Here is a 72,089-nt window from a genome sequence, read left to right on the forward strand (position 1 = left end):
TATATAAAAATCCTTTTGTTTGGCACCTTTAAGTAAAGTCTGCGCTTTATTAAAAAAGCCTTTTGCAAGAATGACACCTTCAATCGCGCACTGAAAAGAAGGAACGAAACACTTTAACGCCTTTAAGTAAAGTCCACGCTATATAAAAATCCTTTTGTTTGGCACCTTTAAGTAAAGTCCGCGCTTCATTAAAAAAGCCTTTTGCAAGAATGACACCTTCAATCGCGCACTGAAAAGAAGGAACGAAACACTTTAACGCCTTTAAGTAAAGTCGGCGCTATATAAAAATCCTTTTGTTTGGCACCTTTAAGTAAAGTCCGCGCTTTATTAAAAAAGCCTTTTGCAAGAATGACACCTTCAATCGCGCACTGAAAAGAAGGAACGAAACACTTTAACGCCTTTAAGTAAAGTCCGCGCTATATAAAAATCCTTTTGTTTGGCACCTTTAAGTAAAGTCTGCGCTTTATTAAAAAAGCCTTTTGCAAGAATGACACCTTCAATCGCGCACTGAAAAGAAGGAACGAAACACTTTAACGCCTTTAAGTAAAGTCCACGCTATATAAAAATCCTTTTGTTTGGCACCTTTAAGTAAAGTCCGCGCTTCATTAAAAAAGCCTTTTGCAAGAATGACACCTTCAATCGCGCACTGAAAAGAAGGAACGAAACACTTTAACGCCTTTAAGTAAAGTCGGCGCTATATAAAAATCCTTTTGTTTGGCACCTTTAAGTAAAGTCCGCGCTTTATTAAAAAAGCCTTTTGCAAGAATGACACCTTCAATCGCGCACTGAAAAGAAGGAACGAAACACTTTAACGCCTTTAAGTAAAGTCCGCGCTATATAAAAATCCTTTTGTTTGGCACCTTTAAGTAAAGTCTGCGCTTTATTAAAAAAGCCTTTTGCAAGAATGACACCTTCAATCGCGCACTGAAAAGAAGGAACGAAACACTTTAACGCCTTTAAGTAAAGTCCACGCTATATAAAAATCCTTTTGTTTGGCACCTTTAAGTAAAGTCCGCGCTTCATTAAAAAAGCCTTTTGCAAGAATGACACCTGAAAAGAAGGAACTGAAAAGAAGGAACGAAACACTTTAACGCCTTTAAGTAAAGTCAGTGTTATATAAAAATGCCTATTGACGCATTTGTGCAAAGTCTGTGCTATATAAAAATGCCCATATAATAAAATGAGTACTTCATTAAAGCCTAAAAAGCGAAAGCAATGAAGGAAAGCGATCGCGCTCTAAGAAACAAAACCGAAAGCACGCTCACACAGCCAAAGAAACATGCTGAAGGAAAAGCGCGTGCACGCAGTCAAATCCAGCAAAAGAGAAGTGCGTGGCACTTTCTTGTCCTTCATTCCCCCGAGTCAGACAGCTATAAGTCTCCACCTGGACGCATTCTTCGGATGCTAATTCCAGGCGAGACCTAAAAAGGAGAGAGAGACCCCTTGTTGTAGCCAAGGGAGTAGGGTACTCTTGAGAAGTAAAACAAATATTCCCTTGGGTTATGGAAGGAACAGGATACAATTTTGAACTCACAACTAGGTCGTACCTCACAATGCGCACAATAATAAAATTCATCAAGGAAAATTCCCACCTAATATTTTAAACAATTGCTAAATAGCACTGAAGTTTTACAAAAATCTTTTATTATTAAAAAACTGGTTACGATGTTAAAATTTCAATACACTTCCTATCTAGCACAGTTTCATGCAAAACAATTGATAAAAACAATTCATAAAAGCAATAAATGTAAAATCCCCAATTACAATCAGTTTACACAATAAACTATGACATAAAAGAGAACAATGGTTAGACAATATACTTTGTCTTTCAAAAGAACATATCCTATGGGACAGTTTAGAAACCTGGCCTGGATACACTCATTTTCGTATCGGCAAGTCCAAATTTTCACTTGGATTATGTACAATGATGCGTTGACGTGTTTCGTTGGGCATGATTATTATTCCATCTTTATCAAGATGATAGTTAATTTGTTTCTCTCTGTATTCCTTATTGTATAGATCGGATTACATGCCCTGTATAAAGCAAGTATAGATCGAGAAATTTTGTTTAAAATACACAAAATGCTATTTACAATGGCAAACACAGTCTACAAAAAATCTTATATTTTATTATGTTTTGCTTTGTTATGCACATCTTTAAAAAACAATTAAGCACCATTCAAAAAACACAATGATTCTACATGATTATTGTATACATTCACTAAAACAAACCTAATTTCACCATTTGTAAATACACTGTGCCTCTATCTATAAAAAATGTAATTCATTAGAAATCATGACTCACATTTCTATAGTCATTATCAAATGGGTCTCATATTATTACCTTGAAAAAAACGAAATCCTTGCTAAATCATTACATAGGTCAGACCAAAAATGACATATACAGCCACCTATCTCCTTGCAAAAGGGTCAAGTTGTCCACCACACTTGCAACATTTAGTTCATTTCCTCTTGAGTCAAACTTTATAAGTGCGTTCAGTTCTTCTATGGATTAAAACTGGCTTCAATTCGATTTCTCTTCAGTTTAATACAGATACTCTGAAAGAATTCAATAATGCACAAACTAAGCAGAGTAATTCTAGAGTTTCGATTCTGTACGTTGCTCAAGGGCTAATTATTACTATCTCACCTCCTTAGTGAACTCGGTGTACTGTAACTTCCTTTTAGCCAACCCCGGGGGGTCGCTTCAAGTTCCTGTCGAGTGGCTACTGTATTTAAATGCCTAGAATGAGAAGGGGACTATTACTTTTGACTACACTCGATAAGGTCCCTGCATTCCTGCTCATAGCTGTGCAATACCCTCAGCCCATGTTGTACCTTAAATATGTATTTACTTTCTTTTACACTCGCCCTTGTCCGTTCGTTCACGAGGGTAGAGGGGATTTTTGATTCTACACCTCCTCTAACTTGTTGCACTATAGGGCAAAATAAGAAGGCCCATTATATTTAGTACTGTGAATAAAATTTCTACAGCCTTTTATATTAGTAGAAAGTCCATATTAACCTCCCGCTCTCTACCTTCCTCAAAATGGACCTTTCCAATTCTCACTCTTAAACTGCAGAGAATCAAAATTTGCCTAGCTTATGTAACGGTAAGTTTCAATTCTATTAAGGACACGGAGGCGAGGATTATGCTTTTCTTTCTCCGCAATTTATTACAATAGAAAAAACACAGCAGCCTCAGAAAAGCTTATAACGAAAAAAAGCTTATATCTCAATAGTAAAGCATTATCCATAAACACAATCCAAGAAAAAAATGTCGCTGGGACTACAACTCCCATCCTTCCAACATAGACAGTCTGCACGGAGTCCTTCCTTTATGTCCACAATCCATAGATAGGGAGTCCCTTCTCCATGTTCCTCCTCTTTCTTCGCGCAAATTACACACTCAGTTCATTGGTCTGATTTGGAACCGTCATTTCCTAACAGAAAAAACAGAACAGCGTAAGCGTTGTAACGGAAGACACATGTGCTTACAGCTGAATTAAACAACCACTTGACCAAACTTAACCATGAGGAATAAACCATGAAAACCTGGTTACTTACTGCCATACGGGCGGGATGTCGCTCGAAGACGTCCTGGGTGGGATAATCCTCGCCTCCGTGTCCTTAATAGAATTGAAACTTACCGTTACATAAGCTAGGCAAATTTCGATTCTATGGCAGGACCGGAGGCTCAGATTATGCTAGTTCAAAGCTTACTTACCACCAAATTCGCAATATCCACCACAGGCTTAAAGTAAAACTTCTTAAAGGTGGAATCGGAGGAACAGTCCGCTGCCCGCATTAAATCTTCTAAACGAGCTCCTACAGAGAAAGCCTTAGAGGCCATGGCCCCCCTGGCAGAGTGAGCTCCGAAACGTTTGGTATCAATACCTGCCTCCTGCATGACCCAGCGCACCCACCTGGCTATGGTGGGGGAAGAGACTGCATGGTGTGGTTTTCGCAAGGCAATTAACAATTGTCTCTTGCCCGGAGGGCGAATGTCCCAAGTCACATCCTCATAAGCTTTCAGACACTGAACAACACATAGCTTCAGAACGTCCACGAAAACCGGATAAGAAATGGTTCTAGAAGCCGACTTTGTGCGGCGACCAATCGTGAAAGTGACTCCATCCGGTGAAAATACGCGTGCCGAGACATCCAAAGCACGCACATCCGACACTCTCCGGCAGGACACTAAGCATAAAAGCATCACCAGCTTCGCCGCGAGTTCCTTGAAAGACAGGTACCTATTAGGCTGCCAGGATAGAAAAAGGTTCAACACCACATTGACGTCCCAAAGGACAGAGTATCGTGGCTCCGGAGGCAATGACAACGGATGCCCCGCAAAAGCCGGCACACAAAAGGATGTATTCCAACACGAGAACCATCAACCGGATGGTGCGCCGCTGAGATAGCCGAATGCACTGCATTAATTGTGCGGTACGCAAAACCATCCATGGCCAGTTCCGCCAAATAATTCAACACAGGACCGACTCCCGCGACCAAGGGATCCAAGCCCCGTCGAAGACACCAACTAACCCACTTAGACCAAGCGGATTTGTAGAGCTTCGACGTACTGACAGCCCAGGCCTTGGACAACAGACCTTCAGCCGATCTCGAAAGGCCCGGGAGCGACCAACGTCTCCTGAAAGCCTCCATGCCATGAGGCGGAGAGAGCCCTGAACGATGAGATGATGCGGCTCCCGATCTGGATTGAGAAGCAGGTGAGGAAACCGGGGGAGTAGGATTGGAGAATCTTAGGAAAGTTCCAGAAGAACTGGAAACCAGACTTGGTACCTCCATAGCAGCGTCACTAGAAGCAGCTCCACCACCTGCCGGCGAACCTGAGCCGCCGTTCGCATCACCATCGAAAAGGGGGGAAACGCAAAGGGCTTCTCCTGGCTCCAGTCCTGGAGGAAAGCGTCCGTGGCCTCTGCCAGCGGATCTGGCCTCCAACTGAAGAATCTCGGAAGTTGATGGTCCAAGCGGGACGCGAACAGGTCCACTGAGAAAGGACCCCACAGCTCGCTTAGCCAGCGAAAAACCTGAACATCCAACATCCACAGACTGGAGTCCCGAAGGTATCTGGAGTGCCAGTCCGCAACCTGGTTGGCCTGGCCCGGCAGGTACTCCGCCGTCACAGATACGTGATGGTCTAGACAGTAATCCCAGAACTGTTTTGCCAAATTCGCCAGTGCACATGACCTCGAGCCCCCTAGGTGGTTCACGTATCGAACTGCCGACCGATTGTCCATCTTCAACAGCACACACGACTTCACTGAGTCTCCGGTCCAGCAGCGTACTGCGAACGAACCCGCCAGAAGTTCCAGACAGTTGATATGCAACTTCTGTTCTTCCAATGACCAGGTGCCGCCTGTGGAAAAATCTCCACAGCACAGCACAGCACAGCTTCGTCTAGCAACTGGGCATCGGACACCGAGAAGGTTATAGGCCGCGGGGGACCCACCTGAAAGGGTTGGTCGTAGAATTCGATATGAAACCCGCGGATGGTTTGCAGCACCCATGCATCCGCTGTAAGGTCCTCCTATGCACCCCGAAAGGCCGCTAACCGACCTCCAATCTGAACCCGCTCTGCGGGGATAACACTCACCCTATGCGTTTTTGGCGCCGGAGTTCTTTCTGAAACCTCGACCTCTGAAGCGCTGCCCCCTTGTATGGTAGAAGGAGTTGAAATTGGCTGAGGTGTTGTACTGCCCTCACCCGGAACCTTGCCCTCTATTGCTGGCATTCTGCCGGCCACGGCAGGTCGCGCGGCCCCTACCGCGACCGGCCCCTTGGGAGAAACGCTGCTGGAAGACACGTTTAATACTGGACTGGGCCTTATCCAGTGACGTGATGGTTGACACGAACTTCCCTAACTCTTTAATAAACAGCTCCCCAAAGAGACCGCCCTGGGCAACCGCCCCCGCCTCCGAAGAGGCTAAGTCTCCTAACTTCGGAAAGACCTCCGACGTGCGGTCGAAAGGGCGCAGTTGGTGTTGCCTAAAAATATAATCACCCTCTGCGCCCAACTTGACAGGATGTCGGGAGAAATGGCGGTCCCAGTGACTTTAGCTTCCTCGGCCATATCAAGGATTTTTGTAATGGGCCCCACTGCGTCGAGCAGCTTGTCCTGGCACGATCGCCAGGATCGGTCAATGCCCTTACGCGGGTCCTTCATAAATTTTGCCAGAAAGGTCGCCATCTTAGTATCTAAATCCGGCGTCATGGCCACTTTGCCTTCCAAGGTGGGCCTAGGGCATTCCCCACGGAGACACCCCCTGGCCTCTTTCTCTAGTGGCTTGCGCAACCGACTAGCCACGAACTTGGCCCAGGCTGCGGACCGCGGATGCATAATTCATCCGGATCCAGCATACCTGAGCTGTCCCGTGGCAACTCGGCGGACGAGCTCGAAGGCCTCCAGGAGCGTACCGACTCCCCTTCCCCGTCCGAATTCGGGGAATCCCCCGGAGACGAAGGGGCCGTTTCAGGAGCCACTACAGAGGCGGGGGCCGAATGCTGGTCAGGCGGGGACGCGGTTGCCTTTGCTAAAAAAGCGTCACGCAGACGTTCAAAGGCTCCCTTGTCCACCCCCTGGGCGCCCTCCATTAACCCCTCCCTGCAGGGCTTCTTAGGAGCGGGGGGACCCTCGCCCGATGGACCTGGGAGGGAATATGGAAGCCCTCCCTGCGCCTGGGCCAGCTTGGCGCATTCCTCCACAATGCGCGCAGAGAGACGCTCCTCCATAGGAGCCACTACCTCTGTTACGCAACGGTAAATGGAGCTATCTACTGCCTGATAGAACTCCTCATCCTGCAGATAGGACTGCGAGTCATCCTCATAATACTCGCCCTCCATGATGCCCAAAACCAATACTAGGGTCCTACACACTACCCAACTAGCGTGGGTGTTACTGTAAATTGGGGCAGACCAGAGGACTGCAATAAAGTTTTTACGCCAGGGACTGGCAGGGATAGGGTGCACTCACTCCCACAGCGCGCAGACCCACCACAGAGGGACCAGGTCAGCCACCTCACAGCGCGCTACCACACCGTGAATTTAAACGAGTGCAAGTCCTGCCACAAAGGCGTCAAACGTGGTACAAACCGCAGTACAGACCCCCACTGTGGCGTTCAAAAGGGGACAAATGGGGCTACAGACCCGAAAAACGGGCGTTTATGAGGCAGCTCGAGGGCACAGCTCTGCGGCAGTTAGTCTCCTCAGCGCGGCTCCTCTGTGAGGAGAAATTGCGCTGGAGACCAACGAGACGCGGCAGCGCCCTCTAGCGGGTGTCAGCGCACCTCTACATGCACAGGAATAAAAGTCGCGAAGGAAGCGAAACGGCGCTTCCGCGACTCGTCTGGGGCTCTGCGAAGGTAAAATCACATCAGAGACCCCACAGCCCCCAAAACATTACAAATAAAAAGCAGTCCTCCCCCCAAACAGTATCACAACACTGAGAGGAAAAGGAATCACTTATCTGGCTGCGTGAGCAGCGAAGAAAGAGGGGGAACATGGAGAAGGGACTCCCTATCTTTGGATTGTGGACATAAAGGAAGGACTCCATGCAGACTGTCTCTGTTGGAAGGATGGGAGTTGTAGTCCCAGAGACATTTTTTTCTTGGATTGTGTTTATGGTTAATGCTTTACTGTTGAGATATTAGCATTTTTTCGTTATAAGCTTTTCTGAGGCTGCTGTGTTTTTTCTATTGTAATAAATTGCGGAGAAAGAAAAGCATAATCTGAGCCTCCGGTCCTGCCATAGAATCACAGAGCGAATGCTCCTCTTCATGGGCGGGTAAAGGAAACCCAGAAGAACAACTCAGGTTTAAATATTCCTACGTGTCATCTGATTGGTTATCCTGGCCTATTCCTACTTTGCAACATTAACATGTGCTGTCGCTGTCTCTGTCTCTAATGAACCAGGAAGTTATTCTTTTTGTCGGTAGATTTTATTATTGTAACCCGGAAATACTGATACCAGGACCAATCTAAATGTCACTATGTAATTTATCTAATGCATTATTTTGTTTTAGTATTTATAAAAATGTGTGTGCATATATTTCTGTTACTTGCTGAATATCTCTTAGATTGTGTACAGATATAGTAATGTTATCAAAATAAACATTACAAATGTGCATAATGCGTCCATTACAAATGCAACTATAGATCTATCTATCATCTTTTCAGGGGCCTCTTTCTCTAAATTATCATAACTTCTACCCAATGTGGTTGAAGTGTAGCTACTATTTTCATCCAATCCTCATGTGAGTTTAGTCCATTATCTATTATACTTAGATGGCACATATACCACTGATCCCATTTTTTCCTTATTGTATCCAGATCACCTCCTCTTCTGCTGATACTTATTTTGTCAAGAATGAACCACCTGATTGATTACAATCGTGGTTCAATCTTGAAAAATGGTCTGTATGCGGAAGGTTAACGTCTCTCGCTGCCACTTCCTTGTACATATACCCCTAGATATTTGGTACTATGCCAAGGAAAATACGACCAAATACTGCTGATTTATAGTCATATCTTGTTACAAACATCACCAAATTGAGGTCAGGCAAACTCAGAGGAGAGCCTGTGATACTCCTACATGGAAGGATAGAAACGACTCTGCACAGTACCACCAAGCACCACATTAAAACAAAGTCTTGTATCCAACGAAGCTGCTGCTCTTATTTCGCCACCTCCACATATGTTTGACAACAGGCCTAAACTGCTCAAAATGACTTCAACATTTTCTTTTATGAAAGATGGTGGGGCAGCTTTGTATCCGACTACATAGGAAGCTTGTGAAGTCTTGCCAGCTCTACTGGCCCCTCTAACTCCTCTCTTAGTGCCACAAGTCATGGGATGCGCTGCAAATATTGAATGAAGATCAGTTAATTATCACGTCGGTCAAGCAAATTACTACAAACTTAACTACTATAAACTTAAATTCTCATTCAAATTTGCAAACAGATTTAACCATAAAGTCCACACTTGCAAAAGAATAGAGCAATCAGCAAAATTCTGCTCCATCAACCCGGACGCTAACATTATCAAATTTGGATTCACCTGATGCCGCAACTATAAGTACAAAAACGTTGCACCAGATCAAGACTCCTCTGTGTATCAACATGCGCCGTCAGGTGCACAACAATCCTTGCCAAACATTTCCTCTTCCACCCCAATATGTGAGATTGGAAGTAGCAACCGAATGGTGGTGGTGGGGGGGTGGGGCGATAATTCATCTATTCCCCCAACCTATCAGATAAGTGCAAAGGACCCGGGTACACAGGAACAAATGCTCACCAGCGGTGTAGGAATGATGGTGCTGTGGGTGCGGGACACCCCTGGTGTCATCACGTAGGGGGGTGACAAAATGGCAAAAATATGTTTTTAAAATAAGAAAGTTTTTTTTGGGCTCACAACACTTTTAAAAAATATATATTATTTATAATGAGTGGTGCGCAGCAGAGAAAATAACAGAAAGGCAAAGCTTTAAGTATCTTATTTTTCCTTCTTTTAACAATTTCAATGTGGGGGGGTGACAAGAACTTTACCGCACCGGATACCACCTGACCTTGCTACTGATGCTCACTTTTGACTTTCTAACAGTTTCTCCTGTTGTTTGCAATCGAGTTGCAGACCCTTTATTGGACATTAGGACCTGGCAACAACTAATTCATACTTAAAATACCACAGCTAAAACTCTGGAATTCCAGTCCAATAAATTTGATATATAAATGTCCTTATTGGAGACTTTAGCCTAATATATGTTGATTCTCGTTTCGAACGTTTACATTCCACCATCAGAGGACTATTGGCAAATACCCATAAACTATCCGCATCCCCAGCCACTAACACGCAAGACTACGTCTGTGCCATACTCATTGGCAAGTTAATTTCCCTGCTGTCTATAGTCTATAGTGGTAGAGGTGAACAAGGTCAATGGAACTCAAAATAATTCATATCTTCGCCTGCAAAACAGATCCACGACCTTCCGCACTTTTTTGGACTCACAAATAGCAACGAAACAATAGTAAAAGCGTGCAGTCCCACAGCATCCATTACTGCAGTAAACCTATCTAAAAACCCTGCAAAGGAACCAGTTGTAACTAATTGCCACCCTCTCAATCAACTGTTGAAACGCAAAAGGAAGCGACTAAGAAGGCAAAAAAAACCAGGAAAAGATCTTAAGAGCCTAAGAAACAAATGATGGACGGAACGCTGAACAATGCAAACATTCACCCCCAGTACAGAGATCTTGCTTAAATCCATTGTTCTTTTGTTCACCATGCCACCTCAGTTTAGACCCAGCCATATGCAAATCAGTTGTGACCCTGCTCCTCATGGAAACAGCCCAGGCCGAACTGTGGCTGGAAACAAGCATCCTGGGACCGGTTTCGGGGTTTCTCCCCTCATCAGCTAGGCTAGCTTGAATCCAGTGGTAAAGTGAGAAAGGGACCCACGTCTGCACCCAGATCTCTGTACTGGGGTGAATGTTGATGTTGTTCAACATTTTGTCCATCAATATTTCTTTTTGCATCTAAGTGAACTGGTGTCACTTTTGCACAGTTCCTGTACATTCTTCATGTTGTTTTAAATACTATGTGTAAACATTTGATCTTAAAGACTTGAACAGTTCAGTAACTCAGTGGTACTTGATTTGATTAGTGCTGGTGTTGCTATGGAAGGATGTATGAGACCTATACAGTGAATGTTTGACTTTACAGTGAATGAGAGTATGCCTGTAGAAATATAATTGTGGTTGATTTAAATCCCAAAGGAGACTTTATCGATGTTTAAGTCTGACACGGAGACCTGTCCCTTTGGTATAGGGGCTCCTCTCTTTTTACCTTTTGATAAAGGTCTGGATAAACTTTGCATGGATAAAGATGCTATGTCTTTTCTACTTTCCCATTACATTATATGCATCTAAGAATCCTGGTAATACTTTGAAACTCATTTTGAAGGATATTATGAGTTGTTTTCTCCAGCCACCAGCTCCCACTCTAAAGGCCATGTAAAGGGGGACTCTTCATCTGTCTTTCCACCAATAGAGGTTTTGCCACTACAGAGTATTCCACCGACATAAGGATTTTCTTTGAATTGAAATAAAACATTTGAAACACAACTCGTCTATTTCTACTAAATGTGTACATACAACCAGCAACTTGAGGAAGGGCCAAAAGGCGAAAGACTTATCACAACTCATTTCAGATATTAAGCTCAAACCCCCTAATGTACATTTTCTCCTGACTGGAGATTTTTATTTAAACCTATTACAAATGTCTTTCTGTAGCATTGCAGCAAAAATAACAGACTCGCAGTGGCTGATCCTGTCACAAGTCACCAGGCCCCAAAGACCAGAATCTATTGGCACCACCTTCTTGGCTGATCTGGAAGGCATGTCTATGCAAGCCTTGAATGGTCGCTTTTTGGATGAACAACCATTGCGTACTACACATACTTCAGAGAAAAAATTGGCTGTTTTAGACTATACTTTTATCTCGATTCCGCTCTTCAATGCAATAATTTCCTTTTTAATTGTAGCACGTTGTGAAAAAGAGCACATACACCAGTGGCTGATTATAAAGAATTCCATTAAAGCACATCCACTCTTGGAGTCCATTGGATCGAATGATGCCCCAAAATGCTGGTAACTGGGTAAATAGAGCACAGAAGTAGCCACAAAGGTATGCCCACTGGTGTTCAGTGATAATCGATCAGTGTAGCTCTGTTTTATACTGTGACTGGGAAATCAATAGCATTTGCATACTTAGGGTAGCAGCTTGCAGTCTGCTTCCTTATCCAGAACATCCAAGGCTACTATCAAGCATCCCTAGTGTAGGTGGCTGGCTTAGTATATGGTGTACACTTTAAAGAGTGATGTACCTTGCACTAATACAAGCAACCTTTATGGTGATTTTAGTGGTCTTTGATAACCATAGAAAACTCTCAAAGTGGTAGCTGTGGAGAACAGCTTTCAGGCTTATCTTGAAGGAGTGTAAATCAGCTTGTTTTACTACATCTGATCATCAGTGTAGATTAGATTAAAATGAGCCACACAGTGTTTATACAAATATGTCTATTTATTATGTAACACAATCACTAACACATTGGTATACCCTCCTACCCGGAGATATCAACAATACACACAAGAATACTTCCAAACAACCAGGTAAGTAGCACAAATATACCCTGGTCTCCATGGGGAGACCAAGCCATATATTAAGAAAGTGGAGTGTGACCTGCAAAAGAGAACAGGACTTTGACCAGAAGACTCAGAGGAGCTGGGGGACCAAGGAGTCACCCCAGTAAGTACTCAGGAACCCCACAAGGCTGTGTGCAGAATGGAAACACAGCCACATGCCCAATAGAAGTCAAGGGAGAAGTCCCAGTTGCAGTTATAAAGAAGAAGTACTCTTCCCAGAGGACCCTGAAGAAACACTTTGGATGATGAAAAGTTGGAGAGCAACCCCACCTGTGGATACCCCAGGAACCAGCTTTCCTGCACCAGGGAAGCTGGGTGTATAGGGGTGAAGTGACGTCGTAACCTGCTGTAGACGACAATGGAAGACTTTGGAGAAAAAGCCTCTGGAGAAGCCTCTGAAGAAGTCTGGTGGAATCCAAGGGTGGATTCTTGAAGAGGAGAACCTGCAAGCAGAGGGGGCAAAGTCTATCCTACTCGGAGGTGACCAGGAGGCACAGAAGCACAATTCCTACCAATGTCGGGAGGTTTGTGAGTGAAGAAGATGACCTTGTCGCTGCATCTGTGATGACCAGGCGATGTGGAGGAAGACCAAGAGCTGTGCACGAGCTATCTCACGTTGGAAGCTGCAACTGGCGTGGAAAGCAAAAAGATGCAAACGTTGGGACCAGCAAGGTGCAAAGGACTCACCAAATGCAGGTGAGTCAGAGCAGGCCCTAGTAAGCATGTGAACCCACTGAACCAAAGGAAAACCCTCAGGAGGATCCACAGGCCGAAGGCACAGAAGTCGCAAGAGGACCTCCGGCTTCTCACCAAAGATGGAGGCCCACTGTGCAAGGGATGCTATGAGGATGCTGATCTTCAAAGGATGAGGTGCTGGAGGCTGGAGCTTCTTGTAGCCCAAAGATCTCTGGAGTGCAGAGCCAACCAGCCTTGGCAGAAGCAAGTCAACGCGGTGCACAGGGATTTGGTCCCAGCGGCTCCTACAAGGGATACTGTCCTTAATATTGCAGAGAAGACAGGTCAGGCCTCTAAGGAGCTACAGAACTACCACCTGCGTTTTTGGGCTTCGGGAATGACGTAGGATGAACAGGAGCATCAGACCGATCAGATTTGTAGCAGATGCAGATGCAGATGCAGGAGAATGACTCCTTCACTCCAAGGGAGATCTCTTTGGATGTCCTTGATGCCCACAGGTCTTCTGGAGAACCTGGGTGAAGCATAGACACAGACGAAGCAGAACACTTGGAGAACAGCGAGACCATAAGCAGCAGGAGTCTTCCTTGATGCAGTCTCTGTTCCAGTTAAAGTCAAACAAAGTCCAAGTGTACAGATGGTTGAAGAGTGTCTTAGTTTTAGAGATGAGTCTTGTACACAATGAATCTGAGGACCCACCCAAAGGGGAGCCCTTAAGTACCCTAGGATAAGGTTTAGAATGACACAGAATTCCCTCCCAGAGGAGGGGCTGGACAGAGAGGAGGATACTACCCTGTCCTTTGTCCAGTTTAGCGCCACAGCGGAAACCAAGGGTTCCTGAACTGGCTCAAACTGGAATATACAAGCAGGGCACCAAATGTGCCCTTCAATGCAGTCTGGTGGCGCTGGAAAGCACTCCCACCCCAGCCCAATACACTAAGTCCTGTCTGGGAGATGGTCACACGTCCCTGTGACAGGAAACCTATTGTTCTACCTTCCCCTGCTCTAGTTCAGCTCAGCAGCAGGAGGTTATAAATATTTAGTTATGTAGCATAATATCCTTGGTGCAACAACATCAACTGTTGCACGACTAAACACTTATAAAGTACCAAAGGCGAAACCTATTGGCAATGCCAATGCGTGTTTTTTTGTTATACAAAAGTCTGCACACTACGTTTCCTGTTTACAAACAAAGGCCCGCAATGTTATTAACGTTACATCGTACTGTGGCCTCATTTACTGTCTTTAGATAAATGGATACTTGCTTAATCAATATTTGTACTGTATTTAGGCACTTTAAAAAAACCTCGATATTTTTAAGTATTGGCTGGTGTACGAGCCACAAACAAATGAACAAGCTTTCTTGGTTTTTCTTAATGCCTGTTGCCTACCTAAGTTCGAGAATGAATAATGAAAAAATACATAATGAAATGCATATGAGGTATAATTAAAAAATCGAACGGTCTGCTCACAAATTTCAAACGATGTTTCTTTAGTCAAATAAATTTTTAGACCTGCTGGTACACGGGGACAGTTTAACACACCTTTGAATCGATTAATCATACTACAAAGCGCCTGTGCATACTTTACATCTTTATATGTTTTAGAACTGTGATTAGTTAAATGTGTGCTCAGTTATCACTGTAGTAAGACATATTGACGCTAATTGTTACTGAATTAATACCATGTCTAATATCGTACCTGTGGCCACATTTACTGTCTTTAGATAAATGGGTACTCGCTTAATGAATATTTGCACTGTATTTAGGCACTTTAAAAAAACCTCAATATTTTTAGGTATTGACTGGTGCACGAGCCACTAACAAATTAAAAGCTTTCTATGTTATTCTAAATGCCTGTTGCCTACTTAAGTTCGAGAATGAATAATGAAAAAATACATAATGAAATGCATATGAGGTATAATTAAAAAATCAGATGGTCTGCTCACAAATTTCAAACGATGTTTTGTTAGTCAAATGAATTTTTAGACCTGCTGGTACACTGGGACAGTTTAACACACCTTTGAATCGATTAATAATACTGCAAAGCACCAGTGCATACTTTACATCTTTATATGTTTTAGAACTGTGATTAGTAAAATGTGTGCTCAGTTATCACTGTAGTAAGACATATTGATGTTATTTGTTACAGAATTAATACCATGTCTAATTCTGTGGAAAAAAAGTAAGAAAGACAAAATTAAATAAAACATGATGGAAGGAAGAAAAGCAAAAGAAACATAAAAAGAAAGGAAGAGCCCACCAAGATGCCCCCAGATGCAGCAGAGAGGAGGTTGGTGCAGAGGCCTGCTGCCCCTGAGTCAGCGCAGAGCCGTGAGTGTTGAGTCGCTGAGGCCCTGCTGTTCTTTGCCCGCGCTCCGCTGCAGCTTCGGAAGGCTGATCTCCCGGCGTCACTGGCAATAAAGGCCAGAGCGGATCGCGGCCAGCATTGCTTTCAGGAACATCGCGGTAAAGAGGCGCTGGGTCGATAGCCCCCGCAACTGCATCCACGCGTCCCCCCTTGATCCAAACAGAGGAGAGGGGGGACGGCTTAAAGCCTGTGTCGAGTGAAATACCGAACTCTGCCAAAACCGCGCGCAGACCACTAATTGGCCGGTGAGGCTCCGGGGAGCACCACCATCATTAATTAATTAGCGATGGGGAGTGAGGCGTCCCAGTATAAGGCACAACAAATAGCAGAGGGCTACAAAGGAAAGTGGATAGCAGAGGGCTACAAAGGAAAGTGTCGGCAAAAGTGAAAGCCTTTCCCTTGCGGGAGCGTGAATAGCAGAGGGCTACAAAGGAAAGTGTCGGCAAAAGTGAAAGCGTTTCCCTTGTGGGAGCGAGCAGCGCCAGGAGTGATAATTGCTAACACATGCCACCAAAGCTCACTCCCGCAAGGGAATCGCCAAACGTGCATGCGTTGCCATTGAAAGCAATGCAACACGTGCAGATTTTTAGGGCGAAAACTGAATCGATTCCAAAAGGTCTTTTTCCTATGCAGCGCATGCACGCTGCGTAGGCGAGACCTAACAAATCATGAGGTGAAGCAAACACCAGACTGATCGACCCTGCAGATTAAAGGGAGTTTATGTATTGCATTTCTAGTTAAAGTGCCTGCCCTGAAATATAAAAATACATTTTAAAAAATGTACTTACCAATGCTTCTTTGTCCTTGGCTCCGTGTTTCTTCTGGATTAAACCAACTCTCCTCAATAAATAGGACGCTGAGCTCATGCTGCTGATAATATTCGCAAAAAGAACAATTGATGGACAGAATGCAGAACAATGTCATACATTCATCCCAGTACAGAGATCTGGGCCTAAATCCATCGTTATTTTGCTCCCCATGCTATTTCAGTTTGAACCCAGCCATATGCAAATCAGTCTTGACCCTGCGCCCAATGGGAACAGTCCAGCCCAAACTCACGGCCAGTACCTACCTCGACTGGAAACAAGCATCCTGGGACCGGTTTCGAGGTTTCACCTCTCATCAGCCAGGATAGCCTGAATGAAATTTCTTCATTATCATTTTGTTTTCCATGCCTGCTGCACAGTCAGTCAGCTGGGGGACGCTCCACCGCTCCAGTGGAGTAACCCCCGCTGTCCTTCAGTAAAAGTCTGTTTATTCATATCAGTAGTACAGGCAGCAGAGGCCCTTGAGTTGCTCTTACTGACTGCCCTGTCTAAGTCCAACATACGGATGGTAATTCTACTGGCTTGTTTAGCGGACAAGGATCACTTTTATTGATTAATGTGACTTTGCTTTAGCAAATATTGATGCTTGAGAGAAACTCTTTTTGGGCCCAGCAGTTAGTAGACATATAGCTCAGAATCATAGGACTTCACTGCCTGATTCCAAGTTCTTATTAACCCACTCTTCTCCAAAGCGCTTTGGAGGGTTCAGGCGTCCTCTGCAAAGCTAAACATCAGTGCTTTCTGCTCTGTCCCTCTGGACCTTAAGTCTAAATAACTTCACTCCCTGGGCCAAAAAGACTTTGCTTCAGGCAGCTTATCACTGCACAATGCCAACACCATGTGCTTCTTTGGACGGCATGTTCTTTGTGTGACTTGGCAAAGACTGCTTTGACAACAATTCTGGATCACATGAAGAAAATAACCCTCTGGCTAGATAGAGAAGGTCTGGATTCCTTCACGTAACCCTTACATTTGTCGTAGACTCAGCAGACACAGTGAGCCGGTCTATGGCTACAGCAGTCAGTATCCACAGGCATGCCTGGATGTGTTCCAAAGGCTGTACAGGGAACTTCTAGACTACTTTAATGGACCTTCCCTTCGATGGAGAGAGGGGAAAAGCTGACTTCTCCATAGAAAGGTTAAAGAATTGCCACTCCATTGCATGACCATGGGCCTGGAATCTGTCGATAAGCAGTTCCACCAATAATATTATCACTCTGGTGCTTCTCCAGTAGTACAAAGGGGCTAATGAAGCAGTGCCCTTGAAAGAGAGATTTTTGGGAATTGTTTCCCTTTATTTCTTGGTTGCTAAGAAGGATGGGTATTTCATGCCCATTCTAGACCTGAGACTTCTGAATCTCTTTTTCTCAAGACAGGTTTAACATGCGGTGCCTGTGTCCAGTCCTCCTGGACTTCAATGTACAGGATTTGATGGTGTTCATAGATCGCCAGGACATAAGCTTTCTTCCAATTCTGCCTGCTAACAGGTGTTATCTCAGCTTAGTAGTAGAGTCTCAGCACTATCAATTCATGGTTCTGCTTTTGGCCTTACAGCTACTCCACAAGTCTTCACCAAAGTATTTTTGGGGTTCTGACTTCCCTAAGGTGGTCAGGAGCCCATGTATTTACATACTGGGACAATCGACTGGTGAATATGGGGCTCCCTCCGCTAGTCATGGACAATCTGCTGCACACCATGACACTTCTTCACTTACTTAGCTATTCTACGCCATTCCACTCTAAGCCATTCAACTCTGCAATGCTTTATTCCACTTGATACCACTCCACACAACGTTACTTCACTTCATGCCACTCCAATCTATGACAGTCTATGAAACTCTACTCCACTCTGCAACACTCCACTCTTTGACACTCCACTCTACGATGCTCCACTCTACTTCTCTCTATGTCACTTCACTTTCTGCCACTCCATGACACTCTACTCCACTCTATGACACGCCACTCAACGCTACTACACTCTATGCCACTCTGTGACACTCTACGCCTCTCTACGACAATGTATTTCACTCTACGCCACTTTACACCACTCAACTCTATAACACTCTACGCCACTTCACTCTAAGCCAGTCCTGAGGCTTGAGCCGGGAGACAGTTAGATTGTGGCACATTTTTGTTTTAGCTCACATCCGCATTGTTTGGCGGGGCGGCCATCTTGGGGCTACTTCTTGGTGAGCAGACTAGTTTTCTCCTCATCATGCTATAATTAGTGAGGCTGGCGCGAGCGTGCGGCATTACCTCTCCTGAGGCTTGAGCCGGGAGGCAGTTAGATTGTGGCACGTTTTTTGCACTGAAACGGCGTTTTTTGCACAAACCTAAAATTTAAACAGATTTTAACGGGAAAACTATATTTTAGATAGATTTGTTTTTAATCTAGATGCTGGTTGAGTTACTCACTGTCGATCCCGATTTTTTCAGCTCACATCAGCATTGTTTGGCGGGCCGCCATCTTGGGGCTACTTCTTGGTGAGCAGTCTAGTTTTTCTCCTTATGATACTATAATTAGCAAGGCATGCCAAAGGCAAGCCCGTCCGCGCTTGGCCCGCGCTCAGTGCCAGGACCTCTGCCTGTCCTTCGTCAGGTAAAACCACTGTCATCAAATATTCCAGAACAGCTTTGATAGGTCTTAACATGGGGGTTAAAGATTCAGAATGTATGTGCCTTATGTTTAACTCCAAGCCTGCATCTCCTATAATGACCTGTCCTCATTGAAAAGTGACCCTGTCAAAGTTTCAATACCAAGCTATTAAGCATAAGAAGGACGCCAGTGCAGTGTCAGCGGGGCATGAAACACTGGTGTATAACTGCCACCTGCTGAAGGCAAGATTGTTGGTCAGGCACAGCATTGAATGTGCAAGCCTAATCGAGGATAGGGACATAAAAATGGCCTTCATTACGGAAGCCTGGACTGACGAAGCATCAGGGGCAGACTTGGTGAAAGCAACTCCTACTGGGTTCCTATGTCATACTCTGAATAGGCCTCATAGGAAAGGGGGTGGACTGGCAGTCGTTTACCCCAGTTCAATGAAGGCTGTTTTTGTTCCGCCTCAAACTTAGCCTGTGAAGCTTTGTCCTTTAATCTTACCCTATCCCACCATCACACCTTTAAAGGTATCCTATTATATAGACCACCAGGAGCTAGGAACACCTTTAATACATCCATTGGTCATCTGCTGGAAGATAGCATTTGCAAAGACGCCCTTACCATCATGGGGGATTTCAATTATAGCCTGAAGATTCCATCGGAACCGGACACAGCGATCCTCATGGATATGATGAAGAGCGCAGACCTCCAGCAGCATGTAACTGGTCCTACTCATGTCTCGGGACATACCCTGGATGGTATCTTTACGAACCACCCAGGTCTCCGGTTCACTGGGGTACTGCCTCTTGTTTGGACAGACTACGCCGCTGTTCTGTTCGAGATAGTTCTTAGGGACCAGCGCGCGAGTGGGACATGCTTCAACAGGCAGGTAGAGGTCAGAGCTTGGAATAAAGTGGATGGTAATGCATATACGGAATGGTTGGAGAGAGCTTGTGGTAATCTAGCTCCAGGTAAAACCATCCCTCCCAAAAGAGCACTCTGCTCCGCTCCATGGTTTACGGAAGAACTGAGACATGAAAAACTGAAGTGTAAGTGACTTGAGTGGAGATGGAGGAAAGAATATAGGGAAACTGAGAAGAAGACCTATTAAAATAGCCTTGTGAGTTACAAACAACTCCTGCTTATGGCCAAACAAAGGTTCTATGCCAACCGAATTGACTCTGCAAAAAACTCGACAAATGAACTCTTTAGAACAGTTTCTAGCTTGGCATCATCACACCCAGCTAAAGTCCAGTTGAGTCAGGAACTCAGCGATGATTTAGCTAAATTGTTCCTAAACAAAGTGGAGACCATTTTTTCTGTGTTTAACCATCCAAGTGCATTTGGGAGGGCCACAGCTAAAGAGGAACATAACTTTCTTCATGTGTCCTCCCATATTCTTGACAAGTTTGAGCCACTATCTATGGACAAAAGTCGCAGCATGCTCATGGCAACAAGTTCAGGGTCATCTTATGACCCATGCTCGGTTGAAGTAGTCCAATTAGCTGTGGAACTAGTAACCCATGCACTTTTGCCTAATTTTGATGCAATGATTGAAACAGAAAACCTTCCTAAATCATGGAAGGTGGCTTCGATTCTGATCTTTCTGAAAAAGCCCAGCCTGGACCCCAAGGACCCAAACAGCTTTTGTCCAATTTCGAGGCTCCCTTTACATGCTAAAATGATAGATAAAGCTATAAACATACAACTTAGTACCTTTCTTCGTGAGTCCCAAGCCTTGGATCCCACCCAGTATGGCTTTAGAGAGGGACATAGTACGGATCATCAAAGCCACGGATGAGATTAGGAAGGCACTGGATCAAGGTGGCAAGGCTGCCTTGATCCTACTGGATCTCTTTGCGGCCTTTGATATGATCCATCACGACCTCTTGATGGACCCTTTAACCCCTTCACTGCTAGGCCTTCCCCCCCATGCTAAGCCTTTTTTTGGCTATTTGGGGTAGTTCGTGCTTAGGCCCCTGTAACTTTTTGACCACATGAGGTATCCATGCCAAATTTGCGTCCTGTTTTTCCAACATCATGAGAATTCCAAAGGTACCCAGGGTTTGTGAATTCCCCTGGAGTGGACCCTGAAATTAGCCAAAATACAGCTAAATTTGTATTTTTGGGGGAAACATGCAAAAAAAGGGCTACAGATGAAAGAGTATGGTTTTTTCCCTGCAAATGGCACCAAAAAAGGGGTTGTGGTGCCTGCAAATGGCACCAAAAAAGGGGTTGTGGTGCTGAAATCACCATCCTCCCAGCTTTCAGGGACAAGCAGACTTTTGTCAGAAAACCAACATTTTTGCACAGTTTTGGCATTTTTCTGGGACATTGCCTATTTTTGCGATTTTTTGTGTTTTCACCCTCCCTCCAGTTAATGGTAGAAATGGGTATAAAAGCAATAATGGATCCAGGAAAGCTATACATTTTGTAAAAGTAGACAAAACTCTGAATTCAGCAAGAGGTCATTTGTGTAGATCCTTCAAGGTTTCTTTATAGAAACTAACAGTTAATATAGGAAAAATTGAACATTAGTTGAAAAAAACAGCCTTTTGTGTCAACGTTTTCACATGTAACTTCTTCTAATTATGACAACTCTTTGAAAGCAATATACCGTTACATCTGCTGGACCTTGCTGGTTGTGGGAATATATAGGACTTGTAGCTTCACCAAGGACCCGACGAACCCAGAGCCAAAAACTGAGCTACAACTTGCAATGGTTTTTTATCATGTACCGGGTGTATATAAAATTATTCTGGGAAAATGTATACATGGAAAAACCGGTATGAGAGACACCTATGTATTTATGAAATGGGAACAAAATATAGAGTTTAGAAACAATAGATATTTGCATATTTCCATAAATGGGAATACTCATACTAGCATGAGAATTATCGAACATTTTTCAAAATTACTTGTTTTTTACACATTGTCTTTCATTTGGAAGGCAGAAATGCATCGAAAGTCAATAGGTAATAACAGTTGCTTTACAAATCTGAATTACCCTAAGTCTCCCAATAAAAATGGTACCTCACTTGTGTGGGTAGGCTCAGTGCCCACGACAGGAAACGGCTCACAACGCAACGTGAACACACCACATTTTCACAATGAAAAATTACCCTTTTTTTGCAAAGTGCCTAGTTGTAGTTTTTGAACCCTAGCTCTGCCGGAACCTAGGGAAACCTAGCAAATCTATACATTTTTAAAAACCTAGACACCCAGGGGAATCCAGGACGGGGTGACTTGACTGCCTCTCACCAGGTTCTGTTACCCAGAATTCCTTGCAAACCTAGAAAATTGTCAAAAAAACAAATTTCCCTCACATTTCTGTGGTGTAAAGTTCTGGAATCTGTGTGGAACCACAAATTTCCATGCACCCTGCGTTCCCCAAAGTCTTCCGAGAAAAATGGTACCTCACTTGTGTGGGTAGGCCTAGTGCCCGCGACAGGAAACGGCGCAAAACACAACATGGACACACAACAATTTCACAGTGAAAAATTACCCTTTTTTTGGCAAAGTGCCAAGCTGTAGTTTTTGAACTAACTCTGCCAGCACCAAGGGAAACCTGGCAAACCTATATATTTTTGAAAACTAGACACCCAGGGGAATCTATGATGGGGTGATTTGACTGCCTCTCACAAGGTTCTGTTACCCAGAATCCCTTGCAAACGTAAACCTAAAACATTGTAAAAGAAAAAAACAAATTTTCCTCATATTTCTGTGTTGGAAAGTTCTGGAATCTGCGTGGATCCACAAATTTCAACCCATCCCGCATTCCCCAAAGTCTTCCGAGAAAAATGGTACCTCACTTAACATAGATGTAGTTTTTTAACACTAGCTCTGCCGGCACCTAGGGAAACCTAGCAAACCTATACATTTTTAAAAGTAGACACCGAGGGGGAATACAGGATGGGGTGACTTGACTGCCTTTCATCAGGTTCTATTACCCAGAATCCCATGCAAACCTAAAAGACTGACCAAAAAAACAAATTTTCCTCCCATTTCTGAGGTGGAAAGTTCTGGAATCTGTGTGGATCCACAAATTTTCACTCACCCGCGTTCCCACAAAATCTTCCAATAAAAACGGTACCTCACTTGTGTGGGTAGGCCTAGTGCCCGCGACAGGAAACGGCGCAAAACGCGACGTGGACTCACCACAATTTGACAGTGAAAAATTACCCTTTTTGGCAAAGTGCCTTGCTGTCGTTTTTTAACCCTAGCTTTGCCGGCAACAAGGGAAACCGAGCAAAGCTATACATTTTTGAAAACTAGACACCCAGAGAAATACAGTATGGGGTGAGCTGACTGCCTCTCACCAGGTTCTATTACCCAGAATCCCTTGCAAACCTAAAAAGTTCTTTTAAAAAACACATTTTCCTCACTTTTCTGTGGTGAAAAGTTCTGGAATTTGCGTGGATTCACATACTTCCACTCACCCCGCGTTCCCCTAAGTCTTCTGACAAAAATGGTACCTCACTTGCATGGGTGGTTCAAGGACCCGTGACAGGAAAGGGCCCAAAACCTTTTGAGGTGACATCAAAATGACCTATCACAACCTAGTTTTGCAATGGGGGTCCCATGAGTTTTTGGCCCTGGGCTTGGCGACCATCTAGGGAAACCTACCAAACCCATACACTTCTGGAAACTAGATACCCGGGGAGTCCAGCGAGGTATGGCTTGCGTGGGTCCCCTAACGTTTTCCTACCCACAATCCCCTGCAAACCTCAAATTTAGCTACAAAATGTACTTTTTTCTGAAATTTCTATGTGGGAAAGTTTTGGAATCTACGTGGATCCACAAATTTCCTCCCACCCAGCGTTCCCCAAGGTCTCCCGATAAAAATGATACCTCACTCGCGTGGTTGGGTCGAGTACCCACGACAGGCAAGGGCCCAAAATCTATTGAGGCAACATCAAAATTACCTATCACAAAACAACTTGGTTTTGCAAAGGGTGTCCCATGAGTTTTTGGCCCCCTGTTCGGCGGCCATCTAGAGAAACCTACCAAACCCACACATTTCTAAAAACTAGATAGCTGGGGGAGTCAGGCGAAGTATGGCTTGCGTGGGTCCCCTAATGTTTTCCTACCCAGAATCCCCTGCAAACCTCAAATTTAGCTGAAAAAAATCAATTTTTTCTCAAATTTCTGTGTGGGAAAGTCCTGGAATCTACGTGGATCCACAAATTTCCTAACACCTAGTGTTCGCCCAGGTCTCCCAATAAAAATGGTACTGCACTCGTGTGGGTGGGTCAAGTACCTGCGACAGGCAAGTGCCCAAAACGTATTGAGGAGACATCAAAATTACCAATCACAAAACAACCTGGATTTGCTAGTTGGGTCACCTGGATTTTTGGCCCCAGGCTCGGCGGCCATCTTGGGAAGCTTCCAAACCCACACATTACTGAAAAGTAGACACCCGGGGGAGTCCAGCGAGGTATTGCTTGCGTGGGTCCCCCAACATTTACCTACCCAGAATCCCCTGCAAACCTCAAATTTAGCTGAAAAAATCACTTTATTCTCAAATTTCTGTGTGGGAAAGTTCTTGAATCCACGTGGATCCACACATTTCTTTTCACCCAGCATCCCCCCCCATTTCCTGATAAAAATGGTACCTCACTTGTGTGGGCAGGCAAAGTGAATGAAACAGGATATGGCCCAAATCGTATTGTGGAGACTGCAAAATTACCTATAACAAAACTACCTGGTTTGGGGGGGCACCTGTTTTTTTGACCCTAGGCTCACCGCAATCTAGGGAAACCTACCAAATCCTCACGTTTCTGAAAACTAGAAACCCTGTGGAGTCAAATGAGGTATGGCTTGCGTGGATCCCCCAATGTTTCCCTACCCAGAATCCCCTGCAAACCTAAAACTTAGCCGAACAAAACACATTTTCCACATATTTTTACATGGAATCACTATGCTGGCACAAATGTCCTACCACCCAGCATTCCCCTTGTTCTCCCGAGTAAAATGATACCTCACTTGTGTGGGTGTCCAAAGCAGAATTGTCTAAAAATCTATTTTTCTTAAATGTAGCGCTTAGAATTCTCGGTGCTATACTCTAAATTCCTATGTTTTGCGCTCTTCCTAGCCACAGGCCTTTGTCCCAACCACACAAGTGAGGTACCATTTTACTCGGTAGAACAAGGGGAACGCTGGGTGGTAGGACATGTGCCGGCACGGTGATCCTATGCAAAAATGTATAGAAAAGGTGTTTTTTTCAGCTAAATTTGAGGTTTGTAGGGGATTCTGGGTAGGAGAACGTTGGGAGACCCATGCAAACTATACCTTGCTGGACTCCCCTGGGTGTCTAGTTTTCAGAAATGTTTGGGTTTGGTAGTTTTCCAAGATGGCCGCCGAGCCTGGGGACAAAAACCCAGGTGAACCTACCCTTGCAAAACCATGTTGTTTTGTGATAGGTCATTTTGATGTCACCTCAATAGGTTTTGGGCCCTTGCCTGTCACTGGTACCTTACCCACCCACGCGAGTGAGGTATCATTTTTATTGGGAGACCTGGAGGAACACCGGGTGGGAGCACATTTGTTGATCTACGTAGATTTCAGAACTTTCCCACACAGAAATTTGAGAAAAAAGTGATTTTTTTCAGCTAAATTTGAGGTTTGCAGGGGATTCAGGGTAGGAAAACATTAGGGGACCCACACAAGCCATACCTCGCTGGACTTCCCCGGGTATCTAGTATTCAAAAATGTGTGGGTTTGGTTGGTTTCCCTAGAGGGCCGCTGAGCCCGGGGTCAAAAACTCAAGGGACCCCCCCTTGCAAAATCAGGTTGTTTTGTGATAGGTAATTTTGATGTCGCTCAATAGGTTTTGGGCCCTTTCCTGTCACAGGTACTTAACCCACCCACACGGGTGAGGTATCATTTTTATCAGGAGACCTGGGGAAACGCTGGGTGGGAGGAAATTTGTGGATCCACATAGATCCCAGAACTTTCCACCACAGAAATGTGAGAAAAAAGTAATTTTTTTCAGCTAAATTTGAGGTTTACAGGGGATTCTGGGTAGGAAAACTTTAGGGGACCCACGCAAGCTATACCTCGCTGGACTCCCCCGTGTGTTTCGTTTTCAGAAATGTGGGGGTTTGGTTGGTTTCCCTAGATGGCCGCCGAGCCCGGGGTCAAAAACTAATGGGACCCCCCTTGCAAAACCAGGTTGTTTTGTGATAGGTAATTTTGATGTCGCCTCAATAGGTTTTGGGCCCTTGCCTGTCGCGGGTACTTGACTAACCCACACGGGTGAGGTATCATTTTTATTATCGGGAGACCTGGGGGAATGGTGGGTGGGAGGACATTTGTGGACCCATGTAGATTCCAGAACTTTCCACCCAGAAATTCGAGAAGAAAGAGATTTTTTCAGCTAAATTTGAGGTTTGAAGGGGATTCTGGGTAGGAAAACGTTGGGGGATCCATGCAAGCCATACCTCGCTGGACTCCCCGGCTGTTTAGTTTTCAGAAATGTGTGGGTTTGGTTGGGTTCCCTAGATGGTCCCAAGCCTGGGGCTAAAAACTCATGGGACCCCCTGTGCAATTCAGGTTGTTTTGTTATAGGTAATTTTGATGTCGCCTCGATAAGTTTTGGGCCCTTGCCTGCCGCGGGTACATGACCCACCCACGCGAGTGAGGTATTATTTTTATCGGGAGACCTGGGGGTACGCCGGGTGGGAGGAAATTTGTTGATATGCGTAGATTTCAGAACTTTCCAACAAGGAAATTTGAGAAAAAAGTGATTTTTTTCAGCTAAATTTGAGGTTTGCAGGGGATTCAGGGTAGGAAAACATTAGGGGACCCACACAAGCCATACCTCGCTGGACTCCCCCGGGTACCTAGTCTTCAGAAATGTGTGAGTTTGGTTGGTTTCCCTAGATGGCCGCCGAGCCCGGGGTCAAAAACTCAAGGGACCCCCCTTGCAAAACCAGGTTGTTTTGTGATAGGAGAACGTTGGTAGACCCATGCAAACTATACCTCGCTGGACTCCCCTGGGTGTCTAGTTTTCAGAAATGTTTGGGTTTGGTAATTTTCCTAGATGGCCGCCGAGCCTGGGGACAAAAACTCAGGTGAACCTATCTTACAAAACTATGTTGTTTTGTGATAGGTCATTTTGCTGTCGCCTCAATAGGTTTTGGGCCCTTGCCTGTCACGGGTACTTGACCCACCCACGCAAGTGAGGTATAATTTTTATTGGGACACCTGGAGGAACGCCGGATGGGAGGACATTTGTTGATCTACGTAGATTTCAAAACTTTCCCACACAGAAATCCGAGAAAAAAAAGTGATTTTTTCAGCTAAATTTGAGGTTTGCAGGGGATTCAGGGTAGGAAAACATTAGGGGACCCACACAAGCCATACCTCGCTGGACTCCCCCGGGTACCTAGTCTTCAGAAATGTGTGAGTTTGGTTGGTTTCCCTAGATGGCCGCCGAGCCCGGGGTCAAAAACTCAAGGGACCCTCCTTGCAAAACCAGGTTGTTTTGTGATAGGTAATTTTAATGTCGCCTCGATAGGTTTTGGGCCCTTGCCTGTCACACTTACTTAACCCACCCACACGGGTGAGGTATCATTTTCATCAGGAGACCTGGGGAAACATTGGTGGGAGGAAATTTGTGGATCCACATAGATCCCAGAACTTTCCACCACAGAAATTTGAGAAAAAAAGTAATTTTTTTCAGCTAAATATGAGGTTTGCAGGGGATTCTGGGTAGTAAAACGTTAGGGGACCCTCGCTGGACTCGCCCGGGTGTTTCGTTTTCAGAAATGTGGGGGTTTGGTTGGTTTCCCTAGATGGCCGCCGAGCCCGGGGTCAAAAACTAATGGGACCCCCTTGCAAAACCAGGTTGTTTTGTGATAGGTAATTTTGATGTTGCCTCAACAGGTTTTGGGCCTTTGCCTGTCGCGGGTACTTGACCCACCCACGTGAGTGAGGTATCATTTTTATTGGGAGACCTGGGGAAGGCTGGGTGGGAGGAAATTTGTGGATCCACGTAGATTCCAAAACTTTCCCACCCAGAAATTCCAGAAGAATTATTTTTTCCGCTAAATTTGAGGTTTGCAGGGGATTCTGGGTAGGAAAACCTTGGAGGACCCATGCAAGCCACACCTCGCTTGACTCCCCGGCTGTTTAGTTTTCAGAAATGTGTGGGTTTGGTTGGTTTCCCTAGATGGCCCCCAAGCCCGGGGCTAAAAACTTATGGGACCCCCCTTGCAATCCAGGTTGTTTTGTGATAGGTAATTTTGATGTCGCCTCAATAGGTTTTGGGCCCTTGCCTGTCGCGGGTACTTGACCCACCCACGTGAGTGAGGTACCATTTTTATCGGGAGACCTGGGGGAACGACAGGTGGAAGGACATTTGTTGATCTACGTACATTTCAGAACTTTCCCACACAGAAATTTGAGAAAAAAGTGATTTTTTTTCAGCTAAATTTGAGGTTTGCAGGGGATTCAGGGTAGGAGAACGTTGGGAGACCCATGCAAACTATACCTCGCTGGACTCCCCTGTGTGTCTAGTTTTCAGAAATGTTTGGGTTTGGTAGTTTTCCAAGATGGCCGCCGAGCCTGGGGACAAAAACCCAGGTGAACCTACCCTTGCAAAACCATGTTGTTTTGTGATAGGTCATTTTGATGTTGCCTCAATAGGTTTTGGGCCCTTGCGTGTCACAGGTACTTGACCCACCCACGCGAGTCAGGTATCATTTTTATTGTGAGACCTGGAGGAACACCGGGTGGGTGGACATTTGTTGATCTACATAGATTTCAGAACTTTCCCACACAGAAATTTGAGAAAAAAGTTATTTTTTCAGCTAAATTTGAGGTTTGCAGGGGATTCAGGGTAGGTAAACATATGGGTACCCACACAAGCCATACCTCCATGGACTCCCCCGGGTAGCTAGTCTTCAGAAATGTGTGGGTTTGGTTGGTTTCCCTATATGGCAGCCGGGCCCAGGGTCAAAAACTCAAGAGACCCCCCTTGCAAAACCAGGTTGTTTCGTGATAGGTAATTTTGATGTCGCCTCAATAGGTTTTGGGCCCTTGCCTGTCACAGGTACTTAACCCACCAACATGGGTGAGGTATCATTTTTATCAGGAGACCTGGGGAAAAGCTGGGTGGGAGGAAATTTGTGGATCCACATAGATCCCAGAACTTTCCACCACAGAAATGTTAAAAAAAAGTATTTTTTTTTAGCTGAATATGAGATTTGAAGGGGATTCTGGGGAGGAAAACGTTAGGGGACCCACGCAAGCTATACCTCTCTGGACTCCCCCGGGTGTTTCGTTTTCAGAAATGTGGGGGTTTGGTTGGTTTCCCTAGATGGTCGCCGAGCCCGGGGTCAAAAACTAATGGAATCCTCTTGCAAACCCAGGTTGTTTTGTGATAGGTAATTTTGATGTCGCCTCAATAGGTTTTGGGCCCTTGCCTGTCGCGGGTACTTGACCAAACCACACAGGTGAGGTATCATTTTTATCGGGAGACCTGGGGGAATGTTGGGTGGGAGGAAATTTGTGGATTCCCGTAGATTCCAGAACTTTCCCACCCAGAAATTCGAGAAGAAAGAGATTTTTTCAGCTAAATTTGAGGTTTGCAGGGGATTCTGTGTAGGAAAACGTTGGGGGACCCATGCAAGACATACCTCGCTGGACTCCCCGGCGGTAAGTTTTCAGAAATGTGTGGGTTTGGTTGAGTTCCCTAGATGGCCCCCAAGCCCGGGGCTAAAATCTCATTGGACCCCCCGTGCAATTCAGGTTGTTTTGTTATAGGTAATCTTGATGTCGCATCAATAGGTTTTGGGCCCTTGCCTGTCGCGGGTACTTGACCCACCCACGTGAGTGAGGTATCATTTTTATCGGGAGACCTGGGGGAATGCCGGGTGGGAGGACATTTGTTGATCTGCGTAGATTTCAGAACTTTCCAACACAGAAATTTGAGAAAAAAGTGATTTTTTTCAGCTAAATTTGAGGTTTGCAGGGGATTCAGGGTAGGAAAACATTAAGGGACCTACACAAGCCATACCTCGCTGCACTCCCCCGGGTATCTAGTCTTCAGAAATGTGTGGGTTTGGCTGGTTTCCAAGATGGCCGCCGAGCCCGGGGTCAAAAACTCAAGGGACCCCCCTTGCAAAACCAGGTTGTTTTGTGATAGGTAATTTTAATGTCACCTCAATAGGTTTTGGGTCCTTGCCTGTCGGGGGCACTTGGCCTACCCACGCAAATGAGGTACCATTTTTCTCTGAAGACTTTGGGGAATGCGGGTGGGTAGGATTTTGTGAATCCACGCAGATTCCAGAACTTTCCACCACAGAAATGTGAGAAAATGTGTTTTTTTTAAACACATTTTTAGGTTTGCAAGGGATTGTGGGTAATAGAATCTGGTGAGAGCCAGTCAAGTCAACCCATCCTGGATTCCCCTGGGTGTCTAGGTTTAAAAACTGTACAGGTTTGCTAGGTTTCCCTATGTGCCGACTGCGCTAGGGCCCAAAATCCACAGGTAGGCATTTTGCTACAAAACAACTCAGTGCCTAGTCGGCTTTCTGCCACCCTGGGGGGATATATCTCGGGGGGGGGGGAATTTTGTCCCGATATTATGGGGGGTGGGGCATTGGTACGTCCATTCTGGGCAGCCCCCACCCCCATTCATAAAAAAGCCAGCGTAATCGTTGGCGTCTAGTGGGCTATTAGCCCCCCGGGGGTCAGATTGGTAGCTACTGCCCCCATCTTCCCCTCAGGGGAGGCAGAAAGGCCGTCATTGTTGTGGGTGGGGTGTTGGGGCATTGACAGGCCCATTTTGGGCAGCCCCCACCCTAATTAAAATTTGCCCAAATAAATCCCTGGCGTCTAGTGGGCTTTTTGCCCCCCCGGGGGGCATATTGGGGGCTACTGTACCACCTGCCCCCCAGGGGGGAAGGAAGGCTGTAATTTTTGCAGGGAGGGGGTGGGGCATTTGCATGCCTATTTTGGGCAGCCCCCACCCTAATTCAAATTTGCCCTAAAAAAATCCCTGGCGACTACTGGGTTTTTAAGCCCCCCCCCCTTGGGGTGAAGATTGCTGGCTAATGCCCCCATCTCCCCGCGGGCAGAAGGCCTACTAGACGCCAGGAATTTATTTTGACAAATTTTAATTAGGGTGGGGCTGCTCAAAACGGGCATGCCAATGCCCCCACCCTAATTAAAATTTGCCCCACAAAATCCCTGCCGTCTAGTAGGCTTTTTGCCCCCCCCCCACCCGGGGGGGCAGGAAGGCTGTAACTTTTGCGGGGGAGGGGGTGGGGGCATGGGCATTCCCGTTTTGGGATCCCCAAACCCTAATTCAAATTTGCCCCCAAAAAATCCCTGGCATCTAGTGGGCATTTTGCCCCCCCGGCGAGGCAGATTGGGGGATAATGCCCCATCTGCCCCCCAGGGGGGGCAGGAAGCCTGTAATTTTTGTGGGGATGGGGTGGGGGCATCGGCACGCCCGTTTTGGGCAGCCCCGGCCCTAATTCAAATTTGCCCCAAAAAAATCCCTGGTGTCTAGTAAGCTTTCTGCCCCCCTCTGGGGTGCAGATGGGGGCATTAGCCCCCAATCAGCACCACCAGGGGGGCAAAAAGCCCGTCCGCCATGAGCATCGAAGGGGTTAAGGGCATGTGGGATCCAGGAGAAACTTGGAAACTCCTAGAATCATTCTTAACAGATAGAGTAAAAATTGTATCTCTGGGAGATTTCCAATCAAAACATTTTGCTTTGCCATGTGGAGTCCCTCAGGGGTCATCGTTGAGCCCCACATTGGTTAATGTATATGTCTCATCCTTGGCTCCAATCATTAGCGCGTTTGGTTTTGGTCTCACCTCCTATGCGGATGACACCCAAATTGTGGTGTCTCTGCTTCCAGGACAGGAGTTAGGCATAGACAGGCAATTCTAGGACTATATGGAATCTGTGGGAAGCTGGATGGCGAAAAAGTGCCTAAAACTAAATGCAGGCAAGACGGAAGTCATATTATTTGGGAACTAGGCCAATTTCTGGAACCCAAATTGGTGGCAGTTTTCTATGGGCCCTCTTCCTCTACCGGTGAAAAGTGTGAAAAACCTGGGAGTAATAGTAGACGAGAGACTGAATTTTGGGGACCAAGTAAATGTAGTCTCTTCTGCAACAGCGTATGTTCTTAAAACAGTGAAGAAAATACTACAGTTTCTACCAGCTGACAGTAGGCAAACGGTGGTTACTGCATTAGTCCTATCAAGGCTGGATTATTGCAACAGTCTCTATTTAAACATCCAGGAACTTTTTATGAACAAACTCCAAAGGCTGCAAAATGCGGCGGCCAGGCTGCTCACGGGCACGCCCAAGTTTGCCTCCATCTCCAAAGGAATCAAAAAACTACACTGGCTCCCGATGAGGAATCGAGTGTGTTTTAAATCTCTTTGTTCTGTCTTTAAAGCACTCCAAGGAGCAGGACCCGACTACCTACAAAAACAGTTTAAATGGTACATACCGAAAAGAAATCTACGCTCGCTAGGAGCCAAGCTGGTTTCTGTCCCAGCCACACTAAAAAGCAACGTCGGGAGGCAGAGGCTTCATTTTTGGGGCAGCCAAAGCCTGGAATGACCTTGTGGTCCACCTTAGAAATGCCACAGATCTTTTACCTTTCAGGAGGGGTTTGAAAACATGGCTTTTTGATAAGTAACTCTACCTTCACTGCTCTTGTCGAAAGGATAGGTAACTAGCGCCAGGACACCCTTGGGTAATCGTGCGCTTAATAAATAACCATAACATAACATTTCACCACTCTACTCCAATCTATGACGATCCACTCTACAACACTATATTCAACTCTACTCGACTCTACGACACTCCACTCTACGTCACTCCACTTTACAATACTCCACTATATGACACTCCACTTTGCTCCACTCTACGTCACTCTTCTATATGCTACTTCACTCTACTCTACTCCACTCCATTCTATGCCAGTCCACTCCAGGACACTCTACGCCACTCCACTCTGCAACTCTCTAAGACCCTCTACTCCACTCTGCATCACTCCACTCTATGACACTCTATGCTACTCCACTCCATTCTATTCCACACTACGCCACTCCACTCTACTCCATTCTATGATACTGTACAACACTATACAACTCTATAAGACACTCCACTCTACACCACTCCACGACACTTCACTCCAATATTCTCCATTCCATGCTACTTCACTCTTCACCACTTCATTCAATGACACTCTACTTTACTCCACTCTATGCCACTCCACTTTGTGCCTCTCCACTCTATAGCAGTTTACTCCATCCCTTTTCACAACACTCTATTCCGCTCCACACTGCACTACTCCACTCTACTCCATTCCACTCTATGCCACTTTACCGCACTCCACTCTGTGCTCTCCACGCCACATCATGCAGCTCCACTCAATGCCACTCAACTCTATGTCACTAACTTTTTGCCATCCTGAACAGCAGCCACAGTGGTGTACAACATGGCTAAAACACTTTGCCAAAAAGCCAATAGCTCTGCATTGGTGAGACCTATTGGTTTTGCTATTGCTTGTTGGCTGCTGTTGTCCGCAGGAAAGAGCAGGCCTTGCCCCTATTTATCAGTGATTTGTATAGACACTAGAGGCCAGAAGCCAGAGCCGCTCACATCTTCGTGCTACATACCTGATAATAATTTATTCTAAAAAATTACAAGCAATCACGTGAAACAAATAATTAGAACTTTAAAGTCTAGCATATATAGAGGCTCTGATGAAGCCAACATTGTAATAATCAAAAGGTTTCCTGAATTTTAGACATACATTTTTTTTAAACTTATTTTGAAGTATATTATTTTGACAGGTAGATTACTCCCTGTTTGGGTTCCTATAAAAACAATATATAAAAAAGTGAAATTGATAATCCAGGATCAAATAGGCTTATTTATTTTCTAGACTCTTCTTGCATAATTTCTGCAAGGCTTCTGCTTTAGTGCTTGGAGGAGAACGGAGAGGAAATGCACCATGCACCAGACTTTTGATAGTTGGAGTCTCGCACAGGTTTCTACAATGAAGGGGTGTCTGTATGCATGCTTCATTTACTTCTACGCAGCATTTAATAGGTTGAACAGGCTTTGTCTGTGGGAAAAGCGATGGGCCAGATGTACAAAGCATTTTTTTGGGTAGCAAACAACACGATTTTCAGAATCATGACGTTTGCGATCATAAAAATGCATTTTTTTATATACAACCCACAAACTGCAATTTGGTATCAAGTTACCAAATCACAATTTCGATTTGCGATCCTAAACCGTTTTGGTATTTCGAAGGGGCATATTTAGGGCTTCCCTTCCAAATACTGAATAGGATTAGGGTGCATTACTGTCTTACGACAAAATTCCATTCTTAAAACATTAATCTTTTACAACCTCCTCAAAGGGGGTGGCAAGCCATTCGGTAACGGGAAGGGCCTCCAAGGGACCCCTTCCCCTTTGTGAAAGTTGACAAAATGTTTTTTTAAGAGTAGTCAGTGGTCCCATGAGCCACTGATTAACTCTTAAGAATGAAACTTACACTTTTCATTTTTAGGTCGAGCCTGGGTAGCGCATGCCCTGCTCTGCGGTATGCTGTATTGGAGTATAAAATTAAAGCCCCACCCACTGCTAGCCCATATTTCTCATTGTCTTATGTTATTGCCCTTCTGAAATACTGGCTTCTGATTCGTTAATAGGCTTGTTAGTCCCTCCTTAGTACCGCTTTGTCTTCAATTTTAACCTCCCCTGAGGACTCGCCCTTTTACTTTGGTTATTACACAGTATGTCTGTTTTAGTCTGTTAGCACTATTTTCTTTAATGAGTTTCTCCTACTGCAGGCACGACATGCTTTCCTGCAGCATTCAGCGCGCCATGCACGCTTTAACTTTCTGAGCAGCCCGGGACAATGCTTTTTATTTATGTGTTAATAAGCAAAACAGATAAAAGGCATTGTCATTTGCAATGCCAATAGCTTAAACTCTCGTAAATGCGAGACCTATTACATTGCAAATGCTTGTTTTAAAATCATCCTGTTTTCCTTTAAGGAAAAAGTGTTACATAAAAAACTGCTGTATTTAAAACAATCACAGGTGTGGTGGTCTGCTGACCTCAGCACGCCACCATCCCTGTGATGGTCGCAGTTCCTAGTGGGTCACAATTTGCAACTTGGCGTATTAATATTCAAGAGCTAGGTCGAATAGCGACCCACAAGGAATTGATCATTTGCAAACCGACCTATTAGTACATAGGTCGGTTCGCAAATGACTACATTGGTCGCAAAAATACTGGTTTCAAATAGTGATCAGTATTTTGCAACCAGTTCTTAGTACACATGGCCCTGTGTGCTAAGAGAGTACCTTGGTCATTAATATATTTGGTTAAGGCCTAGCTGTCTTTCACATGGTCGAGAGTTCTGTGAAACAATAAGCGGGGTTTGACAGATAAACGCTCTGTGCAGAAGATCTTGTGCTATTTGAATAGACTCCAAAAGGTTTGCAGAGACAGTTAAATGCAGTTGCATCTTAGTTTGAACATAACTGTTTGACAATTAATCCTGTTAAAATTACGGTAATGATGTTTGGTAGGAAGTTAGCCAGCCACTGAGGGCACAGATTGAGGGTGGTCAAGCAGCACCTGTACTTGGAAGTCCTATTTGTAGGAATTTAAGTTGAACTTCACATTGGAATGAAGGGAGCAACCCAGCCTTGCAGGATATGAATCGACCGAGGTCTGTTAACTTAAATTATGGAGGTTATTTCTTTAAGGCATTCCTTAAGGCCAATAAACAAAAAATACCCTAACCGCCCAGCCTGGTTCTGCAGCTTTATTCCTTGATTCGTTTAAGAAAGCTTTACTGGGGGGCGTGGCCAGCAACATGGCTGGGTAACTGTACCGATCAACAACACCGTCAGCCCCAAACGAATCCTGTCCGTTTCCGTCCTTCTGAAACAATCCAAAAATAGCAAGAGTTGCCTAAAGTCTCCTGGCCTACAGCGGCTGCAAAAGAAGGGCAGAGAGAAGATCCTGGGCAGAGGAGAGTCTTCGAAAGCAGTCGGATGAAAACCGAATGTGGTGGGTTAAAATGGCAGCCGCTTACGAAACTTGAGCACCGCTGAGTGCGGAGACATCCGATTCGAAGGGGAAACGTGATTCGCAAGAGTGCGAGTCCTAGGTTCCCCTGAAGCCAGATCCCTGTTGCGGAGCAGCAGACCAGGATGCCAAATCAGCCATAGAGACGTGGGTGGTGGAGGCGGACCTAACCACGGTCATCCCCAGGGCTCCGGTGAGACAGACATCATGGGGCCAGTGGAGAAGCTGATTGAGAGAGAGAGAAACATCGGCGGCACCAGGGAGAGGTGACTTGGTGGTGGGGAGCCCCGGGTGGCTGTATGGCACTTACCCACCGAGAACGTGCTGATGGGCCGCGGACCTCCACCATGCTGAGGATAGCGGCGCCATCCCCAAGGAAGAGAGCGGGTGAGGGGGTTAGACGGCCGCAGAGAGGCCAGGCAGGAGCAAGATGCAAAGGTCCTGTGTGCTACACATCGACCCCCCGCTGGGAACGAGCTGTAGTGGGAGCCGATAACAAAGCACACCGCTATCGGGAGGAGGCCGGGAGCCCCTCACCCCCACTGGGACACCCTCCACCTCTTACTCATCTCCTTGGCAGTTCGGCCAGAACTAACAGGGTAGCACACACCCTCGGTAAGCGTAGAGGCGGCCCCAGAGACAGGGAAGTCACAAGCCCTTGGGTTACATTGCTAAGATAGCAATAAGATATCTCACAACGAGGGCTTAGGCACTAAAAATAGCGCAAGGCAAGCCAGAGTTGCTCCTCTGGGGTGGGGTTCCCATGGACCGCTATTAAAGGGGAAGGCGAATGTGCGGTGAAGAAGGGCATTAACTGCCTCAATCACAGGTGACACAAGCAGGCACTGCACAACACAAACACGAAGGAGACCTGCTAGAACGATGCAGAACAATTAAGAGGGGCCTCGAACAGCACCAAGTGAGATGGCGAAAGATAAAGACCCCAAACCAACGAAGCAGCAGAAAATGGACTGGTATGCAAAAGTGCTACCCACAACAGCTGAAGTGAAAGGAGAGAGGACACACACCTGCCAGACAATGCAGCCATATTACAGGCGATACACGCTTCCAGAGAGGCCCTGGAGGTTAAAATGGCTGAGGTGCACTCAGAGGTGACGCTGCTGCGCCAGGATTTGCGCAAAGGTTCGGAGAGGGTGACTGGAGCCGAAAACTGTGGTGGAGGATGTGTCCCACTCTATGCCTAAAGAAGTTTCGGGGTTGGTGGCCTCGCTGAAAGAAGTGTCCTGGAGAGTAGAAGACACAGAAAATAGGGTTCATAGGAACAAACTCTGTTCCATTGGATTTCCAGAGGGAACGAAAGGGATAGATCTGGGACAATTCTTAATGACATGGCTCGAGGATTCCCTCCCAAAGGTGCCTTTCTCACCCTGTTTTATAATTGAGAGAGCCCACAGGATGCCATGTTTCCGCCCTTTAATTGCCCGCTTCCTAAATTGCCAAGACCATAATTTGATACTCCGGGAGCTGAGGCAAAGGGGGAAAATCAAACATGCTAACACGCAAATAATGGTGTTCCCTGACTACTCCCGGGAAGTGCAAAAGCAGAGGCGAAGTTTCGATGCAAATCAAGGCAAAATTGAGAACTCTTGAGATTCAATATATTCTTCTCTCACCGGCAAAACTTAAAGTGATTTTCCAGGGCACCTTTCAGTTTTTCCAGACCCCAGAAGAGGCATGGACCTGGATTGAGGGGCTCCCCCTCGAGATGTCAACTGGACCCAACGGGAACGCCCCAGGTAGGCAAACAGGAGAAATCAGTTTACGAGAGAACCATAGGGAAGAGGCTGAATGCTCAGCAGCAGCACGCAGACCCAACATGGGAACACCTTTTCGCCTCACACAGACCGTAGGCGAGAGGACACAAAATTTGGAATCAGCGGAAGAAACCTTGAGAGGAAACACTGGACAGAAACAGCAAAGAATCCGAGATTGAGCAGCATCCGAACCATTGGAAAGAGAATATTCAGCTGATGCTGATAGTGGGGAAACATCCTTTACATCGCGGTGAGTACACCACGATGCAGTTGCAACACAGCCGTTACAACGCAAGTCTTTATATTGACTTGCGCTGCATGGCGCTATACCCTAAGGAATAGTAAGATTTACTATTCCAACACCTTCCCTACTGTACCTAGACTGGTGTTGGAATAGTAAATCTTTCTATTCCTAAGTCCAGCGCCCTTCAGCGCAAGTTGTTGTAACGACTTGCATTGTAAAAACTGTGATGTAACATACTGCGATCATTTCGATCGCGTTGTTACATCACATATTCGGATAGTGACCTTCCACTTCTTAAAAACATTCAACAGATCAAATACCCGGCCCCAAGCTCGACAGTCCTGGATGTTCAGCAGCAGCAACAATCCAAGAGTGGCGAAAAAAGTTGAGATGCAGGGGCTAAACGGCTGCCAAGAGACAGTAAAACACAACTAAGGGCCCACTAGACACTATAGCGTTCACCACAAGGGGTTGTAGGACCGATAGTAGATACATAGTATGTGATCAATAGTTGATTGTTTTGGGGGAGGGGGACAGACCTCTTTTAAATGTACCTGTGCTGCAGTTGTCATGTTGACGAGCTGGGGGCGGTGTTGGAGAGTGTAGGGTGGGGGGGTTCATATTGGGAGATCAGAAATGTCAAAATGCGAGTTGGGGGAAGGAGTTGTTATACTTAGAAAATAGTCAAATGATACTGAGAACAGGAGCAGAGAAGGGAACGGCCATAGCTCTGACAGAACACACCAGAATAGTCATGGAAAACAAATAAATCAACACTGGGAGAGGGAAACTACACAATAATGACGTGGAACGTCAATGGGTTAGGAAATACAATTAATAGAGGGCTGGTAACTAGATATCTCAAAAGACTTAAACCTGATATAGTCCTCCTACAGGAAACGCATTTGATGGGCACACATTGTTCCTTTCTAGGAAGAGGACAATACACTACACTTGCACACGCAGGATTCTCCACAAGGTCGAGAGGAGTGACCAATTTAAATAAAAAATCCCTCCTCTCCCGTGCTACCAAGACAAGGGCAGATCCAAATGGAACGTTTGTGGCGGTACAAGGGACATGGGGACGAAGAGAGTCATGCTTGTTAGTGTATACGCATCCCCATGGCTGCAACAGCAACAGCAAACACTAGACAAAGGAGCCGGGATACTTTTGGAGTCAGGGCCCTCTACGCATGTTAAAGGAGGCGACTTTAGTGATGTCACAAATCGGCACATAGATCGCACGCATGTAAGTCCTGGGACATGTGGCCACTCACCTGGCTCAATTCCAGGACATGCTTAATCGAACTGACCTCTGGAATCAACACCTTCCAGCAGTGTAGGCTTACTCCTACTTCTCAGGCGCCCATAGGGTATTTTCAGGATTGGACCACCTTTATTTCCCCCTGGCGGGAGAGGTAGAGACGGTGGAGAGAGTGGAGTATCTAGCGAAGGGTTTATCTGATCACTCACCTCTCTGACTGACAGTGGGAAGGAGAACCAGTAGACGCAGAAAGGAATGGAGACTGAGTACATGGACCCTACAGCACAGGGACGTTGCCAGTGAAATCCGAATACACTCAGAACTATACTTTAGCAAGAATGAGGGCTCGGTGATATCAGATGTCACTCTATGGGAGGGGTTTAAGACGGTGGTACGAGATAGGGCACAAAACATTATAGCCCACAAAAAAAGAAAGTAGACTAAAGAGATTGAGACTCCGGAGCGAAGGCTGCTGAAACTAGAAAGGAATATGGATCCCAAGGCTGAACAACATACTCTCCGCCAGATGGAGATAACACCAGGGTAATACAGGGCACTGGTGAACCATGAAGTGAAAACCCAACTTCAGGCCACTCAACATCGTTTATACGAGGCAGGCGATAGAGCAGGGAAGCTCCTGGCCTGGCTGAGAAGAAAAGAGAAAAAGGCAAGATGGGTGGCCGTCATACAGGAGCAGGAGGAGACTAACACTACACCCCAAGACATAGGAGGTGCCTTTGCCCTCTGCTACGCAGAATTATACAGAGATAGCCCACTAGCGGGTGACACATGAATTAGTGGCTACTTGGTGGCAACAGATGTCCCCATACTCTTGCGGGAGGCCTGAGACATGTTAGAGAAGGAGCTGACCCTTGAGGAAGTGTTGGATTCCATTGGTAGACAGAAATCAGGGAAGACAACGGGCCTAAACGGGCTACCCGCAGAATTCTTTAAACAGATTGCCAGCTTGCTGGGCCCACACCTGTTAAATATGTTTTTAGCAGCAAAAGAAGAGGGGACACTCCCACCTGATCTCTGTACTGCCACGGTAGTGGTGATCCACAAAACCGGGAAGCCCCCAGAGGACTGTGGGTCTTATCGGCCAATATCGCTGCTTAATGTAGAGACGAAAGTCCTAGGCGACCATCCTGGCGACGCGCCTTCTGACGGTTATCACCTCACTCATACACTGGGACCAATCTGGCTTTATGCCAAAATGAGCCACATGCCTCAATGTTCTTGGGCTTGCCAACTGGATGGATACGGTAAAACATAGGGAGAGCTCACATGTGTTCCTCTCCCTTGACGCCGAGAAGGCATTTGACACAGTTCACTGTGTGGCAACACTATCGAGGTTTGAATTTGGGCCGGTTTATATGGCCTGGGTTGCGCTATTTTATACTAATCCAGAGGCTACAGTTCGAGTTAATCGGGCAACCTCGACGAGCTTACCTGTGAGAAGATGTGCTAGACAGGGATGTCCCCTATCCCCACTACTATTTGTTTTAGTCCTGGATCCACTGGCCTGCGTAATCAGATACCATCCAGAAGTAAGTGGCTTTAAGGATGAAGGGGAGATGTTGGGCGACGAGCGAGTTTCGGTTTACCCGGATGACATCCTAATATATGTCACTGATCCAAAAAGGACGCTCCCAACAGTCTTACACATTTTTGAGGAATATGGTCATTATGCAGGGTATAGAATTATCTGGGACAAGTCTAGTTTATATTCAGTGGGGGGATCCATTTATAGTCAGGAAATCCAGGGGTGCCTGAAGGTGCCTCAATGAAGGGTTCCGCTACCTAGGCCTTTATATTACCACCAATGAGTTTGCGAACTTGATGCAGCACGTTAAACGTGTCCTATCAGAATTCCAGATGTAGGAAGATGGTGGTGACTTCCGCTGACAGTAATGGGTAGGGCCCCCATGTATAAGATGATTACTCTTCCCAAGCTGTTGTACATATTACAAAAAACATACTGTAAGGCATCAGAGGCCATATTTACTGAAATAAACAATGATCTACCCACACTTCTGTGGGATGGGGCGCACCCAAGAGTGCCGCTACAAACACTTCAACGCAACCATAATAATGGGGGCCTTGCACTACACGATATATGAGCATATTACAGGACGGCCCACTTAGTGATCATCAATGAGTGGGGGCATACCACAAAAAACCACCCAGCATACGCACTGGACCAGCTTCAATTTCGACATCATACACACTTACACTACTTATACGGGGGCAAGGGCACTAGGTGATTGTTGCCAGCTACACAGAGGGTGGTAGAAGCCTGGAAGGGAGCAGAGAGACAAATGAAGTGGGACACAAGACTCTCGAGAGAAACCCCCACTGTGGGAAGGAGAAAGATTACCAGAGATTGGAAAACTCCAGGGCTTTAGACAGTGGGACATGATAGGAATCTCCAAGTTGGGAGATATACTAGAGGGAGGCACCCTTGCACCCTTTGCCACACTCCAGACCACATATGAACTAAAGGACACTTAAAACTATGCTTATCTCAGATTGAAACATGCATGGAGGGCGAAGGGGTTGGATACAACAGATATTCCTGAATTTGCCCCCTTAAAGATAGGCTCTTGCAGGAGGAAATCCCTAATAAAGCCATCTCATCGACATACAAAACACTACTTAATAACATCCCTGATAGGTTAGGACCACTTAGTCCCAAATGGGAGGGCACTACAGGACTACGTGAAGATATCGACTGGGAGGTGGCCCTGAGGCACCCACGAGAGGTAGCCATAAAACAGAGATTGTGTCTCATACAATGTAAGATCCTACACAGTGTCTACTTTGACAGAGCACAGCTGCATAACATGGGGAGAGCAGACACACCCAACTGCCTATGATGTACGACCCTGCCGGGCACAGATATCCATACACTATGGGAGTGTAGCAGTATAAAAACATGGATGTATGTCGTTACTACGCATGCTTTCACAACGCATGCCTTTACCACGCAACTTTTACAATGCAAGTCGCTACAACGACTTGCGTTGGGGGGGCTGGATAGTGAATAGTTTAATTTACTATTCCAACTCCAGTCCCCGTGGATAGTAGGGAAGGTTTTGGATAGTAAATTAAACCATTCCCTATCCTACAGCGCCCCCCAGCGCAAGTCGTTGTAACGACTTGCGTTGTAAAAGTTGCGTGGTAAAGGTAGTGCAGGGTAAAAGTTGTGTTGTAAACGCTGTTCTCCAAAAACATACTTGGAGTCCAATCGAACTAGAGGCTAAGTATGTCCTGTTTGGTATCCCCACGGAAATAGACCTGCAGCGTAGTAAACTTTTACTATGCAACTTAGGTTTCGTGGTGGCCAAAAGAGACATAGCTCGTTATTAGTGAGCCCCAAGTCCACCTACACTGCCTGAATGGAAGACCTGCATGGATCAATACATGGTAGCGGAGAGAGTAACGTATAAGGCCAGAGGGTGCCCCCGAAAATTCAAAGAGATCTGGACTCCTTGGTTGAATTACTATGGGTTGGAAATGAGAGATGAGGGGGAGGCATTAAACGCAACACTGGAAGGTCCAGTGAAGAAGAGAAGATAGATCCTCCACCCCCCCTTCTCACTGTCGGGCCCTCTCTGTATAATTATAGTTCTATATGACCGAATCAACTGTGACCTGTGTTAATAGCATTGCCGTCCTATTCTGTTGTCTATGTAGATTTGTAACGTCAGGCATCTTCTCGCACAACTCGTGTATCCAAGTTTTTTTATTTGCGTTATTTGTGTTAATAAAAACATTTTTTTTTTTTTAAAGAAAGCTTTACTGCTGCCATGGTCTTCCAGTTTTCAAAGGTTAAGACTGCAATTAAGTTTGATTGCATAATATTTCCAGACTGAAGCTTTCTGTCCGAAGCTTCTTTTGCACCTTTTGAGAGAAGACACGTACCTAGTAGCCTGTGCCTATTTTCAGACACTTTTTGACAGCGATATCACCTTGGCGATTGGTAATGAAGCATCAGGATTTAAAACGATTTGCTAATTATGAAATACCTAAGGCATGTTGCTCAGTTCTGCTCTTTTATTAGTGATTTTGGCTGCGTTGTTAGTAGATTAAGATCACGGAAATCCATATCAGATGCAAATGGTATTTACATTCTGTACTAAATAGGAGAAATGAAGATGATTTTGATGGCCAGAGTAAGCCTTGTTCTAGGTTATCAAAATAGATCTCTAAATGTTGTTGTTATAGAGAAAATTGTATTTGCCCTTTGCAAACTCCTACTAAGCAGGGGCGGCTCGTCCACGTGGGCGTCAGAGCGTCGCCCCACTGCTTTCTCACAGTGCGAGAAGCAGAAACATAAAATGGTATAAATACCATTTTACATTTCTGCTTCTCGCACTGCGAGAAAGCAGAAGAAGGGTATGCCTGGTTGGGGGTGGGCGGGTCGGGGAGGAGTGGCTAGCCCAATGTTATGGGCGATGACTATTTGGTCGGCCCCAGGGCCGACCAAACCAGTCATAGCACTCTCCGCAGCCTGCATGAAGAAAACGGCCTCCCCATAGACGCCTGTAAGGACGGTGTCCTAGCCAGTCACAATGCTGCCATTGCAGCATTATGATTGGCTTAGGGGAAGAGAGGGAGGCTGCCTGCTTCTGCTTCCTGTGAGCAGAGAGCAGGAGGCGCAATGTGGGAGTCCAGCACAGGAGGTGAAGATAAGTTTTAAAAAAAACATTTTGTTACATTAATCATATTGAGGGCCGTTTTTGTCATTTTTGTGTGCCTATTTTATGGTCTGGTGGGCCGTTTTTTTCTGTTGCTTGCCCTGATATTTTCCACAAATATTGCCTGTCGTAAGCACAAATCTACACAGTCTCTGCTACCTTACCAAATACCTTTACAATTTGTCCTTACGAATTAAAAACTGCCCCAATTTGCAAATGTGGGCAACTTTTTTAGCTATTTGATTTACTAATGGGAGCCACTTTTATTTTGGTGCACAGGCCTATTTTCTTGCCCAGTCTGGCCCTGGGCACAGTTAATGCAACTTCACAATGTCCTATATTACAGCTGTATCAATATGGTCAAAGGCACACAGTGGACTCAAACCAGAGAAGGTAAGCCATCAACTGCCACACATTTCAGAAAGCATATTAGTACAATGCTGGCTGTCCACAAGAAACATCATAAGGCAGTTTGTGAACTGACCTACAGGACAGTGAGACTTACAAAAACATGTCCTAAATGGATTTGACTTCGGGGCACAGGGTATGGGAATTATGTAGAGTTGTGGAAATACTTGAGCAATGGATGAAGAAGGTACAACACAAAGGTGACACCAGTGACATTCCAAGAGTCATGTCCAGGTATTTGTTTGTTCTGTAGGGCGACTAGCAGCATCTACGTTCACTATGTATAAGAGAACTGCTAACATACAGGCAGAGTTGATATGTTAAAATGATGCAAGTCACAAATGTATTTAAGAAATAACAAACCTTTTATGCTGGTAAATTACTCAACAACCCTCTCCTTGGAGCGAAGAAGGTTCTAGTGCGAGTAGTGCATGTAGGAAAGCTGTTTTCTTTTTAAGTAACCCCCACCCCCAACACACACACTTTTTTGCCAGATTTCTGATGCAGTTTGATGGAATAGGCCCTGGGTCCCTGCCAATCAGTTCCCAGGGCCTGTGTTCTTTCCCAAAACTGTACCATTGTTTCCACAGTTGGCACAACTCTGGTCCACATGTAAGCTCCTTGTAAAAGATACCATTGATAACAAGGGCCTTGTGACCAGAGAGGGTCTCCAAGGACTGCAACTTGTATTGTGCCACCCTCAGAGACCCCTCACCTAACACATACACACTGACACAACTGAAGATGGCACACATCCCTTTGTGCCCTGCCCACAAACACTACCTGTAGCATGGGAATGTCACCCCTCTAGCAGGCCTTACCGCCCTAAAAGCAGGGTGCACCATACCACAGATGGGGGTATTGCTGCATGAGCAATATGCCCCTACAATGTCTGTGCCATTCACAGACATTGTAAGTGCAGTGAAGCCATATTGAATACATCACCTGGGAGTTTGTTATTGCAAACTCCACAGCTCCATGATGGCTTTACTGAAAGCTGGGAAGTTTGGTAGCAAACCTCTCAGCTCAATAAATCCACACTGATGCCAGTGTTGAATGTATTGAAAAATGAACTCAGAAGGCATCCTAGAGATGTTCCCTGAAAAATGACCCACTCCATTGTGTCCAGCTGACTGGTCTGCACAAGCCTGCCACACACTGACATGTTTCTGACCCCTGAGGTTAGAGCCTGCCTGGGTGGAGGTGCTTCACACCTTCCCCCTAGCAGGACCAGCATTCAAGCTGGTGAGCCTCAAAGGCTTCCTGTCCTTTGTAATACTAGCCAGTGCCTCTTCAGTCAGCCGAGATGCCGAGATGTCAGCCGAGATGCCCCCCCCCCCGACCAAGCCCCACTTTTGGCGGCAAGATCGGCTGGAAAATTAGTAGTCAGGAGAGGTGTGATCCTTCTTAGCTAGGACCGCCCCTACGGTGTCCCAGGCTGCAGTGACCCCACTCCTTAGAAAGTCCTCAATCTTGGATGGAAGAATTTTAGCTAATCAAGTTAGGGGGATGCCTTCTCCACAAAGGAGGGGTACATTCAAAGGGTGTAGTCGCCCTGAAGGCAAGTAGCCCATTGGCTACCATCTGTCAGTCCCTGTAACACCCCTAAATTCAGTATTTATAGGCAACACTGGATCGTGATCCTCAGATTCCTGCTACCATAAGAAGAGGAAGGATGAAGACGTTGTGTAGCCCAGCAAGAAGATAACTACTGCTTTGGCCCTTGCCCTACCGGCTTATCTCATGCTGCCTGAACCTGCAGAGAAGACAACGCTGAACCCATGGTCAGCGACTTCCAATAAGTCCATGAAGACTGCCACTCTTCAATAGAAACCAAGATCTCCAGAGGACAGCGACCCTGTCCAGAAAAACCTCAGTCTTTAAGGACTCCGGATCGAGGCGGACCGCGACCACTGCCATCTCTGCACCCGACACCCACGGCCTGAGTCTGAGTGGCTTGCCTGTCCAATGACGTCTCCCTTGCGATCCTGACCTTGTCTCCATGGTGGCTGACCTCTCCTGGACCCCATCACCTGCAGCCTCAACTCAAAGGGTTCCACTGACCACGACTGGCTCCAACCAAGAAACTCGACGCCAAAAGTGACCCCAGCAACCTTAGCTTTCCGGCTATGGGGAGCCCGAACCAACGGTGTCTCCACCTCCCCCAACTCTCCGACTTACCTTCAACCAGTCTCCTAGCCTGCAGCCTCTTTGTGAGACCAAGATTCCCCATTGAAACACATTGGGCTCCTGATGTTGATTTACACCCTGCACCCGGCTGCCCCTGTGCCACTGGTGGAGTAGCTTTGGCGCTGCCTTGTGGCCCTCCCTGTGCTGATCTTAACCCCCGGGGCCAGTACCCTTAAATAGTGTGTACTTAATGCAGACCGTGCCTTTCCGTGGTGCCCCCAGCCTTTGTTGATTTACATTTGGCCCTGTGACTTCTGCACCCAGCCACCCTAGTGATGCTGGTGGTACAGTACTTACCTGAAAATGAACCTCGCCCAGTGTCAATCTAAACACCTGGAGACTGAAACTGTAAGCTGAATACTTACCTGCTAATACATAACCTTGTTTTCCTTCCATAGGATTGCATTACATTTCCTATCCTAATGCACACAAAAGTCTAACTTGTACTATTGCAAAGTTCTATCGTTTATAATTCAATGTAAAAGTATTTAATTCACTGTAAAGCATTGTTAACTGCCTTGCGAACCAAATCTGAAAGAGACTATTAGTTATAGATTCTTTACCTTAGAATTACCCCCAGGCGTCAGACTGGATCCAGAGAATTTTTTTCTTCAGCAGTACTCCGGGTTGTTGGTTGGTGGCGTTGGTCAAGTCCGCGTTCGTTGTTGGCGTCGTGATCGCAGGATTGACATTGCAGTACCTACTTAGACGCCGCTCCTGTGCGCTGACGTCAGTTCTTTTTTTTTTCACACCAGCCAGAGTAGATCTGGAGAGAGCGATACCCTTAGTCATTTTTTGACTAGTGATTTTTCGACTTTTGTCAACATCTTTTTCAAGTCGTTCAACTCCTGGTACACGTAGGGGTGTCCCATCGTCGGACCGGCTTCAAGCCTTGTGACTCTTGTCACAAGTTGATGTCAGTCATGGACCCGCACCTCGTGTGCCTTTGGTGCCTGGAGCAGGCCACGACCCAAAGTCGTGCTCCGACTGTCGGGCCATGTACATGAAGTCTTTGCGAGAGCGGTCCCGTAAGCTTCTGGAGGCCTGGCAGTCAGCTCTGTGGCGCTCGAGGTCCCGGTCGTGTGGGAGGTCGTGTGACTGGTCGCGGAGTCACCACCATCACTGCTCATTGAAGTCTTTGTCTTCGGGTAAGTCGAAGCACAGGAAGAAGACGAAGAAGCATTGTCACTCTTTGCCTTTTCCCCGTCCGTCGGATGATGCGGTATGCATAAGGTAGTCGTCCTTCGGCTCTGCCCGCAGAGCCTGCTGGGATGGCTCTGAGCTTCCCTCCCTTCCAAGGAGCCGGAGTGTCCCCTGCCCAGCTTTGTGCATTTTATGAAGGTCTCGACTCCATCTTTGGGCAGCCCGACTCTGCTGGCGCGCCTTCGGGCCCTGCGGACTCGGCTGGGGGCATTAGGCCTTCGATGCCGGCAGCTCCAGACTTGGCACCACAGGGCCTCCAGGGATCCAGGCCTTGATCCAGATCGATGCCGGTCGACCTCACGACGCATCCTCCGGCACGATACCTCTGACGACACCTCCTCCACTTCCGATATCGGTTGTGTCCCTGGCATGCGTCGACCCCGGCCTCCCACTCGACTTGGACACGGAGCCGAACCGGTGCCAACCGGTACTTTTGTACCACTGTTCTACCCTTGTGTTCCCTATTGCCCTGAGTGACAGCCAGAAGAGGGTGAGGAGGACTGGGAGGGGTATGTTGACCTTTTGGCAGACCAGCTTGAAGAGCCAGACTAGAGAGAGGAGTTGGGTGAGGCCAGTGGTCTGGATACCTCTCTAGACTTTGGTATGCTTTCTCCCCCTACTGTTGCCATGGAAGAGGGAGCCTCCTACGCTGTGGTGTTGCGTAGGGCGGCTGAGGCCTTGGGCCTTGGGCCTTGAGCTTCCAACGGTGGCAGTCTGGACCAAGCTCCTGACTGAGGTGCTTCAGCCGGCAGCGGCCTCTTTGGAGTCCTTGCTGCCATTCAATGAGGCCCTCACAGACATCCTTCTGGGCACTCGGTCCAGGCCGAGCACAGGGGCTCCAATGGATAGGATGATTGCCCGTCGCCACTGCCAGGCCCCGGGTGACCCAATTTTTCTCTCCCAACACCATTCCCCCGAGAGCTTGGTGGTCCAACCGTCAACATCCAAAGGCACGTTCCCTCCTGCACCCCAGATAGGGAATCCAAGAAGCTGGATCATCTTGTGAAGAATGTGTTTTCTTCCGCCAGCTTAGGACTGCGGTCAGTGAACACCGCATGTTTCTTGGGCCGTTACACCCACTCTGTGTGAGACGCAGTTGCGCAAGTGCTGCCACAGTGCCCAGAAGAGGCCCGGGCCAAACTCTCCCGTGCGGTCTTAGAGGGTAGAGTCGCAGCGAAATTCACAATCCGATGTGGGCTGGACAGCGTCGACTCGCTATGCAGAACAATTTCTACATCAATAGCCCTACGGCGCTATGGCTGGCTGAGATCCACTGGATTTTCTGGTGATGTTCAATTGACTCTTTTGGACGTGCCCTTCGATGGCCATCACCTGTTTGGCGACAAGGTGAACAGTGCTCTTGAGCGCTTCAAGGATTGTAGAGATACGGCCCGATCATTGGGTCTCGTTGCCACCTCTTGTCCTGTGCAGTCTGAATTACGCCCCTTTCTTGGCTATGGAATGGGTGCCCCACCACGTTCCACCCAGGGCAAAAGACCGGCACAAGCTACCCAGCCTCTGCGCGGCTGGGAACGTGGGACCCAACGCGCCGTGGGTCTGGAGTACAGCGGGTGGCTAGTCCACTAGTGCCCCCTCTGCAGCAGCCTCTAAGCCTTCCTAGTCTGACCTTTCAGGTCCACCAGAGGCCAGTGGGCGGCAGGATTCACCATCACCTCCCTCACTGGAAAAACATCACGTCGGACAGGTGGGTTTTGCAGAAAGTCCGAAGAGGCTGCTCCCTCCCCTTTGAGACTACCCCTCCGTCCATGCCACCAATACTCCATTGTATGTTGGAGGATCACTTGTCCGTCATTAAGTTTTGACTCTCTTGGCCAAGGGAGCTATCGAGCGAGTACCTGTCCCAGAATTAGGTTGTGGTTGTTATTCTCACTACTTCCTGGTGCCCAAGAAGGACAACGGCCAGCATCTTATCATCGATCTCAGGCACATCAACCGCTTCCTGTTGACATGTTGACATTAGCTCAGGTTCTGTCTGCCCTCGACCCCAGAGACTGGATGGTAGCACTGGACTTGCAGGATGCATATTTCCATGTTCCCGTTCTGCCAGCCCACAGGCATTACCTACGGTTCACAGTGGGCCACGAGCATTTTCAGTTTACTGTGTTTCCCTTTGCCCTTACCAGCTCCCCTCGGGTGTTCACAAAAGTGATGGCGGTGGTCGCAGCTCATCTGCGCCGATCAGGGGTTCCAGTCTTCCCCTATCTCAACGACTGGCTGTTTGCCCCAGGCTGTACTCTCCTACCTTCAGACTACGGCAGACCTCCTGCACTGGCTGAGGCTCACTATCAATGTGCCAAAGTCACACCTGACTCCCTCTTAGAAGCGCCTTTTCATCGGAGCAATTCTGGATACAGCTCAATTTTGGGCTTATCCTCCTGAGCAGCGAGTCCGGGATATGTGGGCGTTGATACAGATGTTTCAGCCTCTATCCTGGATTTCGGTGAAATTGACTCTGGGGCTGCTGGGCCTCATGGCCTCCTGCTGCCTGCTGGTGGATCATGCCAGGTGGCATATGCAGGCTCTGCAGTGGGACCTGAAGTCCCAGTCGGTGCAGCATCAGGGAAATCTTTCCGACTTCGTCCAGACTTAGGAGGACACTGCTTGTCAGTTGCATTGGTGGCTCACAAACTAGGATTGGGTCCGTGGCCGATCCCTCCCCCTTCCCCAACCAGAGTTCACAGTTGTGACTGATGCGTCACTTCTGGGATGTGGGGGGGCCACCTGAGAGAGGCGGAGATCAGGGGTCTCTGGTCTCCGGAGGAGTCCAGTCTCCACATCAACCTTTTGGAGCTCCGGGTAATCTGCCTTGCACTAAAGTCATTCCTTCCTTCTGTCAGAGGAAGAGTAGTGCAGGTGTTCACAGACAACACCAGCACCATGTGGTACTGCAACAAACAGGGCGGTGTGGGGTCGTGGACCCTATGTCAAGACGCTTTTCGCCTTTGGACATGGCTGGAACATCATGGCATATGCCTGGTGGTTCAACGCCTGGTGGGTTCTCTGAATGCCAGGGTGGACGAGCTCAGCCATCGGAGCATGATGGATCACTAATGGCGTCTTCACTTGGAGGTGGTGCAAGGTCTCTTTCAGCAGTGGGGAGAACTTTGGTTAGATCTGTTTGCCACCGAATGGAACGCGCAATGTCAGCAGTTCTGCGCGTTGGAGTTTCCAAGGCGGCACTCGCTCAGTGACACTATTCATCACAAGTAGAATTGCAGCCTGTTGTACTTCTTACTGCCTGTACCACTTCTACCCAGAGTGCTGAAGAAGATCAAGCGAGAACGGGCCCAAGTCATTCTTGTGGCTCCTGACTGGGCACAAAGAGTCTGGCACCCAAAGTTCTTGAGCATGCCCATCGATCCTCCGATCAGACTGCCTCTTCAGGAGGATCTTTTGTCTCAGCAGCCAGGGACGGTCCTCCACTCGAACCTGTCCAGCCTCCACCTCCTTGCGTGGAGATTGAGTGGCGGCAGTTGACAGCTTTCGACCTTCCTCCCGAAGTCTGTAATGTCATCTTGGCAGCCAGGCGTTCCTCCACTAAAATGGTATACACCTGTAGATGGAACAAATTTGTGGCATGGTGCACAGCAAAGGCTGTGGATCCCCTTTCTGCCCCTATATCAGAGGTCCTCCTCTTTAGTCTATCTTTGGCCTAGCACAGCTCTGCTCTGGGCACTCTCAAAGGCTACCTTTCGGCCATATCTGCCTTTCTCTGCCTTCCTGATCAGCCTTCTTTTCAAGTCCTCTATTGTAAATAGGTTTATAAAGAGAATTGCTCATCCTTCTCCTTTCAAAATGCCCCAATGGGACTTGAATCTTGTCCGTACTTACCATATGTGTGCTCCCTTCGAGCCACTACATAACTGTCCTCTTCGACTTCTTACTTTGAAGACTGCCTTCCTGCTTTCCATTACCTCTGCTCGCAGGGTGAGTAAGCTTCAGGCTCTATCCTCACAGCCTCATTTTCTAGCAGTCCGTTCGGACAAGGTGGTCCTTCGCACTAGGCCCTCTTTTCTGCCCAAAGTGGTTACCTCTTTCCACATAGGTCAGACCATCACTTTGCCCACCTTCTTCCCACCTCCGCACCCTTCCAAAGATGAGAAGAGACACCACCGTCTGGACACGTCTACCTTGACCGCACTATTTCCAGGTGAACGATCAACTCTTAGTTGGTTATGTGGGTGGCAAGAAAGGTAGGGCCATACCTAAATGCACCATCTCTCAAAGGGTTTGTCCTATGCATTAAAATCTGCTATTCATTGGAGAAAAAGGAACCTCCAGTGGGACTGCGCGCCCACTCTACCATTGCGGTGGCATCCTCTACTGCTTTGGGAAGTGGAGTACCCCTCATTGACATTTGCCAGGTAGCCACGTGGGCATCCTTGCTTACATTCACAAAGCATTATTGCCTGGGTAGCCAAGTCTGGAGAGACAGCTTCTTTGTCCGTTCTGTTCTCCAGGACTTTCTGGTATGAACTTAGTTCGCAGACCCACCTCTGGGGTTCGGCATTGCTGGGGTATCTATTCTAAGGCAAGGAATCTATAACTAATGATCTCTTTCAGATGAACAAGTTACTTACCATCGGTAACGATGTATCTGTCAGAGACATACATTAGATATAGATTCCTTACCGCACCACCCATCCCCCTCCTTTCTGCGAACCGCCTTCTAGTGTAAGGGAATCCCTTTCAGGGTCCTAGTTGTGTGCACAAGTGGTCAGTGTCTTGCGGAGGCTCAGCGCCTTTGGCGTGGAAAGTCATGTCAGAACTGACGTCAGCGCGCAGGAGCGGCGTCTAAGTTGGCATTGCGACGTCATACCGGTGACCACAATGCAAATGACGGATTTGGAGTCGACTGACGCCACTTACCGATGTGAAGGGGTACTGCTAAGAGAAAAATTCTCCGGATCCAGTCTGACGCCTGGGGGTAATTCTAAGGTAAGGAATCTATAACTAATGTATGTCTCTTGCAGATACATTGATACCAAAGGCAAGTAACTTGTTGGTTAGGGCCTTGAGTAAGTACCTTTAGTATTTTGAAATGTAAAACTTAATGTGGTTAGGGGTAAAAGTACGTAGAAGTTTTTTTAGGCCTCTTAAAAAGATCCCAATTATTAGTAACATAATGGATGCAGAGGACATGGTTGTTGAGCTCGACCTGACCCCTTACCTTCTTCTCAAGATGGTAGAGCTAAGGTCTCTCTGTAAACTCGATTCCAGTTCTACCAAGATCCAGCTCCAGCACCACTTGGCAGAATATACAAAGAACCACCCTTCCAAGGAGAATGAACTTTCAGCAGAAGGAGACAGTAGTGACAAGGAGGGTAATTCCCAACCACCTCACCTACTTAGAGAAGATGTGGCCACTGTGCCCATCTTTCCAAAAGTAGTGGTTAGGGGATCTCGATCCCACACAGGTAGGACAGGCACACTTAATAACATTGAGGACACCCTCAATACAGAAGACATCCTTCTAGCAAGGTTGATAAAAAGACTAGCCCTAGAGTCTAAGCTCTTAGAGCTGGGAAAAGAGAGAGCAGAAATGGGTCTACCACCAGGCCCAAAGGGATGGACTGAGTGGGTCAGGGAAGCTCCCCCTCCCCGTTTTCGAAATTGACCTGGCCCGGGGATGGGGTCCCAGGGGGCAAAATTGCCCTGGAGGGAGGCCGAGCAGGCCCCCTCCACGTTTTCAGAATCAGCCAGGCCCCTGGGAATCGGGTCCCTGGGGCCGTAATCAGTATATGTAGGGTTGCCACATGCACTCCCTTCATTATAGTAGGATAAAATCAATTCCCCTGAGACCTGGCACACCTGGGTAGCCAAAAAAAGCAAATACAGGTGATTAAAAACAAAAATTATTTTGGCCCCTGGTGGGATCTCTGTGGGACCCCACCACCAGCCCTAGAGGGTCAGGGTATTTCTACTCTGCCCCCTTATGGTTTTTTTGGCATTTGTTCTTGGGACTCACTGAGTCCGAGTCCCAAGATGGCTGCCACCACTTCCTGGTTGAAGAGGTGGCAGCCAATCAGATCTCATTTTGAGATCTGTGGGGTTTGCGGACCCTCCGCTTCTCTAGATATACATAAATCTTTTTTTCTTTAATAACTCCAACACTACTGAACAGATTTACACCTAATTACAAAATGCTCTCTGTCTGGTCCAAGATCTAGCATTCTGACAAATTTGGCACTATTCCGATCAGCGGTTCAGGCTGTAGTCGTGTTCAAAATCTCTATGGAGAATTGCATAGGGAAAGCACGTTTTGGGACCCCCCCCTCCTCTTCCTCTGCCCCCGCTAGACAAATCACCCCTAAACTTTCCAAAGAGCAGCTGAAGTGAGGGGCAAACGAGTTTTGAAAATGTCGTGAAGATTCATCAAACGCCGCCAAAGTTACTAGCAAAACAAAAACACTATTCCTATGGAAACTACTAGTTCATACTATAACGACCTACTGCCAACTACCAGTGGGATATATATATATATATATCCCACTGGTATATATATATATATCCCACTGGTAGTTGGCAGTAGGTCGTTATAGTATGAACTAGTAGTTTCCATAGGAATAGTGTTTTTGTTTTGCTAGTAACTTTGGCGGCGTTTGATGAATATATATATATATATATATATATATATATATATATATATATATATATATATATATATATATATATATATATATATATATATATATATATATATATATATATATATATATATATATATCCATGCATGCTTTTGTCTAACTTATGACTATTATAAATGATACACCATGCATGGAATAAGGCGCCTGCCCATCTGAGGGCTTGATCACTCTCGCTATTTCTAGCTTGATGTTAATTAGCGTTACATCAAACTGATCTTTGTATAATGTTAATCAGTGTTATACATAAACACACACTACAAGATGGCTGCCCCCATTCCATTCACGGTGTGAGTCCCCTTGTTTATGTCCATGCCTTATCGAAAGTGGGAGTGAACACAGAATGTTTAAAACAATGTCGGGAGTAAACACAGTGCATCACACACTGACGAAGGCAGAACGCCGAAACGCGTCTGTGTGCACCCCTCCGCTGAATAAAATCTAGCGCGTTGAAACCTCCATCCTCAAGTGCTGTTTTGTCCTTTCTGGGAAGTTTGAAGGGATTTGGAGCGTTATATGTGGCGGTGTCCACGAACCGCCGACAGCACCCGCCGACGAGTGAGCAGCCGCTTTCCGTGGAGAAAGGAGCGTTTTTGAAGTGCGCGGCTGCGCACCGCCTGATCCAATATGGGAGTTCGAACCTGAGCACGGAGTACGGAGGAGTACGCGAGTCCTGTGTCTCCCGAGGAAGACGTCTCCGGTGAGCATTAATCATTGCTGCAAATCGTGTACTCCCATCTCTGCACGTCAGGGAGCATTGGAATTGTGTGGCCAGGCGATAGAGGATTGGAATAGTAAACGCGCTGTGAACTGCGGGGGAGGTAGCACTATCTGTATGCACGAGTTCACAGTAGAAGTTTAACACTGTGTAGGACACGTGCAAAACCGACATGTTTTCCGATGCAGAACGGCAAACAGCGGCGAAAGGCATGTTCAAAAGACTAGTAAAAACGCCAGGAACAACTGAACTACCAACAGTGGAAACGCCCAGCAATCCACTCTTATTGACTATGACAAAATTAGAGCGTCTCCATGAAAGGGAGATCCGTAAATGGTGGGAGGCAACAAGTCTCACCAACTACATTGAAGAAGAAAGGGTGCCACGAGGACTGAGGGTCCACACTGTTCCCTCTTACGAGAATCCGGACCCACAACTGCTCACAGACTGGTTCGAACACACTGCTCAATATTGTGAGGGCACACTTAAAATACTCGTAAAGTATGCATGGAGCGACAGGGAACGAGCATTGGCAGACATCGCAGTAATTAATAATGAACTGGAAAGCGAGACTGACCCTAGCCTGATAACAACAATTGCACAGATGAAAGAACAAATGAAGACTAGGCTAGTAAAATACGAAGCCAAAATAAGACTCCGGAAACAGGAGAAATATGAGAGAGACGCAAACGACTACCATACTGGACGCGTCCTCACCTATGCAAAAAAGTTCGACGCTCCGCGCAAGGCCCTCCAGAGAAGCAGAAAGGAAGGTGCTGGGACAACAAACGAAACTGGGGAAGTGACATCCGAGTCTGATGTAACTGAAAATGAATCAGAAGGAAATCAGTCAGACCCAGAAGAACGCAGAATCAACAGAGGGCTGAAAACAGCAGAGAAAAGCACCAAGACTCCTTTTCAGTAGGGGGACGAGGTAATACAAAGCACATGGCTTCGGGGCGGGAAGAACAAGCCTCCGGATGCAAATACCCAAGGAGCAGAAAAAGAAGGAGAACCAGACGGGCAGGTGGGGGGAACAAGAGGCAGAGGCAGAGGCGGTGCGCGACCATCTCGCTGGACGAATCGGAAGCGCACCAACAAGAAATAATATCTCCAGCCACTAACCTAAGAGGAACAAATTGTACTACACACACCTCACAAACCGTCAATACCGGCAACGAGGAAACAAATCTAACGGTAGTCAATTTAACCACCAGGAAACTCACGACTGAGGAAGAACAAGTTCTAAGCCTCGGATTAACCTTTTGCCCCAACAATGAGTTGGAATATACTCAGACCAAAATAGACTTGTTCCGCTTCACTCGCAAGCTGAAATTACACAAACATTTTAAATTGCGACCACACCTACAGAACAAGGAGAACCAAGGATCAAGGATTACAGCAACGGATGTACTAAGTGGTAAAGATCTACGTTCAGTAGAAATACTAAGCGACTTAGAATTGGAGCAAACACAGAACCTTGCACACCTAGACACAGCCCAAAGAGCGGAAATGCAAGGCATTGAACAAGAAAGAGACACTAGTGGATTCAAACCAGTGTCCACTTTTGTTCCCCAGTCCCCTTGGGATGCTGTAGATGTGTTTTCTGAAGCCATGAACGAGGATCTATCGAAGTATCGTAAAGCCAACCACCATAACTCACATCAGAACATTACGGATTCACAAAGACTAGCCCTAAAAACATTAATGACAGACACGAAAATCATTGTGAAGCCCTCAGATAAGGGCGGGAATGTGGTTTTAATGACTCGTGAATATTACATACAGGAAGCATTAAGGCAGCTCTCAGATGAGAACTTCTATAATAAATGTACTAATGAGACCTACCAGCAAAGCATCACAGATTATGACAAACTCATTGCTAAGTGGTATGACCAACACATGTTGAGTAGAGACGAACATCTGTTCCTACGTACAAACTTCCCTATGACTCCTACATTTTACCACCTCCCAAAACTGCACAAAAATCGTGACTGTCCACCTGGCCGCCCAATTATTTCTTCTATTGGGAGTCTTACAGAAAATATGTCTCGTTTTGTGGACCACACTCTATTCCCTTTGGTGTCCACTTTGGACTCATATGTGCGAGACACAAAGGATTTTCTGACGAAGTTACAGAACTTGGTGTGGGAACAGGAATATTTGTTGATGGTACTAGACATCACCAGTCTCTATACAATCATTGAACACCATCATGGACTAGAGGCTGTGAAATGGGCACTAGAACAACGCCAGTTACGATTTTCGAGACATAATATAATGATTCTCGAATTCGTAGAATTTTGCCTGAAACACAACATTTTTCTGTTTGAAGAACAATTATATATTCAGAAGTCTGGAACGGCGATGGGTACCTGCTTTGCCCCCAGCTACGCGAACTTGTTCGTGGGCTGGTGGGAGGAGCAGGTACCCAGGAGCTCTATGGTAGGAGGGAAAGAGGGAAAGGTTATCTGCTGGCATCGGTATATCGATGACCTTTTCCTTGTGTGGAAAGGCAACTCTGAAACAGCTCATGAATATATTAATGTCCTAAACAATAACAATATCAACCTACATTTTTCAGGAACAGTAAGTCCGGTGGCAGCGGACTATCTGGATCTCAAAATATATGTAGAAGATGGACACCTCCACACAAACCTTTTCAGGAAACAGACTGCCGGCAAATCAACATTGCATGCCAGCAGCAGCCACCCTCCACAACTAATCAACAGTATCCCTTACGGGGAACTGTTGAGACTTCGTAGAAATTGTTCTAAACCATCTGATTTCGAAGCGGCTGCTTCGGAATGCATATCCCGATTCAGGGTTAGGGGGTATGGTGAGAAACTACTTAACAACACCCTCAACAGAGTCAGAGGAATAGAGAGACAGTCCCTTTTGACCAATAATCCTGAACAGGTCAATCGTAGAGACATACCAGGTGATAACAAGGGCAAGTTCAGAGTCATAACCCCTATTCATCAGGAGCTGAAATCTTTAGAGCTATGTTAAGGAAGAACTGGCATATTCTCCTAACTGACAATGTGCTTAAAGAAGATCTACCAACCCAGCCACTCCTAACCTTCAGCAAAGCTAGATCAATAGGCGACATATTAGTGACTAGCCATCTTGAGAAAGTGCCCCAGAGAAGTAATACCTTAAGGGAGCAAAGAGGCTTTTACCCCTGCAGCCGCTGTAAAGCATGCGCAGGAAGTAAACGTGTCCTTTCTTATGTCATAACCGACACTGGCAGGAAAATGTACATAAACAAATTCATTACCTACAGCACGCAATATGCCGTCTACTGTCTACAGTGCCCCTGTGGCTTACGCTATATTGGGAGCACGATTAAGGAGATCAAGCTCAGAATACTCGAGCACATGAGAGCCATCGACAAAGTAGATCAGGCTTACCCGGTGGCTCGTCACTTTGCGGAGGCCCACAATCGAGACCGCAACAAGCTCCAATATTTTGGCCTAGACGTTGTACCCCCAAATATACGTGGTGGTGACCGCCTACGCAGATTAAGGAGACTTGAGTCCCGATATATTATAGACCTCTGTACGAAACACCCCAAAGGTCTGAACAGTGGGGAGGAGATGGCTTTCCATTTGGGGAAATAAGCTCATAAGATCGGAGAACAACACTAGGTACACATGATTCCATGATGATAGCTGATCCAAATTAACTGTAATTAGAACTTTGTGAGTATCATCTTGTATGGAATAACTGTACATTAGTGTATATAACAGCTCTAGAAATTCTGCTGGACCTATGTCATATACATATAATTGTGTGAGAGACCCTTTTATGCTAAATGACCCATAGCATCTGATTTGCTTTAGAATTTTCTATTATGAATTTAAGAGAAACTTGGAATGCATTTTGCGCTCTAGATTGAAAGAATGTCTATTTTGATTTGGAGTAACACATGGGTTCATTATAAGAGACTCTCATATATCTATTTTTCCACTGTACATAATTTTGATTTTCACTACACTCGTTTCACTAATGATTTATGTTTTCTAATGAAATGTGAATTGTAGATTATGAATAATCTTACATGATGTTTTGCTGCTGCACGCGATGCATCCCACTATAGAACTCCCACACTCCATTTATAAGTTACTCCTATCACATGGTTGTTGAATTGGAAGTATCTTATCTTATTTTGGCTATAGGCGTTTTTGACTATGTACCTTACCTGGGGACATTAGCCGATCCACGGCTGCATGCTTTTGTCTAACTTATGACTATTATAAATGATACACCATGCATGGAATAAGGCGCCTGCCCATCTGAGGGCTTGATCACTCTCGCTATTTCTAGCTTGATGTTAATTAGCGTTACATCAAACTGATCTTTGTATAATGTTAATCAGTGTTATACATAAACACACACTACAAGATGGCTGCCCCCATTCCATGCACGGTGTGAGTCCCCTTGTTTATGTCCATGCCTTATCGAAAGTGGGAGTGAACACAGAATGTTTAAAACAATGTCGGGAGTAAACACAGTGCATCACACACTGACGAAGGCAGAACGCCGAAACGCGTCTGTGTGCACCCCTCCGCTGAATAAAATCTAGCGCGTTGAAACCTCCATCCTCGAGTGCTGTTTTGTCCTTTCTGGGAAGTTTGAAGGGATTTGGAGCGTTATATATATATGTATATATATATATAAAATAAGAGAGAGATAGATAGATAGATAGATAGATAGATAGATAGATAGATAGATAGATAGATAGATAGATAGATAGATAGATAGATAGATAGATAGATAGATAGATAGATAGATAGATAGATACTCACTGAAAAAACACAAAGGATAAAGTAATGTTATAATTAGGTAAAATGTTCATTAACAGTGTAATGTTTTAAACTAAAAAATAACACAGAAATTCACCAGTTATAGTTATCTAAAGTAACTATAAGTTGTGCCCCAAGATAACTATAACTTGCGCCTCCGCTATGCACACTTTTCTCATCAATAATGTTATTGCAAAAGTTTCAGTTATATTTTCAGTGATGTCATAGACGATGTCATGAATGATGTAGTATGTAAGGTAATTAGCAGCGCATGGCGAGGGCGTGAGCCACAATTACCTCTAGATTTTTTTTGCGTAAAGTAATATTTTGTTGCCATACCAAAGCCAATCCCTCTTCAAGCAGCCAAGCCCATGCTACACATGGCCTTCGGTTTGCGGCCACCCCTTCCCTAGCCTTCTTGGCCCATGGGTACCCCATCTCCTGGGGCCTCTCTTTAATTTAGGTGGGTGCCCTGGTGCCCACCTTGGGGACCTGCAAACACTACGATGAGGACTGTGTCTTCCTGAGTGAAACAGCAGGTAAAAAGAAAAATAAACTGAACATTTTCATCTCTGAGGCCCACTGGAGGGCTCTTTAATGAAATGAACACTTTGACACAGCACAGAAACCTACCAAAGGTAAAGGAATTTTGAAAGTGCCCTACTGATCCCAGCATGCAACACTTAGTTGGTTTCACCTGTGAGGCCCACTGAGGGCTAATTAAATGGACATGTAGAGGGGAGTGCCTTTTCACCATTTCTGTGCAGTATCATCATGCCTGTGATCAAGAAGCTGAGTGCTTTGCAATGCGTAAGGCAAATAAATGCATTTGAATGAAAATGCCAGTTTCCTTTAAATTCATCTGCTCTTCGAGTGCGTCTTCAAACTGGGGAAGCTTTGTTTGATGAGATATACATATATACATATATATAATACAATGGTTTTGTTCTGTGCCGTCCATCGTGGAATAAATTACTTTGCTACTGGATCGAGAGGAAATGCCTTTTGCTCCCATTTTTTGGGGGCTTGAGTCTGTTATTGAATATTTGTAAGCACTTCAAGCATTCCCCGAGACCGCCTTACACCTGAGGAGGAGAGTGTAGATGATTTATGTATCTTAGATAAAAATACAATTTCAAACTCAAAAAAACATTGAAATTTTTGAAACTCACCAGTTATTGTTTACTGGGCTAACTATAACTTGCCTCACCTTCATGCACTGCTTATGACCTCACATATTACATCCATCATTCAATAACATCACTTATGAGATTACTGTTGACATAATCCAATGAGTGTGGTAGTTTGCTATATTCTTCTGACAATAAAAGGAATTTAGTGGGCTAGATCTAGAGTAAATTTGCTGTAGTTTCAGTATTGCTAAAGACTATGGCCCTTATTTATGAGGCCTTGCGTCAGTTTTGCGCCGCCGGTGCGTCACTTTTTGTGACGCACCAGCGGCGTAAAAAATGCACCTCGTTGCGCCATATTTAAAAAGTGACGCATCTAGGTAGATGCGTCACTTTTTAAACCCCTGCGCCACATTATACCTGCGTCAGGTATAATGTATGCAGAGGGGGCATTCCCCCGCAAAAAGCCTCGTAATAGTGACGCAGTGAAATCTATGAGATTTCACTGCGTCACTTTTAGGACGCTGTTGCGTCAAAATCTTTCGCCTGCCTCACAGCAGGCGTAAGACTGACGCAGGCCCATTCACATGGGGCTTTCCCCATGTGAAAGGATGCATTGCTGGAGTTGCGTCACTTTTGTGACACACTCCAGCAATGCGTCACTTTTGCGCTTACAGATACGTCAGAAATACTGACGTATCTGTAAGTCCTTGCGACATGATGCGTCATACATTAAATATGACGAATCATTGGTGTCGCAAGGAGTGCGCAGTGAAAAGTGACGCATCGCTGTTTTCACGCAGCGATGAGTCACTTTTCATAAATGAGGCCCCATATGCCTTTTCAAAACTCTTTGCCTCCTAATAGGACATGCTTGTGTGGAAGGTGGGAGCTCTCCATGAAGAGGTGTCCACAGGACAAAGGCTGTGCATAGTAGGGACCTCACCACCTAACCGTGTTTGAGAGTCTGGTGGTAGTTGGCTCTCCATGAAAAGTTGGGCATAGTAGGGGCTTGGTCACCTAATGGGGCTCAGGTGTCTAGGGGAAGTAGGCTCTCCGTGAAGAGCTGTGTACATGGCAAAAGATGTGTGTAATAGGAGCATTGGCACTGTAGGAAAGTAGGATCTGCTTTCATGGTTACCCCCACTTTTTGCTGGTGTCATTATGTTTTTCTGACTAGTCTGACTGGGAACCTGCTAATCAGGACCCCAGTCTCTATGCTTCTTCCCTAAATTGGACATGGGGAGTACTTAGGTACATCCCAGATTGGCTACTGGTGTACCCTTGTAAGTCCCTAGTGTATGGTACTAAGGTACCCAGGGCATAGGTACACCAGGGGTCCCCCATGGGCTGAAGCATGTGTTGTGCCACCCATGGGAGACCACTCAAATTGTGAATACAGGCCTGCCATTGCAGCCTGTATAAGCTGGTGCCAGCACCACTTACGACAGATATAAGTTTCCTTATATCTGAGGTCACTGCACTTAAAATCTGTAAGTCACCCCTAAGGCAGGCCTTTAAATCCTGAAGGCAGGGGGCTCAGTTATAAGTGTGAGTGTGCACCTCCATGAACAGGACACCCCTAAAATCCATGGAGTCCATTCTCCCTGGTTGTAAATACATCAGCCATTACGATACATGAAGTGGCCATGCGTCATTATGCGATGGCTAACTCTAAACTAGCCTCAATCCATGGAGAATTTTCCAGTATAGGTTTCTTTAGTGCCAAATTTAGCTCTAAGCACGTACTCATTTTTGTGACTCCTGAAGGAACTTTTAAATACAAAATAATGGCATTTGGTTTAGCTAGTGCTTCAGAGTCATGCCAAATGTGTTGAAAGATTTCTGGGGCTAACGTATTCTGAAATGACATTCTTGTCATTCGTTTGTCAACATTATCCGGGAAATTTGAATCTGCTCCATCTCTTAGCCCAGCTATTTACCCAGCAATCAGTAATGTTCTACCTCTTGGGCCAGCCCCTACTGGAGCTGGAGATTTTTCTTCTACAGGGGATTCAGACCTTGCTCTCTCCTCTGGCATAGTATCCACCACGGTAGATCCTTCCAGGTTGAGTGTACTCTCATGGAATGCCCAAGGCATAGAGACTAAGGGAGATGGCGTGCTCTGGCGGAGGACATTCCTAGGTTGTCATTTGATTGCCCTACAAAAGACATGGGATACTGGCGAACGTTTTTATGTGGATGGGTTTACTTCATTTGTCAAACATGCAATTCCCTCAATATCGGGACGGGCCCGGTGGGACTCCTTTTATTGGCTTCTCTCGATTTAGGTTGTAAATCGAGTCATTTACAGTGCCATTCTCCCCATATCTTAGCAGTAGAGCTGTTTTTTAAGAATCATTACACGTTATTAGAAGTACATTTTTATAATTCTTTCACCAGATCCTCCGTGACTGAAAATTTTGCTGCGCCCTAGAGTGTTCCTCAACAACTACAGGAAAAGTAAATGTACTTACTTTGAAATTCGAATTCTGGGTGATTTTAATACACATCCGTGTAATCTTAACCGTATTGCAACTAAGGCCTATAGGAATTGTTTGCCTTTTCAATAAACTTTTAACATACAGAGTCAGGTATACTCTTAAATGGGCATCTCTCAGCAAACAATTTGTATTGTTTAGAACAAACAGGGGTGAATATTCCTATTCCAACTTTTACAGGCAGAGGATACTCTAGTATCATCGATTTCAAAATAATTTCTGCATCTCTAGCTCCTGCAGTCTGTACTTTGAGTGCCTCTTGGAGTAACTATAGTGACCATAGCCCCCTTACACTGGATTTATTATACTCACCTGCCTTTTATAATGTAGAGAGAAGGGGTATTTCCAATTCTGATATTAGCACCAAGGATCAATCATGCAGACTAAAGTGGAAAATGGTGGTACCGGAAATGTTTCTAGATCATTTGTATACGGAGCGGGCAGTTGAGGTGTTGGCATGTATGGATGTTAACGTGCAGGATAGAGCGGTACTAGGCGCTTTTGGAACACTGACTAACCAGATAGTTACCAATCTAACTGTCCCTTGTAGGGGTGATGGTCCTAAAGTGAAGATGTGGTTTGATGGTACCTGCTCTATTGCCCACAGGAAGTTAATGTTGGCCCTTAAACAAAAAATAAGAAATGAGAGCGAGATCAGGGCATGCCGGGGGGACTATAAGCATGCCATGCAGGAGAGGAAGAGTCATTAGGGAAAAGGCTTGGGAGGGCCTTGGCCAAGCAAATACTTACTTAGATAGCAGTAAGTTTTGGGCTGTGGTTAACCGCCCGCTCTTCCCAGAAACTGGAAATGCTAGCACAGATTGCATTGTAGCCCTAGAACGATGGGTTGAGTTTTTTGAAGGCATGTACAGCAGAAGAGAATTGGAGGGGACGGAAACATGGGGAGCCTAGTCTTCCCCCAGAATCACTTCATTTTAATGTTGCTGAAGTCCATGCAGCCATCCTTGCTACAGCTGGGGGTAAGGCACCTGGCCCGGATGGAGTACCAGCTGATGTGTATAAGGCAGATTCCAAGGTCTGATCCACAATACTCCTTCATTGCCGAAGGCTATTATTATTCCAATTTTAAAAAGGGCGCAAGGAACTATCCTGCCTGTTACAGACCCATTTAACTTTTGGGCTCCGCTGCTAAAATCATGGGTAAGGTGATTTTAAACCATTTATCATCGTGGCTAGACCATTTTAACATTATTAGAAAACTACAGTATGGTTTTAGGCAAGGGCGAGAGGCTCTTGATCAATGTATTATTCTGAGTCTGGTGATTGGGAAGTACACTATAGCAAAGAGGGGTACCCTGCATATGGGATTATTGGATCTAAAGTCGGCCTTTGACCGAGTCAATCGATCAAATCTGTTGCAGATCTTGGGGGAGTTGGGTATGGAGCTGAATTTAGTATCCTTCTTGCACTTTGCCCGTAATAGCACCACTGCAGCAGTAAGCTTTAAGCAAGATGGTAGTTTGACGGATTCCTGGGCGGTTACGCAAGGGGTTCGCCAGGGGTGTATCATGCCCCTGCTGTTGTTTACACTTTATATAAATAAACTTGGGGATATTCTTACAGTCAGTACTAAAGATATTCCAAGAGCAGGGGCCAAATTGGTCCCTGCACTACTGTATGCAGATGATGCAGTGTTGTTTGCTAGGACCGCTCTAGGCCTTCAAAATATTTTAAATGTTTTTTTTTTATTTTATGGAGGCACTTGACTTAGCGACCAATCTCACTAAATCACATACAATGACTATGGGCAGTAAAATGGCAGCTAAGACTAAGTTTTTTTTTAGGGGGGTGGAATTGTCAAAAGTGTCCACCTTTCCTTACCTGAAGGTGTTGTTTGATGATCATGGGACCTGGGTCGTACAACGGCAGCTCAAAAATCAATCAATCAATCAATCATAGTATTTATAAAGCACACTACATACCTGTGAGTGTCTCAATGCGCTGGGGGGGGGAGCCGCTACTGTTCGAAGAGCCAGGTCCTGAGAAGTCTCCTGAAGGTTAGGAGGTCCTTGGTCTGCCGCAGGCAGATGGGGAGGATCTTCCATGTCTTGGTAGCGAGTTAGGAGAATGATCTGGGATGAGGGGGACGGTCGTGAGGGCGTGGTCTATGGAGCGAAGCTGGCGAGTGGAGGTGTAGAGGCTGAGTCGGCTGTTGAGGTAAGCTGGTCCGGTGTTGTGGAGTGCCTTGTGTGCGTGGGACGGGTGAGGAGCTTGAAGGTTATCCTCTTGTTGATGGGGAGCCAGTGCAGGTCTCTCAAGTGGGGTGTGATGTGGCTGCGCGAAGGATGTCGAGGATCAGGCGTGCGGAGGCGTTCTGGATGCGTTGGAGTCGTTACCGGAGTTTGGCCGGGGCTCCTGCGTAGAGTGCGCTTCTGTAGTCCAGTCTACTGCTGACGGGGGCCTGGGTGACCGTTCTTCTAGTTTCGGTGGGGATCCACTTGAAGATCTTGCGAAGCATGCAGAGGGCGTAGAAGAAGGAGGAGGAGAGGGCGTTGACCTCCTTTGTCATGGAGAGGGTGGAGTCGAGGATGACCCCTAGGTTGCGTGCGTGGTCTGTAGGTGTAGGGGGTGCTCCTCGTGCAGTCGGCCACCAGGTATCTTCCCAGGCAGAGGGGGTAGATCCGAGGATGAGTACCTCCGTCTTGTCTGAGTTCAGCTTCATTCGGCTGTTTGTCATCCAATGGAGGTTGGTTTTGGGGGTGTGGGTGTCTTTGGTGAGGGAGAGGATCAACTGGGTGTCGTCCGCGTAGGAGATGATGTTGAGGTCGTGCCGTCGTTCGACGTGGGCGAGCAGTGCCATGTAGACGTTGAACAACGTTGGGCTGAGGGATGAGCCTTGGGGTACGCCGCAGATGATCTTAGTGGCTTTGGAGCGGAAGGGGGGGGAGGCGGACGCTCTGTATTCTGCCAGAGAGGAAGGAGGTGGTCCAGTCCAGGGCCTTCTCTTGGATTCCAGCGTCGTGGAGGCGTGTTCGTTGTGTGCGGCGGAAAACCGTGTTGAAGGCGGCTGACAGGTCCAGGAGGATGAGGGCCGCGGTTTCTCCGTTGTCAAGCAGGGTCCTGATGTCGTCGGTGGAGTAGATGAAGGCCGTTTTGGTGCTGTGGTTGCTGCGCAACGCGTACTGGGATGGGTCCAGGATGCTGTTCTACTCGAGGAAGCTGGTCAGTTGTTTGCTGACGGCCTTTTCGATGACCTTCGCCGGGAAAGGGAGCAGGGAGATGGGTCAGAAGTTCTTGAGGTCTTTGGGGTCTGCCGTCGGTTTCTTGAGTAAGCCGTTGATCTCTGCATGTTTCCAGCTCTCCGGGAAGTTCGTGGTCTCAAAGGAGATGTTGATGGTTTTCCGGAGATGGGGTTCCGATGGTGCTGCTGGCTTTGTTGAAGATGTGGTGTGGGCAGGGTTCTTCCGGGGATCTGGAATGGATGGTGTTCATAATCTTGATGGTGTCGTCGTCATTGATGTTGGTCCAGGCGAGCAGTCACTTGTTGCGGGTGGAGGTCGTGGTGGTGGTGGTCTCAGCGGTTGCCAGGGTAGTGACGACGTCGAAGCTGTTGTGGATGTCTGCGATCTTGCGATGGAAGAAGTTGGCCAGCGAGTTACAAAGGTCTTGTGATGGTGGGATGTCATTGGTGTTGGAGCTTAGGTTGGAGAGTTCCTTCATGATGTTGAAGAGCTCTTTGCTGTTGTGTGCGTTGTTGTCTAGACGGTCTTTGAAGGAGGTGCTTTTGGCAGATCTGATGAGGTGGTGGTGTCTGTGGGTGGCGTTCTTGTGGGCTGTGTAGCTTTCCGGTGTTCGTTCACGGGTCCAGTGTTTGTTTTCGGATTTTCAGCAGGTTCGCTTGGAGGCCTGGAGGTTTCGGTGAACCAGCTGGCTCGCTTGCTGGTGTGGGTGTTGGAGGATTTCTTGAGCGGGGCGAGGGTGTTGGTGCAGTAGTCGATCCACTGCCTGAGGCTACGGACTGCGGCGTCGGGGTCGGTCGGGTCTGCGGGTGGGTAGTGGGCGAGGGTGGTGGTTAGCTGGTCCCGGTGACTTTGCTCCAGCGGAGGTGAGGCATCTGCTGGGTGCAGTGGTGTGTGGTGGGTTTCCGGAAGGTGAAGTGGATGCTGTGGTGGTCGGTCCAGTGGAGTTTGGTGGTGCGGTTAAAGAAGACATGGGAGCTTGCTGAGAAGATGGGGTCAAGCGTGTGGCCGGCAGAGTGGGTGGGTGTTGTGACGAGTTTTCTGAGTCTGAGGTTGTCGATCAGGGTGGAAGAGTTGGAGTCGTTGTTGTTCTCAAGGTGGAAGTTCCGGTCCCCGAGGAGGATGTAGTCTGTGGAGGCGAGGGTGTGTGTGCTGATGAAGTCGGCGATGGAGTCGCTGAACTGCGGTCGGGGTCCGGGGGGTCTGTAGATGAGGGTACCTCTGAGGGTGGAGTTGGGGTCGGTGTGGATCTGGAAGTGCCGGTGTTCGGCGGTGTTGAGGGTATCATCGGTGACTGTCGAGATTTTGAGGGTGTTTCTGTGGATGATGGCAATTGCTCCTCCTACTCCGCTGGTGCGATCCTTGCGGGTGATCTTGTAACCTTCTGGGATGGCTATGGCGATGTCGGGTGCCGAAGAGGGGTTCAGCCAGGTCTCGGTCAGGAAGGGGACGTCTGGGGCGTTGGTGTCGAGAACATATAGGCAAGAGCAGCTGGGGCTGTATGGGATTTTGCAAAAAGGTTGGGGTCTAAACAAATCCCTGCCCTACTTAACCCCTTCGATGCTCATGACGAGCTCAGCTTGTCATGAGGCACAGTGCTCCTGTGCTCATGATGAGCTGAGCTCGTCATGACCACACCCGTTTCTATTATGGTCCAGCACAGGAGATAAATATCTCAAGCAGCGATGGTATTAGGGTTTATAAAGAAAAGTGTATCCCTATGGTGACATATGGGTGTGATGTATGGGGCTATAAGGATGTGAGGGATATTCAGGGGGTCGAGAATAAATGCATGCATGACCTCCTTGCTCTCCCCTCAAGTACCCCTGCCTTTGTTTTACATGAAGAGCTTGGCCTGGGGTATATCTCCAATCACATTGCGGTTGCACCTCCGATGCGTTAGCTGAGGATCTGGTCCAGTACTTCCACCAGCTTGAACCAGATAATTATAGTGGATTGTATTGCCCTTGTCGGGCCCTTCATATCCCGTGGCTCAAATATATTAGAGACCGAATGATGTGGCTGGGTTGTCCTGACATGCAGAGCAAACCCAGACTCCTAGACCCGGTAGCCATTAAGGATGTTAAATTGAAGTTCTTGGCCAGGCAGCAGGTGACTAGGGAAGGCCTGGAATTTGCCAAGCCCTCAATGAGAATGTAGGTTACCATACGTTTGCCCTAACAGTTACAGCACTATTTGTCATTTGTTTCTAATGTGCAACATCGCTTTGTTTTAACTAGATTCCGGCTGGACCAGGCACCTTGGTTTTTAGCTTTTCCCAAGGGGTATTTTTTGCCAGCCACCAAAGCCGTGCCCTTGCGATAATTTCTCTGAACAGGAAATTTTGCACTTCATTTTTTTCTGTGAATTTTATGTCCCCCTTCACAAGAAATTTCCACTGTTGTTACGGGGAGAGGCTAGTTTTGTTCAAGTAAGGCCTGCATTACTATTTTTGCAAATGCTGTCATCCCCTCTGGTGTGCTTTTGGGGTTGCAAACTTTCTGTTAAGGGCCATGAGATCTAGAAAGGAGATGTCCCTGCAGTAGCCACGTTATGGAGCATATTATCAAGGGGGTTTATCTCTGCTTTTTTGGCTTTAAAAGCCAAGAAAGCGGAGATATTTTTATCTCCCTATTACCTAGCTGTCGCTAACACCAGTTAGCGACAGCTAGTAGGAGATAGCGACCATCTTGGGCCCCGCTTTGCATGTCAGTGATATTTATCACTAATGACATGCAAAGTGGGTGTGCCAAGATGTTAGCGACTGGAAACAGTCCCTAACATCGCTATCTCCTATTACAAACTTTTGGAGATATTCGCGCTAAGCGTGAATATCTACAAAAGCTAACACCTGCCCCTGAGCAGTTCTTAGCCATGTTATCCAATGGTAGGTGGATAACATGGCTAAGAGCATTAGCTCGGTAATGCATGAATATCGCTGACTTTTCAGCGATATTCATGCATTTCGGCCGATTTTTATTGCTTAGGAGATAAACCTTGATAATAGCAAGGTTCCTAAGCGATAAAAATCGCCGCAGCTTGGCGATAAAAATATCGCCGCTAAACCAACATAGCAATAATTAGCGGTAGTTGTTGGTCATATGCCCCTATATTTCTTTGAGCATGGTTATTCTATTATACACTCTTTTTAGCATCATTTAAACGCTTAAAACAAGGGGGCCTTTACAAAGTATATATCCTTATGGCATTTTATTTGTGGTATTTCTATTCATGTGATGACAATTGCTGCTGGCTGGACTTTTTTATAATGTTTATAATGTGTTTCATTTTAACTTGATTGAGTGATTAATTGCAGTATACGCAACATGTGTAAGTGCATTTTCCCTCTCTCAATGTATTGACTGTTTTTAAAGTTTTTTCAATACTTTTAATTGCCTGCTTTTATGCCTTCGAGCAGCCGAATAAAGTATTTTGAAATTAAATGAAATTACATTCTTGTTTGCAGGGAGGATATAAAGAAGCAAGATAAGAATTTGAGGGGGGGTTGACAGTATTTAAAAAGTGCAGGATTAACTGTTAAGCGTTCTAAGTGTAAATTTTGTCAGAGAGAGGTCGAATATTTGGGAGACAAAATCTCAAGAGATGAAAACCAACCAAAAAGAGATAATTTGGTTGCTATGCGAGAGCACCAGATTGAATATCAAAGGAGCAACTGTATCATTATTGGGACTTACTGAGCTCTAATAAATATTTTTGGAGAACTAAGAGAACAAAGCTTAACTGCTACGAAAATAGTTAAAGTACATGTGAATTGTGTGTGAATCCAGAAGCAGAAAGAGTGCTTTCAGTTCATTAAAAAAGAAGTTGCCTCTGCTCCATGTTCAAAACCATTTGTCATAGGGGCAAGAGTGTAGTGGCCATAGATGCAAACAGTTATAATGTATGAGCTCTATTGCTACAGATGCAGAGAGACAACGAATGCCTCACACGCATCCTGCACGTTGCATACGGCTGAGAGGAGCTATTCAGTATTCAAGCATACATTGTTAGTGTATCTAAGGGCTTGTGAACATTTCAGAATGTATGTTTGGAGAACTAAAGTCACATTTGGAACTGATCATAAGCCCCTTGTTAATATGTTGACTCTACCCAGATATTGGTATGATTGACTTCAAAATTATAGGCATAGCATTAGGAAGCTCATTATGTCCCAGGAAAAGTGAATGCCGTGGATGATGGTTGGAGAGGAAAACGATGAGGATGGGAAGTATAAGGTTGCTTTTACATTTGATGATGATGATGTTGTGGATGGTATAGGTGAACGGGATTAAGAATTGATCTGTGAGGACAAGTGGAAATAGAAATGAACAAGAATGTCGATCTAAGAAATGTTAAGGAGTATTTATCAAGGGAATGGCCAACAGAAAGAAATGTGAGGCGATTGCGCTGTTAACTGGAAGGACAAGGACAATTAATGCTTAGTAATTAATCCATCATGTGAAGTGACAACATTGTTCTACTATTAGGATTATGTATTTCATTACTTAAATTGTGTCATGAAGGACATGGTGACGATTCCAGCCTAAAGAGAAAGGCCAGGGACAGATCTTGGTGGCCTGGTATTGTAAAAAATGAGTACAGAAGGGTACGCAATTGTGGGGTGTGTTGTGGAAAGAAAACTTTGCTGAAGTTTGTAATATGCAAAAACAACAGTGGATGGACAGAATGCAGAACAATGTCATAAATTCTCCCCAGTACAGCCATGTCTGAACTGGGGTGGCTTGGTGAGCAAAATAACGATGGATTAAACCCAGATCTGTGACTGGGGGTGAATGTTTTGCCATTGTGCAACATTCCGTCCATCATCTTGTGTGTTTTGCTGTTCACCCTATGTGGGACTGGTATGCCCAGATGTGGGTCCCTTGCTCACTACGCCACTGGAGTCAAGCTATCCTGGCTGATGAAGGCTGATAGCCAGAAACCAGTCCTAGGATGCTTGATTCCGGTCCAGGGAAGACATGGCTTGGCAGTTCGGGCTGGACTGTTTCCATGAGGCACAGGGTCAAGACTGATTTGCATGTGGCCATGTCTGAACTGGGGTGGCTTGGTGAGCAAAATAACGATGGATTAAACCCAGATCTGTGACTGGGGGGGAATGTTTTGCCATTGTGCAACATTCCGTCCATCATCTTGTGTGTTTTGAAGCTTGTAATATGCCTGCTGCATCAGTGGAATGGTCAGAAGGGTCATGGTTAACCTTGGTGGTTGATTTGATGGGACCATTCAAAGTGCTTCCTCAGAGAGAGTCATAATCCACTGTTATTATTATTTTAGGCTGAACTGGCTGGCAGTATAGCCATCAATGCTGTGATTATCTTTATGGAATATCTTTTTTCTGGAGAGAGTTTACTATAAGAAACTGTTTCTGATAATGGTGTACAATTTACTTCCGAAAATACCTTTGTGAGGAGTTATGATGTGAAACATTCAAGGTTTGCATTGTACTACTCAGAAG

Source organism: Lissotriton vulgaris, unplaced genomic scaffold, assembly GCF_964263255.1.
Source record: "Lissotriton vulgaris unplaced genomic scaffold, aLisVul1.2 SCAFFOLD_1533, whole genome shotgun sequence".
NCBI lineage: Eukaryota > Metazoa > Chordata > Amphibia > Caudata > Salamandridae > Lissotriton > Lissotriton vulgaris.